Source organism: Melozone crissalis, unplaced genomic scaffold, assembly GCF_028551555.1.
Source record: "Melozone crissalis strain CALT ecotype California unplaced genomic scaffold, PUWL_Pcris_2 ptg000056l_1, whole genome shotgun sequence".
Classification (NCBI taxonomy): Eukaryota; Metazoa; Chordata; class Aves; order Passeriformes; family Passerellidae; genus Melozone; species Melozone crissalis.
The window spans coordinates 9,521,102-9,586,750 of NW_026535834.1; the positions used below are offsets into that span (position 1 = coordinate 9,521,102).

The following is a 65,649-nucleotide window of genomic DNA, read 5'->3' on the forward strand; positions in this document are numbered from 1 at the left end:
GGTAAATCTCCTTTTGGCAAGGAAATATTCCCTAGGTAAGGAAATATCATCTGGGAGGGAAATATCCTCTAGGTAGGGAAACATCGGCTGGGTACGCAAAAATCTCCTTTGGGGAGGGAAATCTCCTTTAGGAAGGGAAATATCCTCTAGACAGGGAAATATCATTTGGGCAGGGAAATGTCCTCTAGGTAGGGAAATATCCTCCAGGTAAGAAAACATCCCTTAGGTAAGGAAACATCCCCTCGGTAAGGAAATAGCCTTTAAATAAGGAAACATCTCCTCCATAAGGAAACATTCCCTCAGTAAGGAAACATCCCCTAGGTAAAGAAGTCTCCCCTAGTGAAGGAATTATCCCCCAGCTCAGGAGCTCTCCCCCGGTTCAGGAATTATTTCCCCCATTTAAGGAGCTCTCCCTCAGTTGAGGAATTATCCCCCAGTTGAGGAACTCTCTCCTCAGTAAGGAATTACACCCCAGTGCGGAGCTCTCGCTCGGTTCGGGAGCTCTCCTTCAGTTCAGGAATTATCCCCTAGTTCAGGAACTGTCCCCCAGTTCGGGAGCTCTTCCCCCGGTTCAGGAGCTATACCCCGGTTCAGGAATTACCCCTAGTTCAGGAATTATCCCCCAGTTTCGGAGCTGTCCCCGTTCCGGGCTCTCCTCAGGCCGGGCAGTCCCCGCTCGGTGCCCGCAGTTCCGGGCGCGGCCCGCAGGGGGCGCGCGGGGCGGGCGGCGCAGGCGCGCAGGGCGGCGGCCGCGGGCGGCGGCGGCAGCGGGGCCGCAGCGAGCGGGGCCCGGCCCGGCCCGTCCCGACCCCCGCCCGGCGCCTCCCCGCTCCCCGAGCGGCCCCGCCGAGCCCCGAGCGGCCCCGCCGAGCCATGGCGGCGCGGCCGGGCGGGTGAGCAGCGACACCGCGGCGGCCCGGCCGGCCCCGATGCGGAGCGGCCGCCATGCAGCCGCCGCCGCAGCCCTACGAGTTCCTGGGCGAGGAAAACGGCCCGAAATGGCGCGGCCTCTTCGTGCCCGCCCTGCGCAAGGTCAGTCCCGGCGCCGAGCGGCGGCACCTGCTCCGAGCCGGCCCCGCGGCCCCGCCCTGCCCCGGGGCAGCGCCCCGAGCCCCCCGCGGCTCCCTCAGCGCCGCCGGGGCCGCTCCGGGCCGGGGATGCTGCGGGCTGAGGGAGCGGCGGCTGCGGCTGCTCGGGCACCTGCGCTCGCTGGAGTTCGCTCTGCGCTTTCATTGGGGCTCTCGCTTCCAGGGGCTGGTGTCCCGCTTGGCTTGGCTTGGCTTGGAGGGGGTCTTAAATCTCATTTCGTTCCTACTGCCTGAATTGGCCAGGGACACCTTGCACTGACACCAAGCCCTGTCCAGCCTGGCCTTGGGCACTGCCAGGGATCCAGGGGCGGCCACAGCTGCTCTGGGCACCCTGATAGCGTTGCTGATGTGCAGGGGAATGGCATCCCTCATCCCTTCCTTCAACCCTTCCTTCATGCTTTCCTTTATCCTTTCCTTAACCCCTTCCTTCATCCCGTCCTTCACCTCCTCCTTCATGCTTTCCTTCATCCCTTCCTTCATGATTTCCTTCATCCCCTCCTTCAGCTCTTCCTTCATGCTTTCCTTCATCCCTTCCTTAACCCCTTCCTTCGTCCCATCCTTCACCCCCTCCTTCACCCCTTCTTTCCTGCTTTCCTTCATCCCCTCATTCACCCCTTTCTTTATCCCTTCCTTCATCCCTTCATCTCCTCTTCCTTCATCTCTTCTTCATCCCCTCCTTCACCCCTTTCCTCTCCCCTTCCTTTATCCCTTCACCCCTTCATCTCTCCTTCACCCCTTCCTTCACCCCTTTATTCTTTCCTTCCTTTATCCCTCCATCCCCTCCCAGGTGTTTCCCCTGACCCTTCCCAGGTTCCCTCCCCGCGCTGTCTCTGCCCCTCGGGTGACACCTGTGACAGGGCCACCTGTGCTGCAGGAGCAGCCGCCCTGTGGCACGTCCACCACTGCACACTGAGAGTGGGAACCACACAGGAGGTGAATCTGGGATTTTGGGATGTGTTTGCACAGCAGGGAATCTCCAGCCCTCTCCCCTTTTACCCCCAGTATTGTAAAAAAGTGTTAAATGAGGCTGGAGGGAGCAGTGCCCTGCTGTGATTTCCAAAAGTTGAGGGTTATTCCATAATTCTGACCATCATTATCTGCTGATTTGGTGCTGCCACACAAACACTTTAGGCAATGGTGAGTTGTTTGTCTCTTTTTCCCCCAGAACAGATGTGGTGATGCTGTTGGATAATGGTTCTGTGTTATTTTTTTCAATAGAATAAAAGATTTGCATTTGTATTGGGTGCCTGTCTAAGTAGTCTTGTGGCTGGCATAGAAACCACTGATTGCCTGTCTGAAGAATCCTGGATTTTGTGCTCTTCACCCCAAAATCTCCTGATGGAAGCTGCTTTCCAGTGCCTGAGAGAATGCCAGGCTGCTCTTTTGCTCATCTCTCTGGAGCCTGACCTGCAGCAGCCCCTTAACCCCAGCCAGCACCTGCCCAAACGTGAGCCACAGCTGCAAAAATGTTCCCTTAAAACTGAGAGGCGCTTTCATCATCCTTAAGCACAAATGCAGCAAAAGTTGTTGGGTCCGTGCTGCTTTACCAGTTCTATTTGTGCATTTGGTTCTGGTGAAAAAAGCAGCAATTTTGGTGAAACAAGCAGAGGGAACGGGGTTGTGATGCCAGTGAGTGCCTGTAAAAATGTGTGTTTGCTTTCAGCCGGGTTTTTGCTCCCTGGGAAAGTTCCTTGTGTGCAGGACCCACCCTGCAGCATGAGGCAATCTGGCTGTAATGTGAATTTCTGCTGTGAACACACTGGATCAGTGAGTCAACCCAAAACTGTATCGTTGTCAGCCTGCTGGGGAAGCACATCAGTGTTAGTTAGCACTTTTAAAAGATGACTCTTTAATAAGAACAAGCACTGCAGATCTTAAAATGGGCAGAAATTATCCAAAATAACTATTCCATCATTCCAGGGGAGCTGGGGAATGTGGCACTGAATCCAGAGTGTGAAATCCTCAAATTTTCTGTTAGTTTCCCAATTCATTAAACATCATCACTGCCTTTTTTACAGATAGTTAAAAATCCACTTGCTGGCCAGCTGAGATGGGATTTCTCCAAGCAGGTTGCTTTGAGATGAAAACTTTAAATAAACTTTAGTATTTTTTTAGTTAAACACCTGGAATAAAGGAGTCTTTAACTCCTAACTTGTGTTTTTAATATACTGTGCATTATTTCCCATTCCTGAAAAAATTCCCATTATTTTCCTTTAAATGATCACTTCTTGAAGAAGAGAAACAGAAAGCACAAAAAGAAGGTAAATTCTGGTTCTCTTTGTGCATGTTAAAGTGGGAAAAAGATTTAATTCTGAAATGCCCAAAGATGTGGAGCTGAATAAGGAGCCCATGCAGTTCACTAACAATAAAGAATATTTATTTATTGCTTGGATTTTAAGTCCAGAACATGCTTTGAAGAGCTCCAATCTCTTTGTTATGCACTCAGCAAGTTTAAGGTAACTTCTTTGTATCAAACCACTTTCAAACTCTTGCTTTGCTTTAATTCTATGCAGTGGACACTTAAAAATGGTCAAACACATCAGTTCTTACTTTAATACATGAAAACAAATGAGAATCTGTCTTTTGAACAATATTTTATATGCATTTATACTCTTTAAGATGAGTAGAGAGTGCCAAATTTTACCTTTTTAGGAAAATCCCAAAGCTAAATGGTGAAACATCTTTAAACCAGGTTTTTATATATTTTTATGCCCACATTCCTTAGCACTGGCACCTGTGGGTCCTGTAAGTTGGAAAATTAGCAGCAGTTTCATGTGTTTGCCTCTGTTCCTGCTTTGAGATGGACAAGCACATCCTTGCTCCAAACCACTTTATTTCTGTATTTTCTGCTGTGCTGGAAATGCAGCAGGGAGTGATATAAAATTTGATATAAAATCCTTTCAGAGTGAATGAATCAGAAGAAAACATTATTTTGATGTGATCACTGAGGTTTGGTGACTTGAGCTGCTGTTTGGAGCAGGTGAATCACCCCAAACAGATCCTGATAAAGGTTTTAACCTGGCAGCTGGCTTTGGTTTGGGGTTTTTTGGTTTGATTTTGGTTTTGGTTTTTGTTTGTTTTTTTGGTGTTTGGGTTGGCTTTGCTTTCTTTGGCCTTTGCTGGGGGAGATGTCAAAGGGTGAAACCCTTTTCTAAAGCTGAGTTTTGGGTTTGGGATCACCTTTCCTTTAGATCCAGTGCCACAGCTGCTTCTTGCTGAATTCCAGATGGAACTTCCCAGATGTGAATTATTTTACAGGTGGAGACTGGGATTGCAGTCCTGTAAAAATCACTAAATAGACTTCCAGCCCTGTGGGAATTATTTTGCAGGCTGATACTGGGATTCCAGTCCTGCATTAATTATTTTAGAGGTTGGTGCTGGGATTTCAGTCCTGTAGGAATTACTGAATGAGATTCCAATCCTGTATTAATTATTTTGCAGATTGAGACTGGGATTCCAGTCCTTTATGAGTTATTGAATGGGATTCCAGTCCTGTATGAGTTATTTTACAGGTGATACTGGGATTCCAGTCCTGTGGGAATTATTTTTGAGGTTGAGACTGGGATTTCAGTCCTCTGTGAATTATTGAATGGGATTCCAGTCCTGCATTAATTATTTTAGAGGTTGATATTGGGATTTCAGTCCTGTGTGAATTATTAAAAGGGATTCTAGTTCTGTGTGAATTATTTTGTAGGTTGATACTGGGATTCCAGTCCTGCATTAGTTATTTTAGAGGTTGAGACTGGGATTTCAGTCCTGTATGAATTATTGAATGGGATTCCAGTCCTGTGTGGGTTATTTTACAGGTTGATACTGGGATTTCAGACCTCTGTGAATTATTGAATTGGATTCCAGTCCTGTGGGAATTATTTTAAAGGTTGAGACTGGGATTTCAGTCCTGTATGAATTATTGAATGGGATTCCAGTCCTATGTGAGTTATTTTGCAGGTTAATACTGGGATTTCAGTCCTGTATGAATTATTTTGCAGTTTATACTGGGATTTCAATCCTGTGTGAATTATTAAATGGTATTCCAGTTGTATGGGAATTATTTTACAGGTTGATACTGGGATCCCAGTCCTGTAGGAATTATTTTACAGTTTGAGACTGGGATTTCAGTCCTGTATGAATTACTAAATGGGATTCCAGTTCTGTGTGAATTATTTTACAGGTTGTTGCTGGGATTTCACTCCTGTATGAATTATTGACTGGAATTCTAATCCTGAATGAATTTTTTTGCAGGTTGATACTGGGATCCCAGTCCTGTATGATTTATTTTACAGTTTGAGACTGGGATTTCAGTCCTGTGTGAATTATTTTTCATGTTGATACTGGGATCCCTGTCCTGTAGGAATTATTGAAGGGATTTCAGTCCTGTGTGAATTATTTTGCAGGTTCAGACTGAGATTTCAATCCTGTGGGAATTACTGAAGGGATTCCAGTCCTGTGTGAGCTATTTTGCAGGTTGATACTGGGATCCCAGTCCTGTGGGAATTATTTTGCAGGTTGATACTGGGATTTCAGTTCTGTATGAATTATTGAATTGGATTCCAGTCCTGTGTGAATTATTTTTCAGGTTGATACCGGGATCCCTGTCCTGTGGTAATTATTGAATGGGATTCTAGTTCTGTGTGAATTATTTTGCAGGTTGATACTGGGATTTCAATTCTGTATGAATTATTGAATTGGATTCCAATCCTTTATTAATTATGTTGCAGGTTGATACTGGGATTTCAGTTCTGTAGGAATTATTGAATGGCATTCTAGTTCTGTGTGAGCTATTTTGCAGGTTGATACTGGGATCCCTGTCCTGTGGGAATTATTGAATGGGATTCCAGTCCTGTGGGAATTCCAGAGGCAGCAGCTGAGTGTGTCACTCCCTCCCAGCTGAGTGTGTCACTCCCTCCCAGCTGAGTGTGTCACTCCCTCCAGCCCATTGGAGGTCCCATTTTAACATCCTGGATCTGAGTTGCATAAAAGGATTTTGGGAATTGTAGTTGAAAAATTCACTTGTACCAAAAACCTTCCATTGGTACCTGGAATAAATTTCTGTTCCTTTTATTTTATTTACCTGTTCTCTCTGGAATCTGACCTAAAGCAGCCCCTAAACACCAACCAGCATCTGCCCAAACATGAGGCACAGCTGTAAAAGGATTCCCTTGGAACAGATTTATAAGGCCAGGAAAAAAAACAGAAAAAAAACCAAGAAAGGCCAGAAAAAACTCCAGAGAATTAGAGTGTAAATTTGAAAACAGTGAGGAGTGTGAGGAATTTATAGATACGGGTTTATTCACCGTACAATATTCCTGTGTGTCCTGAGCTTACATTTCACAAGGGCTGGAGGGACAGGAGCCAGGGAATGGCTCCCAGTGCCAGAGGGCAGGGAGGGGTGGGACACTGGGAATTGGGAATTCCTGGATCCCTGGCAGTGCCCGAGGCCAGGCTGGACACTGGGACACCCTGGGACAGTGGAAGTGTCCCTGCCATGGCAGGGGTGGCACTGGGTGGGTTTAAATCCAACCCAAAGCAAATTAGGATTTGTGTCCACTGGCCAATTCAAAATGTATTTCTGTCGACAAGAGCTGTGTGTTCAGCTGCTTTGCTCTTTGATTTTTCTGAACAAATTTCAGGAGCATCTCCCAGGGATTCTCCTTTTGGGTTTTCTCCCTGCTCCACACGCAGTCAAACCCCACAGGCACCACATGTTGGGGTAATCCTGGCTCTGGGCACTATTTGCATTTTCCAAAACAATTCCACCATTGCTCTGGACCACTCATCAGATTTCTAGAGCATGACTAAAGGGTTTATTCTTAGCAAGTGTTGCATAGACAGATATAAAGGAGCATTTTGAGGACTTTTTTTGAGTTTACATTAGTTCAGTGCTTCTGTATTTTTAAACATGTGGGAGTGTCTCTGTTGTGATGTGTGAGGTTGGGGTTGAGGTCAGGAGGTGCATGGTGTCCAGCTTTATTCCAGGCATGTTTCCATGGCAGGACCAGGCTCCCCTTGGGAATTATTTAATGTATTTTAGCCTCATTACAATTCATTATTATTTAAAGCATTTTAATATCATTAGCATGTGTTATTGTTTAATGCATTACAATTCCAACAGGAAAGTTGCTTGTTAAAAGAAATAGTTACATTTAGGTTTGAAATCTTTTGTTAAAAGGAATAGTTACATTTAGGTTTGAAATGTTTTGTTAAAAGAAATAGTTACATTTGGGTTTGAAATCTTTTGTTAAAAGGAATAGTTACATTTAGGTTTGAAATGTTTTGTTAAAAGAAATAGTTACATTTGGGTTTGAAATCTTTTGTTAAAAGAAATAGTTACATTTAGGTTTGAAATCTCTCAGGTCATTTAGCTTCTCATAAATGCATTTATTTGAGCTCAGAAGCCTGGACCTTTGCAGACTGCAGTTGCTCCAAAATGAATTTGAGTGACCTGGGCTAGTGGGAGGTGTCCCTGCCCATGGCAGGGATCTGGAATGTGATGGGTTTAAAGATCCCTTCCAACCCAAACCAGTCTGGGATTTATGGATGCATCAGCCTGCAACCAAAGGGGGCTGCTCCTTTTATTTAAATCTTATTATTTTCATGCTTTTTTTCATTGTAGCAAAGTTCCTGACACAGGAACCTGTGGCTGGCAAACAGCAGCGGAGCGTTGTGAGCTGAAGGTGGATTTCAGCTCCCAGGTGCTCACTGGGATTTCATTTGGCAGCTCCAGCAGAGGGAACATTTCCCACCTGTGCTGTTCCCATGGGAATTGGTGTTTGCCTTGGCTTGGGGAGCAGCACAGGAGTTAAAAACCCCCAGAGCCCTTGGCTGCTGGGATTCACCTCCCTGAGGTGCTTTGGGCCCCAACCCCAATAATCCCAATGCTGGGTGCTGTTCCCACCTTCTCCTCTCTCACCTCCTGCAGTGTCCCCTGCCCACCTCCCCCTGCTCTCCTGGTTCCAGCTCTGTCCTTGCACAGTGCACCCTTATCTAATCAGCTCCAGAGGAGCTGTGCAGTCTGGGATTTGCTTTTCTAATGACCTCACTGATTGCCTCTGTGCCAGCCTTTCCCATCAGTGCTTCCTGAGGTTACTCATGTGCAAAAAACCTGATTTTCCTGCACCCAGGGCTGTGACTGTGCTCACAGGGGTCCCAGGAAGAGATGAGGATCTGACTCCATGTTTCAAAAGGCTGATTTATTATTTTATGATATATATTATATTAAAAGTATATGATAAATTAAAACTATACTAAATAGTTTTAATAGAAGAAATAGTAATAATAGAATAGAATAAAGTTACTAGAATAGGAAAAAGGATTTCATCAGAAGGCTTGAAAGGAAGGGAAGGAATGATAATAAAATCTTGTGACTGACCAAGAGTCTGATCCTGCTGACTGTGATTGGCCATTAATTAAAAACAACCACAGAGACCAATCACAGACTCACCTGTTGCATTCCACAGCAGCAAATAAATATTTTGTTGTTTGTTAACATTTGATTCCTGAGGCCTCGCAGCTTCTCAGGAGAAAAAATCCTAAGGAAAGGATTTTTCACAAAATGTGTCTGTGACACACAGCCCCGCTCTCCTAACTTTTAATGTCACCTCAGTGACCCCATGGGGCTTGGGGAAATCACTCTGAGGGCCTTCAGTGTCTCCAGATTATTGGAATTGTTCCCTGGCACAGGTGCCCGGAGCAGCTGGGGCTGCCCCTGGATCCCTGCAGTGTCCAAGGGATGGTTTTTGGAGCAGCCTGGGATGTGTCAGGTGTCCCTCCATGGCAGGGCTGGGATGAGATGGGATTTGAGCTCCTTTCCACCCCAAACCACGCTGGGATTCAGGCTGCAGGCTGGAATAATGCAGTGTGCCCCACTGAACCCCGCTCCTGGCAAGGGTGGGTGTGAAAATGGGGCCAGGGAGCCCCTGAGGGCTGAATTCGGAGCCCAGAGCTGCTCTCAGCTCCCTGTGAGGAGCTCTGGGAGAGCTGGGAGTGTCGGGGTCTGCTGGAACCTGAAATGCAGGGAGCTCTCAGAGCTTTGGGCCTGTGAGCAAAGACCAGAATTAAACCCAGGGTTTGGGCTGAGGCCTTGGGAAAGGCTCCCAAATTGAGGTGCTGGAAGTGACAATGTGGATTTATCATTTAAAACAGAGACACATTCAGCTAAGTAAAGCAAAGTTTAGAGTTTTAGAGCTTAAGATGTAGAAATAAAAGCAGTTCCAGAGATAAACAGGAGTTTAGAGTGCAGCACTGTGGGTTTGTGTGCCATAACAGGAGTGGCTAAGAAAGCTCACACTGCAGCATGGGTCCGTAAGATGAAATGTTTAAGGATTGGGTGAAAAACATAAATATCCTTGGTGGTGGTGGTTTATTATCAATAAATCCTTCAAAAGTCTTGTAACTGAGGGTTTGTGACCTTCTGAGCCCTGCAGTGAAGGTGTGAGCCCAACTCACCCTTCCTGTACAGGATAAGAAAATAAATCACAAAATGTAAAATCTCAGAGGTTCCATCTCCAACTCACTCCAAACCCCTTCAGAAATCCCCCAGGTGTTCATTCAGATGAGGGCACAGCCACCTGGAGGTGTTTCCCTCCCCTGTCCCTGCCAGAGGCCGTGCTGGGCTCCCTCAGGCTTTATCTCCATTTCAACAAAGCATTTTGTGGATGGATCAAATCCAAACTCTTCACTTTCCACCAGGTTTGAAGATTAAAATGTGTGTATATACATATATATAAATATATATATAGTTTGTGGACATGTAAACAAACCCCCATTTTAGCTTCTCCTTGACTCTGTACAAAAGAAAACAACAATTAATGAGAGAAAGAAGAATTTGTGTGTATTTGTGTCATTTTAAATGTTTTATTTTCTGTAGGCACCAAGCAGCTTTCCCAGGAGATTTTAAGACAGCCTTTGATGCTGTTTCAGAGCCAGATCCTGTCTGTACCACCCATCATTCCTACTTTAATTCACCCTCCCCTCAACTTCAATATACTGTAGGAGATTATTTAAATAGCTAAAGATGGGGAAAAAAATCACATTTCCACCAAAGTGGTGGAGTAAGATAATTTTTAATATCCCTGTGCAGTGAGTTGAGGGATAATTTTATTTTGCTAACCATGCTTCAGTAAAAAAGCCAAATGCTGTATGTAGATAAAAATTCTTTTATTAAGGGACTGCTTCATGCTGTTCCTCTCTCAGCATGTTTTAGTCTGATTTAAGAAAGACAGGCCAGCCAGAAATTGCTGTGCTGGAAATAAAATAAGAAATCAGTGTTTTTATTTTTAAAAAGTGTACAGTGCATTTTTATTGGGGATTTCTCTTCAAGTATTTAAATCTTTGTGGCTCTTTCTAAAGAATAATGCTTGAAAATTGGGAATATCAGTGCTGTCCCCTTTCAATGAATAATGGAGATTTTAAGTTGCTCCATTTGGTTCCCTTCTTCCTCTGGAGCATCATCCAGATAAAGGATTAAAATGCCTTTGGAGCAGATGTTTTGTGTTTCTTGTGGTCAGGGTTATCTTTAGGAGAGAAAATATAAGAAGAAGAAAATTAAAACACTGATTTTAAAAAAAAATTAAAATTAAAAAAAATTAAATGAGAAAATTCTTGTTCTGAAATCTCAGATAATACTGGAATTCCATTTTCTTGTGGTCAGAGTTATCTTTAGAAGAGACAAGATAAGAAGGAATTAAAACACTAATAAAAAAAAATTTAAAAAAAAAATTATTTAGAAACTTCCTGTTCTGAAATCTCAGGTAACTCTGGAATTCCATTTTCTGAAAATGTAGTTTTGAGTATGAGTAGCAAACTGGGATATTTTTAGCAAATATTTCAGGAAGATGAATCCATGGTTTTGTGGTGGAATGTGCTGCTGCAGACTCAATGTGCACATCATGGATTTGGGAATTTTCTGTTCTTGGGGGTTTTTAAATGAAAAATCTCTTGTTTTGCTCAAGTGCTCTCTGTGGAACAGCTGGAGCTTTCTGGATGTGCTTTCACTATCAAAATAATCTATTAAGTAAAAATATATTTAGGTGTTGTAGCCAAGCTGTTGGTTTGTCTCAGAAAAGGCTAAAAAGAACTTCCTTGCCAATCTCTGTTTTTCTCTATTTTTTCCCTCATTTTTTTCTCATTTCAAATGAAACCCTTTGATAATTTATCTTCTACTCTGAACTTCTGCATTTCCTGAAGTCTGAGATCCAGAATTCCTGTGAATTCAAATCCTGAATTCAATCCTGAATTCAAAATTAACCCATTATTTTGGTTAAAAAATTAAATAAATAAATAAGATCAGGTTGTTTCTAGTTTTAATATCATTTATGTCCATGAAAAGTTTTATCCTCATCCTTTCTGAACAGACTCCTTGCTCTGAGGATTAATCATATCTCACTGAGAAGGAATTTTGAGGAGAAGCTTTTGAGGATTTTCATCAAATGTTCATAGAAGGGTGGGAGAATGGGGAAAAGCTGAGGAGCAAGAGAAAGAGCAGTTTAGGAATTTCAGTGTAAAATAAAATTATGTCCCCCAAAAAGGCCTTAAGGCCAAGCTTAAATGCCAGCCTTGTTTAATTTCTTCTTATTGGAACAACTTGGACTAAACCTTTGTAAATGACACTAAAAATTAGTTATTTCTTCAAATTCTAACCTGATTTTTTCCATGCTCTGAGGGTTGATCAGCCTCTCCTTGCTTTCCCAGTCCTCTCAGTCAGGGTTTGGGGAGTTCTCTGAAGAATAAATGTTCTCAGTCAGGGTTTGGGGAGTTCTTTAAAGAATAAATGTTCTCAGTCGGGATTTGGGGAGTTCTCTGAAGAATAAATGTTCTCAGTCAGGATTTGGGGAGTTCTCTGAAGAATAAATGTTCTCAGTCGGGATTTGGGGAGTTCTCTGAAGAATAAATGTTCTCTCCTTGATCCAGTGGCATCTCATTGGATCAGCTGGTGCCCAGCTTTTATTGCAGCATTTTTGTATTGCTCTAAGAAACACTGTCTTGAAATGAAATTGGTTTTTTTTTCTCAGCATTTATGTCAAAATGACTTCTCTGGAAGGCAGGGAGTGCAGAAGCACCTCTGGGAGCTTTCAGGATGCTGCAGATTCATTTCAAGAGGCAGCTGAGCTTCCAAATACCCTGGGGAGAGTTGTCTGAACCAGGAGATGTTGGGCTTTGCTGTTGGTTTTGCTGCCTTTGAATGAAAATTGACTCCAGGACTTAGAGAGGGCCACAGAGGTGATTTGGGGGATGGAGCAGAAATGAGGGAAGGCTGGGAGAGCTGGGGATGTTCATCCTGGAGAGGAGAAGGCTCCAGGGAGAGCTCAGACCCCTGGCAGGGCCTGAAGGGACAGAAGAAGTTGCTGTTGGTGCCATCCAGGTTCAGGAATTGATCAAATCCTCACATTTTAGGGGGAAAAAGGGCTGGGGTTTAATTAAACCCACAGGATCAAGGAGCTGTTCTACAGGATAGAGCTGAAAACCAGGGAGGATGGGCACTGGGAGAGCCGGAAAGAAGGGATTTGGATCCAAGGATGAGGCAATTCCAGGAATTCTGGGCAGGAGTTGCCACCCAGGAGCCAAAATTATTCAAAAATGCACCTCTGCTATGGAAACAGGATAACTGGGAATGTTCCCCTGGAGAAGGGAAGGATTCAGGGGGACCTGAGTGCCCCTGGCAGGGCCTGAAGGGGCTCCAGGAGAGCTGGAGAAGGACTGGGGACAAGGGATGGAGGGACAGGAGCCAGGGAATGGCTCCCAGTGCCAGAGGGCAGGGATGGGTGGGAGATTGGGAATTGGGAATTCCTGGCTGGGCTGGAATTGCCAGAGCAGCTGTGGCTGCCCCTGGATCCCTGGCAGTGCCCAAGGCCAGGCTGGGCATTGGGGCACCCTGGGACAGTGGGAGGTGTCCCTGCCATGGCAGGGGTGGAATAGGATGGTGTTAAAGGTCCCTCCTAATCCAGGATTCCATGATTTGTGTTCCTAAAGTGAAGCTGAGATTCCCTGGCACTGCTTAGGGAGGGCTCTGTGCTCCTCTGCTGCTCCTCAGCCTCATGCACACCCATGTGCTCCCAGGGAGGTTCAGGGGATGTGCTGCTGGTGGAAGTTTGTGCCATGAGCTGGTCACACCTGGGAACTGCACTCAGGTACAAATAAAACCATTTCTGTGCAGTGAAGTCTGAAATGAGTGACTGGAGGGAGGAGAACAGCTCTGGTCAGGGAATGGGAGCTCCCATCTTCTCCTGATCCTCCTCCTCTCCTGTTGCTGTTCGTGTCAGTTCTGTGCAGCACCATTGAGGGCTCCCTGTGGGACAGAATTCCCTTGGGTTTCCCTGCTGGGCCCTGCTCCTGCTGCAGCGCTGCTCTGGGACACGTGGCAGGGCCTGAGCCAGCGCTTCCTGCTTTGCCATTGTTGTGGGAATTAAACTCTCATGTTCGGGAAGAGCACAAAATGCCCTGGCTATTGTTGGAAACCTGCTGTCTCAAGGAGGAGCTTTCAAGGAGTCGGTTTGGTTTTCTTGAGGATTTTTTTCTTTCTTTCAGGATTTTGTGGCAGCTGGGAATCAGTTGTGTAAAGCAGAGATTCGTGTTTGAGGCACAGAAGGCAAAATTGGGTTTACAGGGCTATAAAATAACTTTATAACAAGAAAAAATAACTTAATAACTGGGCAGCTGGATCCAAGGTTGCAGAGGGCAGGGTTAGATGGGGAATTGGGAATTCTTGGCTGGGGAGCACTGGAATAGAATTGCCAGAGCAGCTGTGGCTGCCCCTGGATCCCTGGCAGTGCCCAGGGCCAGGTTGGACAGGGCTGGGAGCAGCCTGGGATGGTGGGAGGTGTCCCTGCCATGGCCAGAGAAGAACAGGATGATGCTGAAGGTCCTTTCAAACCCAGACCATCCTGGGATTCTCCTTGATTTGGAGGAAGCCCTCAGAGCCCCCCAGTTTTTGGGAGCTGCTCCCTGGGCTTTGGAAGGGGCTGTGCCTTTATTTCAGAGCACCAGAATTCAACCCAGAGATGTTTCTGTCTTGCTACCCCACTTGTCCTGTGAATACCAATGTGAGTGTGCCACGTGAGTTTTTGGAGGTGATTTACATGGGATTTGTATGGGGAGAGGAGGGGATTTCCCTGGATTGTCTTCCTCACAAATCTTTTGGATCAGTTTGAGATCTGGTGAGCACTTTGCTGACTCAGAGGCTGCCAGGGAAAACTGAGCATGGAGACCAATCCCTGAGTGCTTTATTTTGCTTTTTAAGGTGGGATGGTTTGTCTGGGGGGATTTTTAGTAGCACAAGAGCCCTGCTGACCCAGGATGAGTTGATTGTGGCCCTTCCTCTATGGGCACATGCTGAGGTTGCCTGGTTCGGGTGTTCTGGTCTAGTTTAGCCTGGGGAACCGAAGCTGGGATTAATCCCCATGAGGTGAGATAAAAGCAGAGAGGAGGGAAGCAGCTTTGCCTTGCCCTTCCCTGCTGGGTCTGGGCTGCTCTCTGCTCAGTCCCCCTCAGGCAGGGTGAGCTGCTGCTGCAGGCAGTGACTCCATCACTCATTTGTTCATCACATTTTTAGGGTTGGTAACGTCAGAGCAGTTACTCACCCAGGCCATGAGTAACTCACAGGTGCCCACAGGGAAGGTTTCACTCCAGTGCTGGCAGAAATTGCCTTGCCTTGACACTCCTCCCACCATCATGGCAAACACAGAGTCTGGGATTCCACAGAGCTGCCAGCTTGGCAGGAATAGCAATTACCACCCTAACTCCAGAGGAAAACTTGTGAGAAATGAAAAATGTGTGAATTTGCAGCACTGCAATCCAGACCTATCCTGCTTTTGCTGGGATTCATTTTTAGGCCAAACTTTCCATGAAAAAAATCTAATTTGTGATATTTGCTGGGTCCCCAGGACAGAGGAGGAAATGGTGAATCTGACTCAGTGTTCTTAGAGGGCTAAGTTACTATGATATGATAAATTATATGAGATATGATATTATATATGAAATTATATATGGTATATTGTACTATATTACATATTATATTATATTATATTATATTATATTATATTATATTACTAAAGAATAGAGAAAGGATACAGACAGAAGGCTACAAAGAATGATAATGAAAACTCCTGACTCCTTCCAGAGTCCCAACACAGCCTGACCCTGATTGGTCATTAAGTTAAAACAATTCACATAAAACCAATGGAGCAATCATCTGTTGGTAAACAATCTCCAACCTCATTCCAAAGCAGCAAAACACAGGAGAAGCAATGAGATAATGTTGTTTTCATTTTTCTCTGAGGCTTCTCAGTTTCCCAGGACAAGAAATCCCGTGCAAAGAGGATTTTTCAGACACTGTGATGGTGGCACTGATTCTCTGCATTGCTCTGGCCAGGTGCAGCAGCAGGTTCACCCCAACCTGTCAGCCAAGGAGGATTCCCTGTACTACATTGAGGAGCTGATCCTGCAGCTGCTGAACAAGCTGTGCATCGCCCAGCCACGCACCGTGCAGGACGTGGAGGTAGGAATGGGCTCAGGAACCAGGCTGGGCTCTGCAGTCGCTGACATTGCTGGGGATGGTGTGGGCAGTGCAGGCTGCAAGCCCACAGGGCTCAATTTGCAGGTCCCTGGGACAAAGGAGGAAATGATGAATCTGACTCCATGTTCTTAGAAGGCTAATTTATTATATTATGTGAGATTATATTATGTGATATTATATTATGTGATACTATATTATATTATATTACATTGTATTATATTATATTGTATTATATTATATTATAGTATAGTATAGTATATTATAGTATAGTATATTATATTGCATTATAGTATAGTATAGTATATTATAGTATATTACATTACAGTATACTATATTATAGTATATTATAGTATATTACAGTATATTACAGTATATTACAGTATAGTATATTATAGTATATTATAGCATATTATAGTATATTACAGTATAGTATACTATACTATATTATAGTATATTACAGTATATTACAGTATAGTATATTACAGTATATTATAGTATATTACAGTATAGTATATTACAGTATAGTATATTATACTAAATAATACGGAAAGGATACAGCCAGAAGGCTTAACAAGAAGGATAATGAAAACTCCCGACTCTCTCTTCCAGAGTCCCAACACAGCTGGCTGCTATTGGCCATTAAGTAAAAACAATTCACATGAAACCAATCAAACAATGTCCAGACCACATTCCAAAGCAGCAAACATAGAAGAAACAATCAGATAATTGTTGTTGTTATTTTTCTCTGAGGGTTCTCAGCTTCCCCAGAGAGAAATCCTGGCAGTGGGATTTATCAGAAAATGTGACAGTGACACTCAGAGCTTCCTGCCATGACTTTGTGGCTGCCCCTGGATCCCTGGCAGTGCCCAAGGCCAGGCTGGATGGGTTTGGAGCAGCCTGGGATGGTGGAGGGTGTCCCATGGCAGGGATTGGAACTGGATGAGCTTTAATGTCCCTTCCAACCCAAACTATTCTGGGATTCTCTGATTCTATTTAGATTTTAAAAGCAAATTTAACTGGAAAATCATTTTTTTACCCAGTGCTTCAGGATGGAAATTGTGGGAATTTTTCCTCATTAAGTGTGGGGAATGGAAAATCTACAATTAGGATTTGGGAAGGAATCTGCCCAGTCCTGCTCCATTCCCAGCCCAGGAGCTGCTTTAGCTGCACCTGTAGTTTAGAGAATCTGAGCTTGGAGCTGCTGTAAATTCCTCCTGTAAATACAAAATGCTTCCAAGAATTTTCTGCTGTTGAATCCACAATGAAGCTAAGATTTTTTCCCACTTTTTTGACATCAATATGCAAGAAACAAATTTAAATATTTCAGTGAAAGATTACTGTTGTCAGGCCTGGGTTGTGCAGCTGAGGGAATAGAGTTGGATGTTCCTGGGACTTTACTGGTCTCACTGAGGCTCTTGTATTATTGCAGCTGTCAGCTTTAGTGTCATCATTCCAAAATGAGGGTTTCATGGAGTCTGGAGGGACAAAATGCTTCCATGTGGCTGTGCCCCAATGGAGCTTTGTAGAGCTTTAATTTTACATCAATCTGCAGGTCCAGGATTTTCAGCCTCATCCAGAATGATGTCTTTGTATGGGATTCTCAATGTGGATATGATTGCATATATATATATATATATATATATATATATATATATATAATTACATATATATGTAATTTGTATATATGTATGTATGTAAATGTATATATATGTAATATGTAAATGTATATATATATATAAAATTATATATATAAATGTATATATATAAAATAATTACGTTTATCTATGAATATAAATTATATGTGTGTTACAATTATTATATGTCTGTATCAATATAAATTATATATACGTGTCATGGAATTGAAAGAAAATTTTATATATAGGTAAATGTATATAATTATATATTTTAAATATAATATATGTATGTATTTTTAATATTATATATATGTATGACATGTATATAATCATATATATTTATAAATAATTATTTTTATTTATATGTGTATATGTATGTATATATGTATTGGCCCAATAATTGCCCAAAGGGTTTTAGATTTTTATTAGATGCCCTTTATTCAACATTAATTATTAATTTATGGGGATTTTTAATACTGATGCATGAACATTATTATACAACTAAATTAAAAGCAAAATTTAATAGTTCCTTAAGAGCTCTTGGGATTGGATCTGCTCCTCAGCTGTTTTTAGCTGTAAAGGGAAACCATGAGAGCTGTGATCTCTGAAGTTTATCCTCAGATATTTACACAACAGCCTGCAGCTAATGGAACTGTTTGTCCAAGATGTTGTCCTTAAGTATTTGCAGGATCAAGGTCTAAAAATCTCCAATTAAAAATGTTTTATAAGTAGAAGCAGCCCCTCAACTGGTTCCTGAAGGAACAGAGGGAAGCAGTGCTGGAGCACAGCAGGTTTGTGTTGGGTTGGATATTGGGGAGGAATTCCTGGCTGGGATGGAATTCCCAGAGCCTGGCACAGTGGGAGGTGTCCCTGGATGGGGTTTAACTCCCTTCCAACCCAAACCAGCCTGGAACTCCATGACTTTAAGCTGGAGAATGCCTGAATGCCACCTTAGCTGCATTTCTGGGAGGACCCGAAGGAAGGGTCGTCTGGGGGCTGCTCTCCTGCAGGGAATGTCACCCTGTGTCACCCTGTGTCACCCTGTGTCACCCTGGGGGCTGATCAGAAAGCTGGGCATTAAATGGACCCTGCAGAGGTTTAAAGCTGCCTCTAAGAAAATCTGCTTCTCTGTTAGGTCTTGGGATATGTGCAAAAGTCATTCAGTCAAAGGGACACAAATATTTCACCATTTTTTTCCAGCTCTTCCTTCGGTTTTTCATTCCTGCCGTAAACTTGATCTGATGTAGGGCAAGTTACACTATTTTCTGAAATAGGAACAATATCAATTTGGGGTTTTTTGTAGGCTGTAAACTGTTCAGTACTTCCTGATGGTGTTTGTATTTTGGGATCCTGGCTCACAGAATAGTCTTGGTTGGAAGGGATCTTAAAAACCATCCAAATCCAACTCCTACCATGGCAGGAACATCTCCCACTGAAGTGGAGACTGAAACCTCCCTGCTGCTCTTGAAAAGATCATGGATTTTAGGAGATTGGAAGGATTCTTGGTGCTCAGGGAAGGGAGCTTGTTCAGCATTGCTGAAAGAGAGGAGCCAGGTTGGGTAAGGAGAGAACAATTAGGAGAAGGTGTTGCAAGCACTGAGGAGGAGGGTAATTGCCTGTCCTGGAGGGGAGGTGATTTGCTGTGCTGTTGTGTTCAAACCTCCCTGGTGGCTGTGGCTGGGCTCAGAGCTGTGTGTGTTCCAGGAGCGGGTTCAGAAGACGTTTCCCCACCCCATAGACAAGTGGGCCATCGCTGACGCTCAGTCGGCCATCGAGAAACGGAAAAGGAGGAACCCCCTCCTGCTGCCTGTGGACAAAATCCATCCCTTACTGAAGGTACCTCTCACCTTCCCTGCCCCCCAGCATCACCTTTCATGTATTTCTTTAATTTGTATGAAATTAAAAAGTTTTTCTCCTTGGCAGAGGGAGTAAAGAATCACCATAAAGCTGAATTTATTGTAGTGTGCAGTGAAAGTAAATCCTTAAATTCGTCATCAATACATCAGTGTGTTAATCCAATACTCTGCTTTGAAATAGGATTAGTTAGTTTTTAACATAAACAAAACTCAAATACTTCCCGACTTCAGCAGGGCTGCTTTGATGCCTTTATTTGTTTCAAAATGCTGCAGAAGCCAAAATAGAAGAAGAGGGAACAGCAGATCCTGTTCCTTGTGTACTGTCAACCAAGATGTGTCAGTGTCCTTTCAGTCACTGCTGAATGTCACTGCTGCCTCAGGTTTAAAAATCAAGAGACCTGCAGAGGTGTTTCCAGCTGTTGAGAAAACTTTATTGGAGCATTGGCAGAAATTGAAGCACTTTTCAGGTCTCCTTGCTGTGGTCACATACACAACATCTCAATTCCTGAGGGTTAATGAGAGGGGGAGGGATGTCAAGAGAGGAAACAGCATTAAATAACATCTTCCTAAACACCGCTGGTGAAATCTGGTGTAGAAGTGTGAAATCAGGCCCAGAATCTGATTTTTAGAGGATGCACCAACACACAATGAGAACAAGTCTGCCTTATTCAAATGCACAGAGTCAGCTGCATTCACTGGCAGGTGAAAGGCTGCAGGGTGCAAGCTGTGCAGGACATGGAGCACATCCCAGGGATAATGTCCTACATTCATCCTGGGTTTTGTCTCTTCAGACTTCCATTAGTAAAGTTCCATTATTTTATGGAGTGCTGAGTGCTCAGTTGCTGTGGCAGGGGCTGGAGATGATCTTTAAGGTCCCTTCCCACCCAAACCATTCCATGATTCCTTGAAAGTGAAACCTACTCTATTTTCAAGAGTCCACACTGGGGTCAGAGTCCTGCAATAAGCACAGACAGAGAGGGAAATTTAAATACAGAATAATTCCACTGGAGTCCCTTCCTTAAATGAATTCTATTTTTAGGACTGTCATTTTTAGAGGAGGGATTATTTCAAGTTCTGTAGCTTTTCCTCTCTTAAAAACACTGCAAAATAACACAAGTATTTACAAGCATCTCCTTCCATGCAGATGTTCCAATTTCCATTTGATGTCTCAGCCCTGGGTGTTCCATTACTGTAAATTATCACCACAGCCAAAATCCATTTCAGTAGAAAATTCAATGTGTTTACTGTCATTCTAGATGAATTTCTGGAATAAATTCCATTTGTTTTGTGTTGTTTTCCCTTTGCAGGAGGTCCTGGGCTACAAGGTGGATTACCATGTCTCTCTCTATATCGTGGCTGTCTTGGAATACATCTCAGCTGACATTTTAAAGCTGGCTGGAAATTATGTGTTCAATATCCGACACTTTGAGATCTCCCAGCAGGACATTAAAGTATCCATGTGTGCTGATAAGGTAAGGGCTTGGGATTCAAACAGCATTTAGAGGTGATTTGTTCCATTTGATTTCATCTGGAAGGTGTGTTCAGAGGAGGATCAGAGGGAGAACCTGCTTTCACTCAAAGGCAGAGCTTCTCTCCTTGTTCATGGCAGACCTGTCACAGCAAAAATTCAAGTCAAAGGCAGAGCTTCTCTCCTTGTTCATGCCAGACCTGTCACAGCAAAAATTCAGGTCAAAGGCAAAGCTTCTCTCCTTGTTCATGGCAGATCTGTCACAGCAGAAATTTAAGTTGAGCCTGCATAAATTTTGGAGCAGCAGGAGCCTTTACAAGCTTAAGGTCAGAAATTGACGTTGTCCTTCATTTCCCTGCTGTCACACCCTCCCGATGCCACTTTGTCATGGCAGCTCTCCTTCCTAACACAGAAAAGACCTTTAGTTTTCATGCCCATTAAAATGAGAAACATTTTTGTTCGGTTTTATCTTCAGCAGGAGGTTTTGTCCAAGGCTTATGCAAGATTCCTTGTTTTCCAAGTTGATTCTGCATGAATTGTAACTTGTTTTCTAGGTCGTGCTCACTTCCAAGGGGGAAAATGGCTTTGGCAAGTGCTGCAGCCTCCTGCTGCCAAAGTTGAAATATTACTCCCTTGTGAAAGTGAACACAGCAAGGATTGTATTAAAAACTCCAAGGATTTCTCTGAACACATTGAAATGGCTGAGCTGGGGCCACGTGTGAAGGCCTGGCTGGGTGTAATTTCTGCATTTCTTTGGCAGGTTTTGATGGATATGTTTGATCAGGATGAGATTGGCTTGGTTTCTCTGTGTGAGGATGAGCCCTCTTCTTCTGGGGAGCTCAACTACTACGACCTGGTGAGAAATGAGATTGCAGAGGAGAGGCAGTACCTGAGGGAGCTCAACCTGATCATCAAAGTATTTCGGGAAGCTTTTCTATCCAACAGGAGACTCTTCACACCTCATGTGAGTCCTTCATTGATCAGCAGTGCTAATTGCTCCATTAGCAGCCAGAACTTACCCATTTTGCATTTGCTGTGTGGGAGGTGAAGTCAAATTTGATTTATTGGCTGTCAGTGAATAATGAGAGTTGGCTGTGTGTGAAATCCAGTGGGGGAATTGCCATTAATGGGAATGGAGTTTAATGGGCACAATTCCCTGTCAGATCCAGCAGTAGCTGGATTATTTTGGTCATTTAGGTAATAATTTCACTTCTGCTTAAGACATAAATTAAGTCATCTACCTGCATGTGCAGTGAATGCTTGAACTGACATTTACAGGCTGTCCCTTATCTGGAGAAATTCCAATTAAAGCAGCCCTTGGCTGTGGATTCTCTACCTGTGAAGGGAACCTCTGTTTGAGAAATGATTGAAATATTTGATTGAAATTGTCCTTGTGGCAAATTCTGTTCTCAGGAGGAGTAAGGAGGGATTGATTCTCCCTTCCTGTGGGCAGGGAGAAGGGGACAGGGCAGCAGAACCCGAGCTGGGATTTGTAGGTGGTACCAGCAGGTTCAAAAGAGGCAGCAGGAGCCATTCCCATCCCAGCTGGGTGTGGAAGTCCTTAGGAGCTGATGGAATTGTGCTGATGTGGGGTGGAATTCCAGTGAAGATGATGGGAGCAGAAGGGAGCCTTGTTTGGAGCTGAGGAATATTCTTTTGGGAATGGGAATGGGAAATTTCAGGATTTGATGTTCCCACAAGAGGGTTCCCATGCTCTGGGCACTGCCTGGAGGTCAGTGGGAGGTTGGGGCAGAGAAATTTCAGAGCAGGGAATTCAGAGGGGGAATCCAAGACACTGAACTGGGGAAGGGGCTCCTCATTAAGTGTGGGGAATGGAAAATCCACAATTAGGATTTGGGAAGGAAGCTGCCAAGTCCTGCTCCATTCCCAGCCCTGGAGCTGCTTTAGCTGCACCTGTGGTTTGGAGCATCTGAGCTTGGAGCTGCTGTAAATTCCTCCTGTAAATCACCTCCGGAATAAATCAGCTCCTTCCTGCTGTGTTCTGTGGGACAGGAGGAGCAGAGGGAGCAGGGAGAGCAGGAGGGGACAGGAGTGCTTGTCCAGCAGCTCCTGGGAAGGATGCTCTGAAATTGGGCTGGATGTGCTCAGGGAAGCCTGGAGGGCTGGGAACACCACAGAGCTTCACTTTTCCTGCTTTCTGTTGGCTCCTCTCTGTTGGAACCCTGGATGCTGAGAATTCCAGGCTTTCTGTGCTGACAGACTCTGACGCCCAGGAGAACACTGCACTGACCTGAGGCTGTGGAGAAGCTTCCAGAATGGAATGACAGAACTGGGATTGTGGGTGGGGGGTTTGGATAGAAGTGTGTGATATCACAGGGTGGAAAACTCAGAGTTTGGGGTTTAGAATACAGTAATATACATAAAACAAGATGGAGGTTTTAGGGTGGAGGCTGCTCCTTCTTCTTCACCTTCTTCTCCATGGGTTTGGGTGGTTTTGTGTAATTGGATAAAAAAGTCCCCGTTGCAGCCATGGGTGGTGGTTATTGGGTTAAAAGTGAAAATAATTGAGGTGTCATTTCTTAATTGAGCAGTTTATCCTTTAAAAGCCTTGTAGAGAGAGAGATGAGGCTCCATTTTTGGTTTGTTGGAGTGAAGTGCTGCAGAACTCAGGGTCTGTGAGACTGTGACAGAGATAAGAACTCATAAACACCTGAGTCCAAACACAAAATTCCATCTAGCACATTTAATCCCAACCTTGGCAAAAAAGAAGTTAAGACTCAACACCTCTCCGTTTACCTCCTGGTTCAGACAAAACCCACTGCAATGTTTACATGCTCCAAATAAATGATCCCAGGCAGGACTCAGCCCTGTTTTGTGCTTGCAGGACATTGATGTGATATTCAGCAACATCTCAGACATCCACGAGCTGACAGTGAAGCTTTTGGGCCTGATTGAGGACACTGTGGAAATGACAGATGAAAGCAGCACTCACCCCCTGGCTGGCAGCTGCTTTGAGGACCTGGCAGAGGTTTGGTGTTTCATTGGTTGGTTAAGGGGGTTTTTTATGTTTGTTTTTATTAAATCACTCAAATTGGGTGTATTGGTTTGTGACAGTGTTCACAGGGGTCTGAGGATAAGGGAAGAGATGAGGATCTGACTCCATGTTTCAGAAGGCTGATTTATTATTTTATTATATATATTACATTAAAACTATACTAAGAGAATAGAAGAAAGGATTTCATCAGAAGGCTGGCTAAGAATAGAAAAAGAAACAATGATAACAAAAGCTTGTGTCTTGGACAGAGTGTCTGAGCTGGACTGTGACTGGCCATTAATTAGAAACAACCACACGAGACCAATCACAGATGCACCTGTTGCATTCCACTGCAGCAGATAATCAATGTTTACATTTTGTTCTTGAGGTTTCTCGGCTTCTCAGGAGAAAAAAATCTTAAGGATTCTTCAGAAAATATTGTGGCTCCATGGTTTTGGTTCACCAGTTTGAGATTTGGCCAATTTTGAGATTTCCCAGCCAGTGCCCCAAGGAGTGTGGAGGGTTCAGTGCTGCCCAATCCCAGCACCCGTTTCCTGCTGGGAGGGAGGACTGGGAGAAAGGCAAAGCTCAAAACCTTAAAAGGGTCTAAAGAAAACTTTATTAACAGTAACTAAAAGAAAGAGTGATAATAATCACAACAAAACCTTCAGAACACTTCTCCTCCCCCACAACCTTTTCTTTCCCACTGACAATGTGAAGAAACAAAATGAGTGAATGGCAAATTTTTGGTTTTATCTGAAAATTATGATGTTCATTTAAAAAATTAAAAATTTTATTTATATTTTTTTTTTCTATTTATATTAATTAAACTTTTATATTAACTTTGAATTTTACTTTTATATATCTTCCATTTTTAAGATCTGAATGTTGCATGAACACCCCAGCACCACCTGGAGAATAGTTACATTTTTGTGGCTATAGAAAATAGTGCTTTTTGGGCACAGGTGCCACTCATTTAGGAACAGACCATAAAGATAAAGTTTTCTTGGCATTGCTTCAATAACCACTCATGTAGGAAAGTCCAGTTGACCAAATCTTAGCTGTTATTGAAGCATAATTGCTTTGTAATGATAAGGAGAAGTGTTTGATCAATGGATTAAAGCAGTTATGATATTGAAACTATTAAAAAAAACCCTTAAATTTGAAATAGTGCAGTGTTATCCTGGAAAAAAGTCAGATTTTATTGCAAAAGCTGCTCTGAGTCATCCAGTGCCTTAATGGAAACAAATCCTTTTCCATGAGTGAAAATCTCATCTGATTTTTCATTCACTGAAAAATTTGAAGGGGAAATGAACTCCAGATTATTTTTCCAAGCTTTTTATGAAGGTAATATATTTGAATTTATGAATTCAGTTAGTATGGGGCAAGACCTGCTCAGTAAGTGAGCTGTTGGTGTGATCATCTCCCGGGGTGAGATCATCTTTGTGTCAGTGTTTGCAGAAGGAATCATTAAGGGGAGATAGCAGAGTGAAGTGTTTATTTGCTCTGCTTATCTCCCTGCCAGCATTGTTCATTTAGTGTTGCCATTAAAAAGGTCCTTCAGCTTCTTGGGAAGGATAATTAAAACCAAACAAGCCTTGCAAGCTGCAGTCTTCCTGCTTTGTCTGTTTTTTTCTGCATCAGCTCCCTGGAAGGTTTCAAAACATAAATATTGTCGTGGTTTTGAGATAAGGAAGTGTGGGGGAAATAAAACATTGGTTCTGTGTATGGGAAAAATAAAATATTTTTTGCTGTTGTGGAGGAAATTCAGAAACACCCAGAAGTGGGAGATGGATGGTTGAGAATAGGGCAGAAAGTTTCTGAAGGGATCTTCTCAGGGCAGCTGATGGAACAAGGGGTTGTCAGTAGGTTGTAAATTTATTTTCTGCTGTTTGTGTTTCCATCAGAGGAGTTTGAAGTATCCACAAAGGAATAAAGGTGGGAGCAGGGCACACAGCCAGGGGTGAAATGGGCAAACCCCAATCCAGGGCACATCCTGCACTGGGATCCTTACAGGGACATCAGGGTGGTGCTTCCACAGAATCCCAGAGTGATTTGGGTGGGAAGGGACCTCAAATCCCAGCCAGTGCCACCCCTGCCATGGCAGGGACACCTCCCACTGTCCCAGGGTGCCCCAGTGTCCAACCTGGCCTTGGGCACTGCCAGGGATCCAGGGGCAGCCACAGCTGCTCTGGCAATCCCAGCCCAGCCCCTCCCCACCCTCCCAGGGAAGAATTCCCAATATCCCACCTAACCCTGCCCTCCTTCAACCAAAAGCCATCCATTTCAATACTCCAGAATTCCATATTTCAGTCACTTTTGCAGCATTGCAAGCATAAAACCCTTTTTAAATAATTCATCTCTTTAGGAAGATCCCTAATGCAGTTCATTTTAATCTCATGTTCATAAAACAAACCCAAAACATAAAAACACTGATTGGAGTCTGAGTGGAAGAAACTGAAAGCACTTGTAAATGCAGTAAAAATAGAAAATAATTCCAGAAGAGAGCACAGAGTCAGGAACTGCTGGCCTGGCTCCGCAGTGGGTTTGCACTGTGGATTCCACTGGGACTGGAGCCTTCAGCAATGTTCAAACAAGCTTTTGTGGGGTTGGCATTCCCAAATCCAGAGCCTGGCAAGCACCGGGGTGAAGAGAGGGATGTGCTGAGGCCAGCAGTGACTCAGGAGTGAATCAGTCCCTGCAGGGCCTGGCATCAGCCTGACAGGCCCTGGCACAGCCCAGCTGGGAGCCAGGAATGATCCTGCAGCCAGGAATGATCCCTGCAGGGATTCCTGCAGCCAGGAATGATCCTGCAGGGATCCCTGCAGCCAGGAATGATCCTGCAGCCAGGAATGATCCTGCAGGGATCCCTGCAGCCAGGAATGATCCCTGTGCAGCCAGGAATGATCCTGCAGGGATCCCTGCAGCCAGGAATGATCCTGCAGGGATCCCTGCAGCCAGGAATGATCCCTGTGCAGCCAGGAATGATCCTGCAGGGATCCCTGCAGCCAGGAATGATCCTGCAGCCAGGAATGATCCTGCAGGGATTCCTGCAGCCAGGAATGATCCTGCAGCCAGGAATGATCCCTGCAGGGATCCCTGCAGCCAGGAATGATCCCTACAGGGATCCCTGCAGCCAGGAATGATCCCTGCAGGGATTCCTGCAGCCAGGAATGATCCCTACAGGGATTCCTGCTACCAGGAATGATCCTGCAGCCAGGAATGATCCCTGTAGGGATCCCTGCAGCCAGGAATGATCCTGCAGCCAGGAATGATCCCTGCAGGGATTCCTGCAGCCAGGAATGATCCTGCAGGAATTCCTGCAGCCAGGAATGATCCTGCAGGGATCCCTGCAGCCAGGAATGATCCTGCAGCCAGGAGTGATCCCTGCAGGGATTCCTGCAGCCAGGAATGATCCTGCAACCAGGAATGATCCTGCAGGGATCCCTGCAGCCAGGAATGATCCTGCAGCCAGGAATGATCCTGCAGGGATCCCTGCAGCCAGGAATGATCCCTGCAGGGATTTCTGCAGCCAGGAATGATCCTGCAACCAGGAATGATCCTGCAGGGATCCCTGCAGCCAGGAATGATCCTGCAGCCAGGAATGATCCCTGCAGGGATTCCTGCAGCCAGGAATGATCCCTGTAGGAATTCCTGCAGCCAGGAATGATCCTGCAACCAGAAATGATTCCTGTGCAGCCAGAAATGATCCCTGCAGGGATTTCTGTACAGCCAGAAATTATTCCTGTGCAGCCAGAAATGATTTCTGCAGGGATTGCTGCAACCAGGAATGATTCCTCTAGGGATTCCTGCAACCTGGAATGATCCCTGCAACCAGAAATGATTCCTGTGCAGCCAGAAATGATCCCTGCAGCCAGAAATTATCCCTGCAAACAGAAATTATCCCTGCAGCCAGGAATGATCCCTGCAACCAGAAATGATCCCTGTGCAGCCAGGAATGATCCCTGTAGGGATTCCTGCAGCCACAAATGATCCCTGCAACCAGAAATGATTCCTGAAACCAGAAATTATTCCTGTACAGCCAGAAACGATTCCTGTGGGATCCCTGTGCAGCCAGAAGTGATTCCTGTGGGATTTCTGCAATCAGAAATTATTCCTGCAGGGGTTTCTGTACAGTCAGAAATTATTCCTGTGGGATCCCTGTACAGGCAGAAATTATCCCTACAATCAGAAATTATTCCTGCAAGGATTCCTGTACAACCAGGAATGATTCCTGTGGGATTCCTGCAATCAGAAATTATTTCTGTGGGATCCCTGTACAGCCAGGAATGATCCCTGCAATCAGAAACGATCCCTGCAACCAGACATTATTCCTGTAGGATTCCTACAACCAGAAATGATTCCTGCAATCAGAAATTATCCCTGTGGGATCCCTGTGCCTGCAGGTTTCCCTCCCATCCTGCTGTAGCTGATCCTGTGCAGTCACAGCTCCATACTCCAAACAAAACCATAATTTTTGCATCCAAACCCTTGATGGCACTTGAGGATTTTCCCCTGGGACTGGTTGCTCTGTCCCAAATGAGATATTTTCACTAGAAAAGTGTCCCAAGTTTGCACATTGTCCATCCTTATGGACAGAGGGGAGGTAAAATTGCCATTCCATGTGAAATGGGGAGAAAAGCAAAAACTTCTCTTGGTTCCCACTGCTTCAGTACAACAAACTTTGTGTTGGCCATAAAGATGGGGAGGTTGAGGAATTCCAAGAAAATTTTGAGCATTTAAAAGCTGAGAGTGAAATAAGATTGTGGTTTATTCAATATTTATTTTGCAAAATCAATATTTTCTTGAAAAGTTCCATCAGCTTATTCAAGGAAATTATTGTAGCAGCTGGGACAGAAACAGTTTGGATCCTTCACTCCTGTTTATAATTCTGTTTTTATTTAGGAGCAAGCCTTTGATCCATATGAAACCTTGTCCCAGGATATTCTCTCTCCACAATTTCATGAGCATTTTAACAACTTAATGGCCAAACCTGCTGTGGCTCTGCACTTCCAGGTGAGTGCAAATGAGAAATCCTGAATGGTTTAATTCTCATATTTCAAAGGTTGGAATTCTGTCAGTAATTCTTTGCTTCAACCAAGGAAGAAATCCTCAAGGTCCTTCCCCTCCTTCAGTGTGGGATATTTTGACTTTGCCTCTTGTACAAACAGGGCACAGCTCTGACCCTTCCATGGGTGTTCTGCAGGTTTTTTTCTCCTCACACCCTGTATGAGAACAGAGGGTGAATTCTCACACTGCCACTTTGATTTTACCTTTTAGAGGCACACAAACACCACATTTTCATTTTCTTCTCTGCACATCCAGCCCTGAGGCTCTGACTGGTTCTTTTTCTGGAATAATTCCTCAGTAATTCCTTACTCACTGCTGGCCAGCCGGATAATCTGTGATTCTTTTATTGGTTTATTGCTTCTTTCTGCCTGTGTAGCAGATTTATTAATTAAAATTATTTAAAAATATTTTAATAAATATTAAAATTATTACAAATGCTGCTCAGGCTGGCTTGGTGTTCAGAAATGCCCTTAGAGAAGCTGCTGAGCAAGTGATGGGTCACTGGTGCTCCCAGTTCAACCCAGTTAAACCCAGTTTAGGGGTACTGGGGCATCTCTGCAGGATGAGAATCCCTCTGAGCCTTTCCTTCAGGGGGTGTTTCCTCTGCAGCTCCTTGCTGAGCTGGATCATCTCTTCAATATTCCTCAATATTAAATTCAATATTCCTTCAATATTAAGGAAATTCCTATTCAATATTCCTTCAATATTAAGGAAGGCTCTTTGTCTTGTCCTTGTATTTTCCTGGTAACCCATAGTCAAACTCCAAGGATGTTACCACTTTGGGGAGTCCTTCAGCTTACGTATCAATTTGTTTATTCTTGCTACTACCAAGAATATCACATTCTCTGTGGATGTGAATTCTAGCTTAAAGGAAAGTCAGGGATGTAGGCAAATGTGTGTAGCTATTTGATTCTTTTATTTGGTTAAATTTGATTTGGAATTTGATTCTTTTATTCCAGATTAAGCTGATATTTTAGTCAGGTGGTGAATCTGGCCTCCTTCCTGTCCCTGAGGTAATTCAGTCTCTCCTCAGATGGAAGGTGCAGGAATTTCACCACTGGCTGGAAAAATCTCTCCTCATCTTACAGCCTGAATTACTGCCTCAGTAACTGCTGGGAATGGAAAATATTTCTCATTTTTTAAGTGATAAACCTGTGATTCTCAGTTTCTGAGGGTGATACTGATTTCTGCAGTACCCAGTGAGGCCTCCATATATCTGTGAGATATCAGACATAATGGGAGCACAGTGAATATTCTGAATATTTCAGTGTAAATAATCCTGGTTTTCTCCTTCCCAGTCCACAGCTGAAGGATTTAAGGAGGCTGTCCAGTATGTCCTGCCTCGCCTCATGCTGATCCCAGTCTATCACTGCTTGCACTACTTTGAGTTGCTGCAGGTAAATGGAGCCACACTCTCCTTTCTGACTGAAAACAATTGTTCATGTAGAAAATCTGAGCTTTTAAATAGCTGGTTATATTTTATTTACTCCCCTTGAAAATTAAAATTATTTAACACTGTTACTCGGTTTCTGAAAATTAAAAACTTATTAAAAAGTCTTCAAAAGCACCTGTTGCTCCCAAAGGAACATTTAAACTGCATTTTATCAAACAAATCTTTATTGAACTTGAGTTCTAATATAGTTGAAAAAATTTAAATTGTAATTTAATTGAAGTTGAATTAAATTTAAATTTAAATTTGAAGAATTTTAAAAATCTGAAAATTGAATACACAAATCTAATTTCTTCCTTCTGTGAGTTCTGAATTTTTTGTCCATTCAGAAGCTAAGCAGGATTCAGTCAGAATTCTCAGTCTCAGGTCACACTCCAGTGCAGCTCTGTTTATTTTTATTATTTCAGAATAATCCATTCTTAGTATTCAACCACTTCTCCTGGGTCCTAGCTGGAATTAGCTGAGGATAATGTAAAAAAGGTTCTTTTTGCCCCATTGTGGGGGGAAGTTTGTAATGCTTTAAGGGTAAATGAATTATTAACTAACAGGGATGAACTAAATTAAATGGGTAGAACAGCCTGTGGCTATAGCTGACATTTGGAAATAGCAGCAGGAATTACTCTGGGAGGTTCTCAGTGTGAAATCTGATGCTGCACAGGTGAGTTACAGGGATTTCCTTTGTGTTTTAAAGGATTTACTTGTATGAAGGAGAAAAACAGAATTTATCTAAAATCCAACCTGAATATTTTTAGGAGTTGTGTTGACACCAGGTCTGTAATTAATATTTAGCACAAGCTCCTTTTTTTTTTTTTTCTCCTTCATTTCACTCTTGTTTTCCTCATGTCTGCTGTGATTTTTTGCATATCCTGATTTAAATAAATCAGAAACAAAGGATGATTTATTTTGACCTATCCCCAGTGAATGGATTGCCAGTATTTTGCAGAAAAGTTGAAATTCCAGAATGGTTTGGGTTGGAAGGGACCTTAAAACTCAGCTGGTTCCAACTCCTGCCATGGGCTGGGACAGCTTCCAATACACCTAAATTTGTGTGATTTCAGTACATTTTTAACTATTAAGCATTTCTAGTGATAGTCAGTTTAGAAAACAGTTTAAAAAAACTTTTAAAAAGCCTAAAAAATCTTAATTTTCTGCAAATTCCTGATAGGAGAGTGGGGGACAGGAGAGTCAAGCTCTGCCAAGGGAGGTTTAAATTGGATATCCGGGAAAGTTTCTTCATCAGAAGAGTCTCTTTCAAAATAATGAACTTCCCTTTCCGTGATCATCACCTGCATGGGACAATTCTCTGGAAATGGTGAAAATCTTGCAGGCTGAAAAGCCAGAACTGGGGCAGGGACCTGCCTGGTGCTGAGGTCAGGCTGGTTAATGCCCCATTGTGTCTCAGAGCTGGGAAAATGCATCAGGAGGAAATTTAAGGATGAAATTTAAGGATGAAATCACCTGCTGCCACAGCTCTGGGGGATTCTGAACCTGAAGCTGCTTTTAGAAGTGTAAAATATATTGTGTTTTTTCCCTTTTTAAGAAAACATTACCACAGGTGCCCTGTAGAGCAGAGTTTTTCTCCTATTTTTGATAAATAAAGCCTGGCAAAATAATTTTGTCATGTTTTTATTTATTTTAAAGGATCATACACCGTGAAAGATGATCATTTAGCAGTGAAAACATTTAAATTTGACTTTTATCCACAGAGTATGAGATTTCTGAGTAGAATCTGACACTTGGCTGTCTCACAACCTTGTGAGCACAGAACAGAAATCTGAAATATCACCCTGGAGAAATGGTCAATCCAGAGTATTTAGTTGTGTTCCCATTAGTTACAGGTTTCAAATCTGCATTTTATGTTGTACTTTGAAAAAATCCTGAATTTAGAGCAGGGATTTTCAGAAAGCAGAGTGGTTTAGGGGATAAAAAAAGTATTTATTCAACAATTCTAATATATTATTGTAATAATTATAAAGATTATTATAAATATTGTATAAATATATAATTGTTATAAATATTGTAATAAACATTATTACAATAATATGTATTATATTATATTATTATCTGTTATATTGATTACATTTTATTATATGTTATATTAATACAACAATATATAACATTATTAATATAACATATTAATATAACAATATATATTATATTATGTTATATTGTATATATAATATAACAATATATAATATAATATAACAATATAATATTATATAACAATATATATTATATATGTTATATTAATATAACAATATATATTATATATATGTTATATTAATATAAACATATTAATATAACAATATATAACATTAAAAACTGGTAGTACTGCTTCTCTGTTGCCATTGCATTTGCCTCTAGGAATTATGGCTGAAGACCAAAATGAAAGCAAAAAGGCCACAAAACATTCATATTTTCACAGTTTCAGTAAGGAGAGAAGCTCAGATTGAGACTTTTACTCCTTGAGAAAGTTACCAAAAACCCCCTCTGGATTGGCAGGTGAATAAAATAATGATTTACACAAACAGGCCTCAATATTTGCTTTTATTGCAAAACAACTAAGCTGAAATTAATAAAATTAAAGTGTGAAAAGCCTGAAAATTCTTCCAAGCTGTAGAACTTTTCCTTTTGGTGGGAAAACCTTCAGGATCTGCATCAGAGCCTCCTCCTTGCCTGAGCAAAGGGCTGGAGGTCCTGGATGAATCCTTCCTTCCCTAATTCCTGCTCCTGACTCACCCAGCAACATCTGAAATTATCCCTCAATTGCTTCTCCCACCCTCAGGATTCTGCATTTCACACCTTTTCCATGTTCTTTGCATTTCCATGGCTGGCAGCAAGGAAAAATAGAATTTCCAGAGGTAGACATCTGATTTTTCCCTTCCCTGTACTGTTGTTCAGCTTCCCAGAAATTTTGAGCCACAAAACTCTTCCTTTCTTGAGTATGGAGGTTGTTTGAGCATGGAAAACTAAAAATTTGGTAATTTAAACAACATGGGAGTGGTCAAATCCTGTTCTCTCAGTTAGTTTTAGAAGAAACTGAGGGGTCCCAGCTGAGGGAATGTAGTGGGGAAAGGAAAAGAAGGATTCTGCCATGCCAGTGAGTGTAAGGAAGATTTCCCTTCAAGTCTGGAGGTAAAACAGAGTTTATCCCAAACTGCATGGCAAGTTGTCATAATTTTGCCCACCAATTTATTAGCTTGAATTTTCCTTTTAAAAATTCACAGAGTCCCAGACTGGTTTGTCTTGGAAGGGACCTTAAAACCCATCTCATTGCAGCCCCTGCCATGGGCAGTTCAGATGATCTTGGATGTGAAAAGGGTTAAAAAGAAATTTTTTTTTTTTTTAATTTTCAAGTTTTTTAGGTACCACCTTAAAGAACCAAAAAAAGGAACTTTCAGGTTTTACTCAAAGGATAAACCAGGTGGATGGAGATGAAATGAAAATCTGTGGAATTCCCTAATTCAGGAAGTTTCTGTTGAGTGGAGGAGACGGATTTAGCTTTTATGCAAAGGCAATACATTTGTTCTCACTGTCTTTACATTTCTCTGTAGTAGCAAATCTTGAATTTCAGACTTTCTTTTACTGTTTGCTCTGTGCAAAATCCTTGAGGTGTCTGAAGGTGGCGGAATTCAGGATGATAAGAAGCAAAGAGAGTCTTGCTCTTTCTTGTCTTAAATTTGGATTGTGGAGATGAACTCATGGAAGGAAGATAGGCAGAGTTCCATAAACAGCTGTGAACCCTTGGCTATTTCAAACCTTCAAATTCTTGAATTTAACCAGTTTGAAACAGGATGTTTTTGATGATATAAGAGGCAAAATAATATCTGACAATTAGCATGAAAAGGTAAAGGGTAGGTAAATTAAAGGGTAAAGGTTTCTAAACTTGATGAAGATCCACTGATTTTTCCTGAAGCTCTGACAAATATTTGTAATTTCATGCACATCTACTTTTGGTTGGGTCTCTGTAAAAAGTCTCAGACTAAATCACTGAAATTTCACCGAGTGCTTCTTTCAGTGTTCTTACCCTGCTGGAAATGAGGCAGATGTGAAAGAGAACCAATGTTTGTTGTGTGGCAGCAATTGCAGGAGTGCAGTGAGGATGAAGAGGACAGGGAGTGCCTGAAGCAGGCCATCACAGCCCTGCTGAACCTGCAGTGCAGCATGGAGCGCATTTACAGCAAGCACTCGCCGCGCCGCCGGCCCGGGTAAGCACCGCAGAGCCTCCTGCCTGCCCCCGTGCCAGGGAGGGACATAAATCCCCTTTTCCTGCTGGGAAATCTCTGTGTTTCCTTTTCAAGGCATGCCTTGTTGCCAGTTTTCTTTGTAGATGGAGCAGCAGCCCAAAACCTTACCCACTTGTAAGAATAATGTGAATATTTGTCTTGGTTTGAAAGGACACGTGTCTGTTAAGGAAGGTGGGAGTGCCTCCTGAAATGGAAAATGTAAACTCCTTCTCTGTGAATTATTATAATTTTGAAATGAAAGGGTTTTCAGGTAAAGATGTGGGAGTAGGAATAGCAGTTTATTAGAGAAGAAAATAAAATTTAAAAATGCAGTAATAAAAAACACAAGTGACATAGACCATGCCCTGCCCCCTGTGTGTCAGGGGGTGTCCCAGCCCCATCCCAGGGGGGCTCAGCCCTCCTGCAGTGCCAGCTGTGGCTCTGCTGCAGCAGGGATCCTGCACAAGGGGGGAGTTTTCCTCTGCAGCTCCAGGGCTGCTGCAGATGGGCCTGGGCTCCCTCTGCCCATGCAGGGCAGCAGAAAGCTGCTCCTCTGGCCATGCAGGGGGCAAAGGCTGCTGTGCTGTGCCAGGCTCAGATTGGATCCAGGGAGGAATGCTTGGCTCCTCCCCTGGGCGGAGCATCTCCCCATGGGATGCTGGGATGGGATCAGCCCTGCAGGGACACTCAGTGGCCATGGACAGCAGAGATCTCCTGGAGGGAGGGTTGGCTGTGGGAGAGATAAAGAAAAAACTGCCCCATGGACAGAAGATAACTGCTCTACTTCTAACAGAAGCAAAATAGAGTACACACCCCTAAACGACATCTTACTCCCCAGGACAATATTCTACTCCTGCCCACCCAAAGCAGTGCACTTGGCTTATTTAGAACTTGATTAGGGCATTTTGAGGGCAAAAAATCCCGATTTCAGCAATTAATTCCATTGATTATTTTAGTCTTTTGAGATGGCAAATCTGGAACATGCCCACTGTGACACTTGCTGTTCCTCCTGGCAGGGAGCCGGTCTGTCGCTTCTACCACCGGCAGATCAGGAGCAAACACTTGGCCATCAAAAAAATGAACGAAATCCAGAAGAACATCGACGGCTGGGAAGGCAAAGACATCGGGCAGTGCTGCAACGAGTTCATCATGGAAGGAGGGCTGACCAAGATCGGCGCCAAACACGAGCGCCACATCTTCCTCTTCGACGGGCTGCTGATCAGCTGCAAGGCCAACCACGGGCAGTCGCGGCTGCCCGGCTACAGCAGCGCCGAGTACAGGCTCAAGGAGAAGATCGTCATGAGGAAGGTGCAGGTGGTGGACAAGGAGGACGCCGCGGAGTACAAGCACGCCTTCGAGCTGGTGTCCAAGGACGACAGCAGCGTGCTGTTCGCAGCCAGGTCGGCCGAGGAGAAGAGCACGTGGATGGCGGCGCTGGTGTCGCTGCAGTACCGCAGCACCCTGGACAGGATGCTGGACTCGGTGCTGCTGCAGGAGGAGAACGAGCAGCCCCTGAGGCTGCCCAGCCCCAGCGTCTATCGCTTCGTGGTGGAGGACTCCGAGGAGAACATCGTGTTTGAGGACAACCTGCAGAGCAGGAACGGCATCCCCATCATCAAAGGGGGCACGGTGGTGAAGCTCATCGAGAGGCTGACCTACCATATGTATGCAGGTATCCTCAGCTGTGGGTTTAATGCTTTCATCTTTGGGGGTTTTTCTGCTTGTAATGAAATGTAAAATAAGATCTGCAGGGAGTAAAAATATGTTATTAAATCACCTGGCTTTGCAGGCAAAGCTGTAAGAAATTCTGAGTATGCAAACCTTTCATCCCCTAAAAAAACCACAAAAATGTTTCCATGTTTCATCCTGGCCAAAGCAATGGAGTTGTTACAGGCTGAGGCTCTGTGAAGGAAGAAAAGGGCTGAAGGTTATATTTATTATAAATTTTTTTAGCTGTATTTTTTATATTTATTACATTCAGCCCACCACTCTGTCAAGTATCTGGGTTGCAGGTTATGTTTATTATGTCTTTATTATTTTTTTTTAATATTTTAAATTTTTATTTTATTTTGCTGTATTTTTTATATTCATTACATTCAATCCACCACTCTGTGAAGTATCTGAGTTGAAGGTTATTTTTTTTTATTTATTTGTTAATTTTTGGTTTATTATTTATTTTATTATATTTTTTATATTTATTACATTTAGCCTGCTGCTCTGTGAAGTATCTGGGTTGAAGGTTATATTTATTATATTTACTGTATTTTTTATACTTATTACATTCAGCCTGCCATTCTGTGAAGTATCTGAGTTGATGGTTATATTTATTATATTTGTTATTTTTATTTTTATTTTGCTGTATTTTTTATATTTATTATATTCAGCCTGCCACTCTGTGAAGCATCTGGGTTGGAGGTTATATTTATTATATTCACTGTATTTTTTATATTTATTACATTCAGCCTGCACTCTGTGAAGTGTCTGGGTTGCAGTGGATGCCAGTCACCATCAGCATTTTTCAGCCTGTCAGTGTCAGAAAGGCCCAGAAGTGAAAGCTTGAGGAGTTCCATGAAGTGCTGATGCTGAGGAAAACATTGGGTCTCAGTTTTGGGGTGCCAGGGGAAGCTGGTGCTGTTGGGACTGATGTGCAGTTTTTGTTACATTTCCCCAATGGCTCAGCTGGTCAGGGAGAGTCATTTCCCAAGGGAGGCTGAGACAGAGGTTTTAAGAGAATCTTGGATGTGCAGTTCAGGATCTTTCAGGAATTTACCAAAGAACTGAGTGGAAAATTCCCAAGCCCTGTCATTTCTGGTGTTTTTCAAATACAGTGCTTGACATACAACCTCAGTGTCTTTTCTGCACATTAAACTTTTTCTTTGTATTTCATTTCTGATCTTTTGCAACTGTATAAAAACCCCCTACTGTCATTTTCTTGCTCAATCCTTACAGATCCTAATTTTGTCCGGACTTTCCTGACCACCTACCGCTCCTTTTGCAAGCCCCAGGAGCTGCTGAGTCTGCTGATAGAAAGGTGAGCAGTGATCCTCCTTGCTGAAGGGTGGAAAAGGGTTGGAATCACAGAATAAAATCCCAGAATGGTTTGAGAAAGGACCTTAAAACCCATCCAGTGCCACCCCCTGCCATGGCAGGGACACTTCCACTGTCCCAGGCTGCTCCAAGCCCTGTCCAACCTGGCCTTGGATGCTTCCAGGGTTGGAGCAGTCACAATTTCTCTGGGAATTCTATTCCAGGGCCTCCCCACCCTCACAGCCAGGAATTTATTCCTCAAATCCCATCTAAGCCTTCTCTCTGTCAGTTTGAAGCCTTTCGCCTTGTCCTGTCCCTCCAGTTTCTGATGAGTTTTGTATATTTGGAATCACAGAACATCCCAAGTTGGAAGGGACCCATAAAAATCAGAGATTCCAAGTGCTCCTTTCCTGCTCAAAATGTCCTGCCCAGTGTCAAATTTCAGTGTTCTGTGGAGTTTATAAACCAGGAACTTTAAAACAATGATCCAGGTTTCTAGTGCTTCCCTTTCCCAGTTTAATTGAGTTATTGAATGAGGTAAGAGCTGGAGCACCTGGTGTGCCTGGGCTGTGGGTGGTGATGTTGTGAACTGCTGAATTGGCTCATGAGAGAGTTGAGTGCACGATGGAAATGAGGACAGAAACCTTCCAGGCAGTTTGTTTGAAGGCACAGAATGAAGGTAAACAGCATTTTAATGCGGTGTGGTAAAGCTGCTCTTAAGCTCTCATCTAATCTTCCCTTAATCATGCCAGCAGGTCCTTAAAAACCTTCTATCCCAGTCTAGACATGGTGTGATGAGCAGAGCAGCAGAGAATTAGCAGGGTGTGGAGCTGGGCTGAGGGAATTCCGGGCGAACCGGACGGCAGAGCAGCACCTGCCGAGTTTATATAAATAACATTTCTCCGAACTGCAGCTTGTGCACAGAGGGGCTGTGTTCTGTCCTGCTTGCCATCCCTGTGGGGTGTTTCCCCAGGTTTGAGATCCCTGAGCCCGAGCCCACGGAGGCAGACAGGCTGGCCATCGAGAAGGGGGAGCAGCCCATCAGCGCCGACCTGAAACGCTTCCGCAAGGAGTACGTGCAGCCCGTGCAGCTCAGGTGTGTGTGTGCCCCTGCCTGCCCTGAGCTCCTGCGGCCTCCAGTCTCTGCTGGAGGCTTCAGCCGTGTCTGCCAGCATCACATCCCAAATGCTGTCCTGATTATCCCAGTGGCTGCTGGGGCTGAGCTGGCCCAGCTGGGATCCCCCCCTACGGCGCCTGTGGCTGAGGGATGTGGAGCTCAGAGCAGGGCTGAGCTCTCAAAGCATTCCTTGTTCCCAGCCCTGGGAAGATAATTCCTCTGTTCCCAGTTTTCCAGCCCTGCTGGTGTTTTACTCCCTTTCCCAGCCCCGTGCATGTGTTTGCTCACACACAGGCAGACTCTTGTCTGTGCTGCACAGTGCAGTGGGCTGCAGGGAATCTTCAAGGTCCTGCTGACCAAGCTAATTTGGGGAACAATTAAGCATTTCTAGCATGAATGAGAGTAATTGTTGCCCTGATTGGGGATCGAGACAGGAGCAGACAGATCACAAGCAGTGTTTGCTTGAGCAACTTTTAGTCATACACTGATGAGTAACATCATGATGGTCCTATTAATGGCACATTAATTTTACTAATATTAATTATTAATTACACACACAGAGAACCCTCAGTTACTCTGCTACCACACATTCCTGTTGGAGCAACAGCAGTTGACTCAAAGGGTCACACTGACATGCCAGTACCTCCAAGGTGTTCAGAAAGTCACTCAGGGCTCCCATTTTTATCAGAAACCCATGTGCATAAATATATAAAATATTTAAAAGATAAATCTGTGGGTAACCCTGCAGTTTCCCTCCACACAGAGCTGCCACCACCTTCTTGAACGTGATCCAAGTCACACAACCTCACTATAACCTTGCTCCTCCTGCATGCTGCTGGCCTTGGGCAGCTTATCAGGCCCTTGGTGTTCCCACTTTATCAGCTGCTGGGGGTTCAGCAGCACCACAAGTCTCCACAGTTATCAGTTCCTGGCAGAGCTGCCTCTCAGCTCGTGCTCTCCCTGCTTTTGCTGTTTTCTGGGAGCTGTTGCTGATCCTTACTCTGTATTTCCAGCAGCTTGAAGCTGTCTGCCAGCTGCAGATGAGTGACTTTGAGCTGCTGGTGGATAAACTCAGCACTTTGTGCATTCCAGTGTTGTTAAAAACATTGATCTCTGCTTCAGAGATTGCAATTTGGGAAAAAGGGGGAGAATTGAAGGTGTTTATTCCTTCCCTGTTTCCCTGCACTCTCCATCTTGTAGAAAATGCAGTGCCCAGGCATGAAAGGACACAAATGAGAGGGGATGGGAAGGAGGAGGAGCTGAGCTGGAAGTGCAGTCAGCAGATCCAGGCACTCTCTGCCTTTCCCAGAGTTTTCACCACGGCATCTCAAGGGCAGAGATGGATTAGATAAGGTCCTGTTACATGAAACTCGGATTAAAACTTTGCCTCTTGGAATGTGGCATTGATTTCCAGGCTGAGTGATCTGTTTGGGCAGCAATTCTTTTATGGGATAAAACTTATTTTTTACCTTGCACCCTGGGAAGAGGAGAGTTAAGGAATTTTCCATGTGCCCTTCATTTGTCCTCAATGTAGGACTGATTTTTGCTGAGGTGATAAATTTCACCTTGATAAAGTGTTGAACATGTGAGCTCAGCTTGTTTACCTGAAGAGACAAAGCAGTTTTTTATTCTGATTTATCCTGAGTGCAGAAGGCTGAAAAGCAGCTGGAGTTCACTTTTAGAGACTGATTTATTAATGATTTCTGTAAGAAAGAGTAGAGAAAAATCAAGAGGAAGTTCAGTGTTATCCTTTAAGTATGTACTGGATCTAACCAGGCCTTCTGGGTCATTAAAAATTGTATAAGCAGGGCAGTAACAACAACTTTGAAGCTGAAATTGGTGTGTAGGAAAGAAAGAATGACAAATTTACTTCTTAACATGTGGGAGATCCTAATTAGCTTTTTCATTTAAAAAAAAAAAACCACAAAGAAAAAAAGGAAATTACAAGGCAAATTAGAAATCCCAATTTTATCTGATTTTGCTACGTCTCTTCCTCTTCTGACACCATCTCAACACTGGCATTTTTTATATTAGATTTTAAAATAGCACCAAGCTATATTTATGCTAAAACTATTCTTTAAAACCTATAAAATAGGTTTTTAGGAATAGTTTTAGCATAAATAGTTTTTAGGTTTTAAACCCCTGCCAAGCTCAGTCTTTGCTCTGCTCCTTTGTCCATTTGTATTTTGAGAGTCACCAACTACATGAATGTGGAACTTGAGTTTTGTAGGACTGTGGTTCATTTTTATGGGATAAGCCATGGAAGTCCTTTAAAAGAAAGTTAATATTTTTTCCTTTTTCCCCAGAATATTGAATGTTTTCCGGCACTGGGTCGAGCACCATTTTTATGATTTTGAGAGGGATCTGGAGCTGCTGGAGAGGCTGGAGACCTTCATTTCCAGTGTCAGAGGTGCAGTAAGGGGGGTCCAGTTCCTTTCCATGTTTTGGTACAACTTCCCAGGCTGCTCCTGGTGGATTTTGGGCCTGAGAATACCTTTACACACATGAGTAATTTTAATGCCTTTAATTGAGCTGTTTATGAGGCTTCCCTTTACATGAGGAAGCTTTGGCCTGGAGCCTGAACAGCTCCTAAAAATGATTTCAAGCATGAGGATAATAATACTTTAAATATATTTCCTTCTGGACAGCGTGGTCATCCTTGCCTGAGTCTGTAATTCAGGCTGTCACCTTCCCCTTCTCCATAGAGAATTCCTTCCCTTTTGCTTACTGAGCTTTTTCCATCCTAATTTTTCCTATTTATACAAAGTTCCAACTGAAAATCATTAATCTTTCAGAAGAGGATATTGGGCCCATTTGGTATTTCTTCTTTATGAACTAGATTTTTTTTGGCAGCCTTTGTGGAGGGCAGCAGTGTTGGCTTGTTTAATCCTTTTCCTGGCAATTCCAGGTTTTCATTTTCAGAGTGCCAGGTCTTACATTGGGCAACACAATTCTGAAACAATTAAAAGACCCTGGACACAGGGTCACTTTTTCCCACACCAAAACTGTCAGAGGATGTGGTTAAATAGAACAAGTTTCACATGTATTTATTTGTCAGCTGATACAGGTGCAGAAACCCATAAGGAAGAAATAGGGAAATACAAAGCTGGTTAATTTACGTGCAGAAATGCAGAATTCTGAGTCTACATTCAAATTTCTGAGGAGCTGGTTTGACTAAATTGCCAAAAGTCCTTTAAAATCAGAGTTTCCAAAATGGTTTGGGTTGAAGGGAGCTTAAAGCTCATCCATCCCACCCCTGCCATGGCAGGGACACCTCCCACTGTCCCAGGGTGCTCCAAGCCCTGTCCAGCCTGGCCTTGGGCAGTGCCAGGGATCCAGGGGCAGCCACAGCTGCTCTGGGCACCTGTGCCAGGGCCTGCCCACCCTCCCAGCCAGGAATCCCCATTCCCAATATCCCATCTATCCCTGCCCTCTGACAGTTTGGATCCATTTCCCCCTGTCCTGTCCATCCATCCTTTATCCAAAATCCCTCCAACCTGAGCTCCAGTTCCCAAATAGATTTATCTACAAACTCAAAATATTCCCTCCCCAGAGATTGCTCTGTAATATTGACATTTATGAAAGAACATGAATTTATTAAAAAGCAATTTATTGTAGCAAGATCGATGCACTTTTCCCCTCTTGGACTTGCAGTTTAACCCTCCCCTCTGTCAGTTTAAAGCCAAACTTAGAGCAGCATTAAAAAACTCGTTTATGGGGGATTTTTTTTTTTAATGATATCTCTTCCACAGGAAAATCCATGAAGAAGTGGGTGGAGTCCATTGCCAAGATCATCAAGAGGAAGAAGGCGCAGGCAGACGGGGTGAGCCACAACATCACGTTCGAGAGCCCGCCGCCGCCGCTGGAGTGGCACCTGTGGCGCGTGGGGCACGGCGAGGCGCTGGAGCTGATGACGCTGCACCCCATCGAGATCGCCCGGCAGCTCACCCTGCTCGAGTCAGACCTCTACAGGCACGGCCCTCTCACACTCTGCTTTGGTTCTCTCGGGGTTTGGGAGCACAGGGGAGGCTGAGGAGGGCAGGAGCCTGAAATGGAAAATGTAAAATCTTTCCTATTGCATTTATGGGGTGCCCCGATGAAGGAAGGAGTGATGAATCTGACTCCATGTTCTCACAAGGCTCATTTATTACTTTCTAATACTATATTATATTAAAGAATGCTATACTGAACTATACTGAAGAATACAGGAAGGATACTTACACAATGCAAAAAAGATAATAATGAAAACTTGTGACTCTGTTTCCAGAGTCCTGACACAGCTTGGCTCCAATTGGCCATTGAGTGAAAACAGCTCCCAGCAGAATCCAATGGAACAATCACCTGTGGGTAAACAATCTCCAAACACATTCCACATGAGCACAACACAGGAGAAGCAAATGAAATAAGAATTGTTTTCCTTTTCTCTGAGGCTTCTCAGCTTCCCAGGAGAAAAACCCTGGGTGAAGGGATTTTTCAGAGAATGTGACTGCCACACCCTCCCTCCAAATTGTCTAATTTTGAAATTAAGGGGCTCTCAGGCAAAGATACAGAATAGGCAAAACAGTTCTTTACTAGGAAAATTAAAAATACAAATGCAATGGTACAAAAACAGAAAACAAACCCCTGCCAGAGCCAGACCATGCCCTGTCCCCTGTGTGTCAGGGGGTGTCCCAGCCCCATCCCAGGGGGGCTCAGCCCTCCTGCAGTGCCAGCTGTGGCTCTGCTGCAGCAGGGATCCTGCACAAGGGGGGAGTTTTCCTCTGCAGCTCCAGGGCTGCTGCAGATGGGCCTGGGCTCCCTCTGCCCATGCAGGGCAGCAGAAAGCTGCTCCTCTGGCCATGCAGGGGGCAAAGGCTGCTGTGCTGTGCCAGGCTCAGATTGGATCCAGGTAGGAATGCTTGGCTCCTCCCCTGGGCGGAGCATCTCCCCATGGGATGCTGGGATGGGATCAGCCCTGCAGGGACACTCAGTGGCCGTGGACAGCAGAGATCTCCTGGAGGGAGGGTTGGCTGGGGGAGAGATAAAGAAAAAACTGCCCCAGGAACAGAGAGAACTGCCCCATTAGTTAGGAATAGAATATGCACCCCCATTTCCAACCCAAGACAGGTTTTCTATTTTTGATTTGGTTTTTTTTGTGTGTGTGTTAGGTTTGGGATTAAAAGTGCTTGAGGTGGTATTTTTCGTGTTTGGACTTAGGTGTTTATTATTTTTTATTTATATTATAGTGTTATAAGTCCTGAGTTTTATAATACTTCACTACTAAGTTACAAAATCACTTTGTTTAGCTCTTTCTACAAGGTTTTTTAAGGATAAACTGTTTAATTAAGAAATGACACTTAAATTATTTTTACTTTTAACTAAATAACTAATTATTTGTGGTTTGCAACGTGGATTTTTATATCTACTTATACAATACTACTTAAACTCATGAAGAAGGTGAAGAACTAGCTACTGCTTTAATACTTCTATTTTGTTTTAGATATATTATTCTGTTTTAAAACTTTAAACTCTGAGTTTTCTCCTATGTGATATTACACATTTCTATTTAAACTCTACACTCATAATCTTAGTGCTATTATATAATTTTGGAAGCTTTCTCTGCAGCTTCAGGTTAAATGTAGTGTTTGTTTGGGGGTCAGTGTCTTTCAAGACAGAAAGTCTGAAGTTCTCAGCATCAGGGTTCCAACACTCTCACACCTTTTTGTCATTATTTCACCTAAAAAATGCTCCTCATTCACACCATCGGTCAAAAATACCCTGAGACTTCCAGAGTTTACAGGAAGAGGTTTCTTTGCTGTGTGCTCGATGTTAAAATATGCAAAGGAGTGGAAGAAAAGAGTTTTCATCTCCATATGAGACTTGTGACAACAGAAGTGCTGGGGGGATAATTCAGCAGTCTCACAAAATTCAAATTATAAAATCCTGTTCCTGCTGCAGTGATGGGAGGTTTTGTGTTGAAACCAACCTGTTGCTACAAGTGCTTCATCTTCTTGTTTTCAGCTTTTAACTCTTTTGAGGTTGTTTTCTTGCCCTTTCAGAAGATTAAACTCACTCCTTTGTAATCTCCTTATCTGAAAATGCTTCTTCAAAATTATCCAATTTCAGTTAAGATACAAATGTATTTCTTTCTGTACTCAAAAAATTGGGGTTTGTAGTAGATGAGGTGGGATTGCATTTGTGAAATAACAGGTCATGATTAAGGGGAGAAATAATATTTTAATGAAAACACAGAAATGACAGTTTTTATTGGTACTGAGCATTTTCCTCCTGTTTTGTCATTGCCAGGGCTGTGCAGCCTTCTGAGCTCGTTGGCAGCGTGTGGACGAAGGAGGATAAGGAAATTAACTCCCCAAACCTCCTGAAAATGATTCGTCACACTACAAACCTCACTCTGTGGTTTGAGAAGTGAGTGCAGGGCAGTGCCACTGAGCACTTCTCCCCTGGATGTGCTTTGGGCTTTGCTGGTTCATTTCTGCCAAATCCTCCCCTGACTTTCCAACTGGAACATGTGTAAGATGTGATTACAGAAATTCATACTTGAGATTCTGGAGAGAGAGCCAAAATCTGCATGCTGGATGGGTTTTCATGGAAAAAATTTGATTTAATAAGTCAGAAAGTGTCAGGTTTTATTCCTGAGCGTTTCTCAGATGCCATCTTTTGATCAGGTGCATCGTGGAAACGGAGAACTTTGAGGAGCGAGTGGCTGTGCTGAGCAGGATCATAGAAATCCTGCAGGTCTTCCAGGACCTCAATAATTTCAATGGAGTTCTGGAGATTGTCAGTGCTGTGAACTCTGTCTCTGTCTACAGGCTGGATCACACATTTGAGGTGAGTTTAGGGCATGGAAGAGGAAATTAAATCAGAATCCAGAGCTGGGTCCCACACGGTTCTGCAGTGAAATCCGTTGTTGGCAGCAAAGCTTCCCTGGAGTAAAACAGAAAAAGAAGAATGTGAATAAAATTATTTGAGTTTTATATGGCTCTGAAAGGCAGCACAAAGCCTTGAACTTAAAATCAAATGTTTAATTTTTATTAAAGACCAAATCTTATAACTTTAAAGTTAAAATAACAATGTGTTTTCAGTAATCTGGAATGTTTTCTTTGGGATCCACATGACTGAATTGTTGGGGGCTGCAATCCAGAGCAAACCATTGTCACAAGAGGTTCTTTGAAATCTTCATTTCAATTCCCAAATTATGCTCATAGAGCCAGGGATTTACCTTGTATTTACTAACCATGCAAATGGTTCTTTGAAACTTTCATTCCAATTCCCAAATTTTGCTCAGAGACCCAGGGATTTGCCTTGGATTTGCTAACCATGCTGTTGAGAACATTTCCATCCCTATTTTTTTTTTTTTTTTAATTTTGACAACTCAGGCACTCCAAGAAAGGAAGAAAAGAGTTTTGGATGAAGCAGTAGAATTGAGCCAAGATCATTTTAAGAAGTATTTAGCTAAGCTCAAGTCAATCAACCCTCCCTGTGTGCCTTTTTTTGGTAAGTGACATCAAATTTTTGGTGTGGTGTCACTCTGAAGTTGAGTTTGCTGCAGATAAATGGTTAAAAACTGCTTTTTTTTTAAATCAGGAATATACCTAACAAATATCTTGAAGACAGAAGAAGGGAATCCTGACTTCCTTAAAAGACAAGGGAAAGAATTAATTAACTTCAGTAAGAGGAGAAAAGTGGCTGAAATCACAGGAGAGATTCAGCAGTATCAAAACCAGCCCTACTGCTTACGGGTTGAGCCAGAAATCCGGGTAAGCAGCCATGAAAAATCCCTTTGGGGACTGGAGAGGGGGAAAATGCCAGATAATCTTCTAACACTGGACTAATTTTGCATGAATAGTGATTATCAAAAGAGGGGGGAGCAGTGGGTGGTAGACAACAAAGGACCACACAAAGGAGCAGCCAAAAGTGGTGAAAAATGACATTTTGAATCACTGAATTATGAGTATTTCATTAAAAATTTCTCTGTGTGCTTATTTTTAAAATATTCTTGCTACTTGTTTCATTCAGAAATTCTTTGAAAATCTCAACCCCATGGGGAAGATACCAGAGAAGGAGTTTACAGATTATCTGTTCAACAAGTCCTTGGAGATTGAACCTCGCAACTGCAAGCAGCCTCCTCGATTTGTGAGTTTTTTATTGAAATTTCATGAGAACACCCTGAGTTGGAAGGGAACCACAGGGATCATCAGGTCCAATTCCTGCAATATTTAATTAAAATTAAATTGCTAAAATTCACTGACCACTATGAAAATAATACACAGTTACCTCAATAAGCCAGATAGATTTTCTTCAGAATTCCTTATCCTGAGTTGATTTTTCACCTAAACTTCATTTAAAAATACTTCTGCTCCTGATGTTTGTCACTACTAAAATATATTACCTTTGTCTGATTTTATAACTCATTTTTCCAACCAAAACTTGAAATATTGCTGTTAAATTTGTATTTATCATAGTCATATGATAAAATATGGAGCAATATTTTTTATCTCACAATACCAAGAAGTCTTATATTAATACTGATTACAATATTACTTTTATACGTATGTTCAGTTTTCTTTAAGATAATTTATATTTTTGTTTTGTCTGAATATTTGATATTATTGCAGAAACTGCAGACTTTACCAGGTGCAACCCTTTTTGCTGAAGAAAATACAGTTCCATTTAAAGGAGTAGCAATTTTGGGTTTAAAAGCCCAGCTTCTGGAGCTCAGAGTTCTTTTTAAGCTGGAAAATCACAATTTGGAGCACTTGGTTTTTATATGTTGTAATTGCCTGGGGAACTGGAGCCATATCTAATTTTTTGGAAGAGCTATAAATCATTTTTGCCATCTCTTGTTAGAGGAATGAGTAAGATGATGTTACAAATGTGGCAAGAAAACACCAGAAATTGCTGTTGCAAAAATGCTTCTGACAGTAATTTTATTAAAATATTTTCTAAAAATAGGAGTCCAGTCAGCTGGGTAGGGATTCTTGACAGCTCATGGTTTCCAAAGAGAGAGAATCTTACTGGAATTTCAGGAAAATCCGGCTGTGGGTGCTGCAGTGTGCTGGGCACCACTGAAAGATGGGGACATAATTCACTTGGCAAGGCTCAGCTTTGAGCTGTGCTGGATTAACCCAAGCCTGACCAGGCTGGGTTTGTCCAGGCTGGTGTAGGAATTCTGTCCTGGATAAACTGGAGGACAGGGACACATTTCCAAGTGTGTCCTTAGTCCTGGATGTGTGCAGGGCCCAGTGACCCTCTGGTTTTGCTGTTTCTGTGCTGTTGCTCTGGGGCTCTGCTGCAGCTCTGAGGGACACCTGAAGCAAATTTTTATTTCCCAAGGCTGTTTTTCCCGCTGTTTTGTCCTGGACTCTTCATTCCTCATACTTGAGGGGAAATAAAAGATTTCTTCAGCTGCATCCCCAGCTTCCCAGCAAATCCCTGCTGTGTAAATAACGCTGCAGCTCCCATCAGCTGTACCCCTGTGCTGCTCTTGGAGAAATACCTCAAAAATACCTCACAGGGCCTTGGGAATGCTGCAGTGGGGAATGCCAGCAGTGTTGGGAATGCTGCAGTGGGGAATGGCAGCAGTGTTGGGAATGCTGCAGTGGGGAATGGCAGCAGTGTGGAATGCTGCAGTGGGGAATGGCAGCAGTGTTGGGAATGCTGCAGTGGGGAATGGCAGCAGTGTTGGGAATGAGGACTGAAAGCAGTGTTTGGGAATGCTGCAGTGTGGAATGGCAGCGGTTTTTGGGGATGTTGCAGTGTGGAACATTGCAGTGTTGGGAATGCTGCAATGTTTGGAACGTTGCAGTGTTGGGGACGTTGCAGTGTGGAATGTTGCAGCGTTGGGAACATTGCAGTGATGGGAACAGCATTGGGAATGTTGCAGTATTGGGGACAGTGTTGGGAACGTTGCAGTGTTGGGAACGTTGCAGTGTTGGGAACGTTGCAGTGTTGGGAATCTTGCAGTGTTGGGAACAGTTTTGATAATGTTGCAGTGTTGGGAACAGTGTTGGGAACATTGCAGTGCTGGGAACAGTGTTGGGAATGCTGCAGTATTGGGAACAGTTTTGATAATGTTGCAGTGTTGGGAACATTGCAGTGCTGGGAACAGTGTTGGGAATGTTGTAGTGGAATGTTGCAGTGCTGGGAACATTGCAGTATGGAATGTTGCAGTTTGGAATGTTGCAGTGTGGAACATTGCATTGTTGGGAACAGTTTTGATAATGTTGCAGTGTGGAGTGTTGCAGTGTTGGGAACATTGCAGTATTGGGAACAGTGTTGGTAACGTTGCAGTGTTGGGACCATGTTGCAGTGTAGAACGTTGCAGTGTTGGGAACGTTGCAGTGTTGGGACCATGTTGCAGTGTAGAATGTTGCAGTGTTGGGACCATGTTGCAGTGTAGAACGTTGCAGTGTTGGGACCATGTTGCAGTGTAGAATGTTGCAGTGTTGGTAACGTTGCAGTGTTGGGACCATGTTGCAGTGTAGAACGTTGCAGTGTTGGGAACGCTGCAGTGTTGGGACCATGTTGCAGTGTAGAATGTTGCAGTGTTGGGACCATGTTGCAGTGTAGAACGTTGCAGTGTTGGGAACGTTGCAGTGTTGGGACCATGTTGCAGTGTAGAACGTTGCAGTGTAGAATGTTGCAGTGTTGGGACCATGTTGCAGTGTAGAATGTTGCAGTGCTGGGAACGTTGCAGTGTTGGGACCATGTTGCAGTGTAGAATGTTGCAGTGTAGAACGTTGCAGTGTTGGGACCATGTTGCAGTGTAGAACAGTGTGGAACCTCGCAGTGCTAACAGCCCCCTGTCTCCAGCCCAGGAAAACAACGTATCCGCTGAAATCCCCGGGGATCAGGCCCAACACGGGCAGGCACGGCTCCACGTCGGGCACGCTGAGGAGCCACCCCCTGCCCCTGGAGAAGGAGCCCAGCAAGATCAGCTTCAGCAGGATCACCGAGGCCGAGCAGGAGACGGCGGCGTCGGCGCCCACCTCCCCCAACACGCCCTCAACGCCGCCCGTGTCGGCCTCCTCCGAGTTCAGCGTCTTCCTGGACATTGACCTCAACAGTTCTTATGGTAAATGGCAGCTTAGCGTGGGTTCGTAATCGTGGGTGCTGTCCCCCAGGCTTCCCAAATGTGCACCAAGATTTAAAAAAATTAATAGCAAAATGAGAAGTAATTAAATTAATTCCCAGCGTGAGTTAAATTCTCCGGTTCAGAAATGTTTTACACAGGAAATTCTCATTCGTGTTTGCAGCAGATAAACTTGGGGGTTTTTCTGATCTCTCAGGTTATTCAGGCATTTGTTCTGTGCTGCAGTGCAGTGGTTGTGTCTGGAAATGGTTTAATGGATTTTTTTATTTCCCAGGTAACAACAGCATCTTCGCTCCTGTGAACTTGCCTCAGTCGAGTGAGTGTTGGAACTCTGTTAAATTTTAACTTTGCCTTCCCTGGGTTCAGGAGAGCTCGGTGGGGATTGAAATCTGAAATCTGGGAGGATAATGTGGGCTGCATTCAGAAGGGCTCCTTTTAGATTAGATGTCCAGTAAAGAATGTAAAGCCTGAAACTTAAACTGCTGGTTTAGTTTGGGTTGGGGTTTTATCTGCAGGCTCTCACATGATTTTCCTTCTGTTTTCAAATGTCCTTGATGATTGTTTTGTTTGACTAAAGGTACAAATAAAGCAACTTGATAATTTCCTAATCCCACATGGTGAAAACAACTGCTCTGTTGCTGGGAAGGAAGAAACACATTTTGTACCACATCTGTGAGGGATATCCTGCATTCACCTGAGTTTTCAGCTGTTCTTTTTATTTATTCCACACACATTTTTTAAAATATGATTAATTTATTTTCCAGCTGGAGAGCACGGGCCTGATGTAGACACAGAGCTCAGTGCACTCCTAAGAGGAAAACAAAGGTGTGACAGAAATCACCAATACAAGTCAGGGGCTGTGTTGTGTTTTAATTTGAGGATTTTTTTCTCCCTCTGTAAGAACTCAGTTGGAGTTCCCTGGATTTATATTCCTGTCTCTCAGTATTGCCTGCAGGCTGCTGATGCCTTTTTTTGATACTGGACATAGGAGAACACTTTGTGAGGCCTAGATCAGATAAAGCAGTGAATTAAAGAAATTCCTGTTGCTGAAGTTACTGGTTCACGTTGCTGTGGAGCACAAAGATCTTACTTGACTTGCTTTGAGTTTGGTTTGATATTCCAGAATATGTTCCTCAGGTATTGCACAAGGAGTAAAAGATCTGCTCTTCCCTCTCCAGAGACTTTCTTCAGCTCCTGGGGGAGCTTCCCTAAACTGAGTGATGAGCCTCAGAACCCCCCTCCACTTCCTCCACGAAAAAAGATGGATCAGGATGCTTCCAATGCTAAGGTATTGCTGTTCTGTATTGAATAACTGTGGTGATAAATTGGGGAATATCTAAAGTAATTTCTCTTGGAAAAGACCTTGAAGATTGTCAAGTTCAGCCATTGATCCAAACAGGGCTCTGTCAGTCTGAAAGAGTTTGAGATGCAGAGCTCCAGTTTCCTGTGTTCAAGTTTTGCATTCCCAGTGTCCAAACCCTGCTAGGAATTTCAGGAACAGAGTGTTCACATTCCCATCAAGGGCACAGCTGCTGTGCTTCTGACAGCACCACTAGCAGAGGTCAGGAGAACTCCTCGTCTGAATGAAGACTGCTCTTTGTCCAAGCATCTGGACAAGGGAAATGGCTTCAAACTGAAGGAGAGCAGGTTTAGATGGTGTGCTGGTGTTCACTGGGGTCTCAGGATGAGGGAAGAGACCTGGATCAGACTCCATGTTTCAGAAGGCTGATTTATTATTTTATTATATATATTACATTAAAACTATACTAAAAGAATAGAAGAAAAGGTTTCATCAGAAGGCTGGCTAAGAATAGAATCAGAAAGAATGATAACAAAGGTTTGTGGCTCGGGCTGTGTGTCTGAGCTGGGCTGTGATTGCCATTAATTAGAAACAACCACATGAGGCCAATCACAGATGCACCTGTTGCATTCCAAAGCAGCAGATAATCAATGTTTGCATTTTGTTTCTGAGGCCTCTCAGCTTCTCAGGAGGACAAATCCTAAGGAAAGGATTTTTCATGAAAGATGTCTGTGACAAGTCGGGATGTTGGGAATTGGGAATTCCTGGGTGGGAGGGTGGGCAGGCCCTGGCACAGGGTGCCCAGAGCAGCTGTGGCTGCCCCTGGAGGTGTCCAAGGCCAGGTTGGACAGGGCTTGGAGCAGCCTGGGACAGTGGGAGGTGGGGTAGGAATGGGATGGGAGGGGCAGGAATGGGATGGGATTTAAGTTCCTTTCCAACCCAAACCATTCTGGCATTCCGTGCTCCCCGTTTCTTACACCTCCCTTTCCTCCACCGCAGGGAAATTCCAAGTCGGATGACGATCCTCCGGCCATCCCACCTCGGCAGCCGCCGCCTCCAAAGATCCAGCCCCGCGTTCCCGCTTACAGCGCCCCGCTGGAGCAGCCCCTGCCGAGCCCTCCTCCTCCTCCTCCGCCGCGGGACCCCGTTCCCGACACGCCGCCGCCGGTGCCGCTGCGGCCGCCCGAGCACTTCATCAACTGCCCGGCCACGAGCCTGCAGCCGCCGCCGCTGGGCCGCTTTCCGCGGGAGCCCGAGTGGCTGCGGGAGGCGGGCTCCGGCCCCAGCTCCCCGGGCACCCCTCCCAGCACCCCGTCCCCGCGGGTGCTGCGCCGCTGCTGCGTCCTCAGCGCCAGCCACAACAACCTGGCGCAGCCGCCCGTGCCCCCCGTGCCGCCGCGGCACAACTCCAGCCCCCAGCTGCCCAAACTGCCGCCAAAGACTTACAAAAGGGAGCTCTCCCACCCTCCTTTGCACAGACTGTCTTTGCTAGAAAATGCAGAAACTCCTCAATGACCTTAGCCATGGTAGTCATTGACACTGGAATACTGTTTGTAAAGTTCCTCTTTTTTTTTTTTTTATAATTTATTCAGAAAAAAAAAGGCAGTGTATTTTAGTATTTTCACAAATTATGCTCTTAAAGTGCTGCTGATCAAAAAAAAAAAAAAAAAAAGGTTTAAATTGGAAAAAATTCAGCCTACACACATTCCAGCCTGTGTGGTTGGACAGCATTACCCTCAGGTGAGCAGCAGCATTGCCTTGGTTCACATCCTCAGTGCCGACCGTTCTGCCAGGACACAAAACAGACCTTTTGCACTGTAAACTACACTAAGTGAATTTCAACTGACATCATTTAATTGCACTGAGCCAAAAAAAAGGTGCGTCTGTGGATTTTTTTTTCAAATTTGAGCACTAGTGGCCTTTCTTTTAATTAAGGACACCCAGCAATGGGATGATCAAACAAGACAAGGATCCAGAGCGTCACAGATTTGAAACCTCTGACCACTTGCCTTGAGGTTCCTGAGTGACAGCTCCTGTTCTGGAATATTCTCATGCCATGTCTTAATTGCCATTGATTTGCTGCTGAAGACAAAGAAAAAAAAAATAGGTTGAAATCTAAATACCAAAATATTCCTTTGGTGTTGGTTCTTTGGAGAAAGGATGAAGGAGGAGTACCCGTCTCGGATATCGGGGAGGATCCCGGGTACTTCACGTGCATCCTGTTCAGATGTGCCTTTTTGTTTTGATAGGCAAAGGTGTCTTAAGCTAAAGAGTTTGTCTGCTGTTGTGGAGAACAAAGCTATGCGCCTGTACAATTGTTTATATTGTATATTTACAGATATGCTAATGACGTGTATAAATTGAAGTTGACTTGGAGGCCTATAACACAGTCTGCTACTGCTGGGGCTGGATCCGGCCAGCAGCGTTCCCTCTGGCCTGGGACAGTCCTGCCTTCCAGACCTAATAACTCCCTCTAGATCCACACCTAACTCCTGAATCCACTTTGGAAATCGGTAGCATTTAAACCAGCAAACACTTAAAGCTTTATTAAACTTTTTAAACTGATAAGTGAATGGAACTTTTCTTTGCCAGTCGAACGGCCGTGTTTGAACTGGTGTGAGAGTGAGTCTGTTTTACTGGTAGTTCTGTAGCAGCATTTATAAAGTGGCCTTCACAAGCCACATTTTATTTACTGGTTTGTGGCCTTTTACTGTGCTTTGTATCAGAGTTCTTAACAAGATTAATAAATCACCCCAGTCTTAATTTTTAAGAGCTTGAGCAGTGCGTGTTCCTTGCAAGGACAAGGTTGGGAATTGCATTTTTGACAATACAAAATGCCCCAATTTTCCATGCTGCTGGTCTCACTTTGGCTCATCCCAGGCTTCCAAATCACACTCCAGCTTCTCATCAGTCTGCCTAAGCTGCTCCCATTGTCTTGGGCATTCCATTTGGAAAACTCTCCTTTTTGGAAAGGAGATAGGACTGAAGAGGGATGTTAATTAGAAACCCCCTGAGTTGGAAGGGATCCATCAGGAGTCCAACTCCTGGCCCTGTACAGGATCATACCAAGAACCCCCAGTTTTCTCCTCCTCCCAATTTCAGATGTATTTTTCTATCCTTTTTTTACTGCCTGTCTCCTCTGTGCTCCTTCCCTGAGGAAGAAGAGAGGTTTGGAATCCATTCATACTTTTTACAGGAAAGCTGCTTCATTTTGCTAAAATAAGGTTCAAAAAGTCCCAAATTTGTGATGCACAGACTGGAAGTGCAGGTAGGAAATGGAGGATGACTTGGAAAAGTGGAATTCTTTCTCAGACTATTTACATTAACTCTTTTGAAGTCCCCACCACCAGCTATTACTAAACAAGGAATAATATTGTTTCAGACTTTCGTGTGTTGTTGAAAAGGAAAAAATTCTCTACCACATTTTAGAATATACAGATGTCAGCTTTATACCTTCCTGTAAAAGTGCTTATGCCAGAACCATTTTGAATATTCCACAGTAAAATATATCATAGTATGGCCATGGAAAGTGGTCAAAGGCAGTGAGATTCCCACCAGCATGGTTCAAGAGAGCAATAAATAACATTTCAGTTACTTCATAATTAGAGGGGTAGGTAAAAAGAATAACAACAAAAAAAAACTGCTGGAAGGGGAAAATGTGAAGTTTGGGTTTGAAGTTGGCTCTTGTGGGAAAAGGCAATTCCCTCAGAAAACTTCTTCCCAAGGGGAATCTGCCGACCGCCAAGAGGCCTCACATTGCTCTAAAAGAAATTAAGAAATAAAGTAATAAAAAAAACCCTTTTTTCCACATATCCAAGGGGGGGAAAAAAATCTAAAGCCTTTGCATTTCAAGATGTCGACGCAGAATCAACTCACATTCAGTTGCTTGATTAAAACCTTTTTTGTCAGTTTATTAAAACCTTTTTGTAGGTTTGTTAAGAGCTTTTTGTAGGCTAAATCCTTTTCTACAGGTTTATTAAAACCTTTTTCATAGGTTTATGAAGACCTTCTTCATAGGTTTATTAACCTTTTTGTAAGTTTACTAAGACCTTTTTGTACATTCATTAAGACCTTTTTTAAATTTATTAAAGCCTTTTTGTGCGTTTATTAAGACTTTTTTTGTAGACTTACTAAGACTTTTGTAGGTTTATTAAAACTTTATTGTAAGTTTATTGAGACCTTTTTTGTAGACTTACTAAGACTTTTGTAGGGTTATTGAAACTTTTTTGTAAGTTTATTAAGCCCTTTCTTGTATCTTTGGAAGACCTTTTTTAAGTTGTGTGAGGGCGGTTTGTAACAAAACCTTCAGGAGGGCTCAGGCTGGAGCGGTTCAGGAGGGATGAGGGAACGGCTCCTGAGGGCTCCGCGCTCCCTCAGGGCCGCGGCTGCCGGAATCCTGGAATGCATTCCGGCTGGACAGGGCTGCCGGAATTCTGGAATTATTCCGGCTGGACAGGGCTGCCGGAATCCTGGAATTACTCCGGCTGGAAAAGCCTCCATGCCCCCGGCTCACAGTCTCTCCCGCCGTGAGGAGCGAGCGGGCAGCGCCGTCCCCTCAGGGCCCGCCCGCCATTTCCTGCCGGGGCGGGGCCGCGCCGCCTCAGAGCCGCGGCCATGGCGGGCTTCGTGCGGGAGCTGGAGCGGCGGGCCGGGCCGGCGCTGCGGCTGGAGCAGCGGGCGGCGGGCGGTGTGGGCTGTGTGGTGTGGGACGCCGCACTGGTGCTCGCCAAGTTCCTGGAGACCGGCGCCTGCCCCCTCGCCCGTCGCTACGTCCTGGAGCTGGGCGCGGGCACCGGCGCCGTCGGCATCATGGCAGCCACGCTGGGGTGAGCGGATTCCCCGCCCGGCGCTGTGTGCTCCCTCAGAGCCTTTGATTCCTTTAAACCCCTTTTTCTGTGCTGTGCGGAGTGTCCCCTGCCATGGCGTTATTCCCTAACCACATGTGTGTGTTACAGCGCGAACGTGACGGTCACAGACCTGGAGGAACTGCAGGAGCTGTTGATGGTCAATATTGAGAATAACAAGCACCTGGTCACAGGGTCCCTCCGAGCCAAGGTACTGAAATGGTTTGTATGAGCCTTTATTTAATGTCTCTGTTCAGCTTTAACGGGGATTCTGGGTTCGGGTTGAAAAAGAGTCGGTTTAGATGGGATATAGGGAATTGGGAATTCCTGGCTGGGAGGGTGAGGAGGTCCTGGCACTAATGCCAAGAGCAGCTGTGGCTGCCCCTGGCAGTGTCCAAGGCCAGGCTGGACAGGGCTTGGAGCAGTCTGGGGTAGTGGAAGGGGTCCCTGCCCATGGCAGGGGGAGGAATGGGATGGGATTGGGGAGGAATGGGAAGTTCCCTTCCCACCCAAACCATTTTGGGATTCTGTGATTCTGCACTAGTTTCCTAAATTGCTAAATAACTTCAAATACTGCTGTGAGAGGGAAACTTAATATGAGAACACAGTAGGTAACTTTGTACTCAGTCCTTTAGTATGTGTTAATTCCTAAATTCTAATTACTAAAACTTCTTTTCACTTCTTGTTGGTTTTTTTCTTGTTTGTTCTTTTTAGGGGTGAAGATGTAACAGAATTTCAGCCTCCCCCCGATTATATACTCATGGCTGATTGCATTTACTATGAGGAGGTAAATGAGGACTTTGCTAAACCCCAGCAGAAGGGTTTCTTGGGAAGGAGATGGGCTCAGTGTGTTTAGTATGAGAAGTGTTCAGGTAAATGTTGTGCTCGTGTCATGGTCCCTGTGGTTTATAGGAATAGGTAGAACAAAACTGGAAAATGCATTTTTAATAGATGTAAGGCCATTTGACATAGAACCAGAGACTATTTTTATGTTAAAAATCCCAAATTGAATGTTTGTGCCCCCCCCACTTTTTAACATTGGGAATGGTGAAGGAAAATGTGAACTGTTGAAATCATTGCTAAATGAAATAATGAAATTTATAAGTGCTAAGTCTGCTGTTTGGGTTCTCCTCACGCTTTCCTTGGGAAGGCAGGAGGATGAATCCAGCCGCAGCTGAGTGGTTGTTGCAGTCTGCCTCGTGTGCTCAGCTGGAGCTTGCAGGATGTGCACAGAGAGCTGAGGGAAGCTGCAGGAAAAGGGAAATAACCTGCCAAACCCCATGTCCCAGTGCCCTTCCAATGGCTTTACCAGCCCCTGGCATTGAGTCCCTGCCTGTTGCTCCCATTTCCCTCCTCTGTGGTCTGGATCTGAGCCATCCTCCAGGAATAATGGAGAAAACTCACTTTTGGAGCACACTGAGGAGTACTCATTGTTGTGTGCCTCCGGGAAGTGCCCACTCAGCACTGTGGGGTGTTTCTGGCTTGGATTCCAGTTCACTTTTCTTGGTCAGTCTGGGAAATTCTTCTCCTGTGAGTCCCCTTTCCTCCTGTGCTTCCCAGCTTTTCCCCCATATTCTTCCTGTCCCAGTTCAAGCACTAAAAATAACCAGCAGAAAAGTGAAACTGGGAGGTTCCCTCTTGGGTGAAGACTTTAGCTAGAGGGTGTTGCAACCAGTGAAATGAACTTGAAATCCACGTGGGAAATGTTTCACCTTTTCTGGGCAGTCCTTGGAGCCCTTGCTGAAGACCCTGAGGGAGCTGACAGGCCCTGACACTTGTGTGCTGTGCTGCTATGAACAGAGGACCGTGGGGAGGAACCCTGAAATTGAGAGGAAATACTTTGAAGTAAGTGAGTTTTAAGCATATTTTCTTTTAGAAAAGCTGCTCTGTTGAAAGCAGAGGGAAAATACAAAGTTTTGCTCAGGAACTCAGAACTCTCTCCTGAGTGATAGAGGTGCTTCTGAAAAAAAATCCTTCTCTCTAATGAGAGCCCATTAATTGCTTTAATTGAATATTCCAGCTGTATTTTGTGTGCAGGTGAGGAAAAGCAACACAGGGAACACCTGTGGGGGATGATGGTCAGTGCAGGTTTAACTCTGCACCTGTGCTGACTGCTGAGAAGCAGCTCTTGTGCAGGATTAAATAATAATAATAATAATAATAATAATAATAATAATAATAATAATGAGAATTCCAGGAGATTGGTGTTAATCACAGCACCTGTTTGGTAATTGGTGCCTCACACCTGTGGGGCCCTGGCAGTGAGGAGGGCTGTGCTCAGCTCTGAGGTGCTGCTCCCACAATGAACTCAGCAGGTCTTGGTGTTTCTGGCTGATTTCTGGTTGTTTTTTTTTTTCTTTGTGATTTGTTTCCTTCCTTGCCAGGTTCAGCCCAGGCAATCTGAGCACAGCCCAGAGCTGATGCTGGGGGATTTTAGACTGGTTTTTTCTCTCCTCTCCCTTTCAGCTGAGGGGATTGGCAGACAGGTGCTGTGGTTTGGCTTAGCATTTTAGGGATTGAAGCGAAATCATGGATTCACAGAATCATTTAGGCTGGAAAAGCCCTCTGAGATCAAGTTCAACCATCCCCCAAGCACTGCCAAGGCCACCAGTAAGCCATGTCCCCAAGTGCCACACCCACACATCTCTTAAATCCCTCCAGGAGTGTTTTACCACAAGCATAAACAGATTTTTGGGGAGTATTGGAGGTGTCTGTAGCTTCAAGTTAGTGCTGGAGCAGTTTAAATGAGGGTGAGGTGCTGCATGGTGGGGAATGTCTGGAACTGTTCTTTTGGAACTGTTCTTTGTGGAACAGCTGCTCCAGAGGGACTTTGAGCTGGAGAGGATTCCCCTGGAGAGGCACGACGAGGAGTACCGCAGCGAGGACATCCACATCGTGAGCATCCACAGGAAGCACAGGGTGGGTGCGCAGCATCCAGGGCGCTTTGGGTTGTTGGGAAGGGACCCAAAGCTCCTTTCACTCCACCCCTGCCATGGGCAGGGACGCCTTGCACTGGCATGGTTCGTGGCACCGTTGGCAGCTGCTGCCAGGAATTCCCAGAGCTGCTGTTTCCTTGGCACAGCGTGAGCATTCCGGAGGTGGAGCTCCAGACTGACTGTGACATTTGGGATCCCGTGGAGCCACGGCCCTGCTTTGTTCCCAAGCCTGGTGCTCCAGGTGCCAGCCTTCCTCTTCCTGGTCAGCACTGCCTTTGAGCTTCACACTTCTGCTTCCATGCACTGGTGGGGTGGGATCTCCAAAGTAATAAAAATAAAATGCCCGGCGCTGCTTTTGGCGCCGTGGGCTCTGCTGTGCCACCCTCTCCCCAAAACCAGGCTCTAGATGTGATGCTCAGCAGCTGCCAGGATTGCTTTGAGCGTTTTGGGGTTAGCTGATGAAGCGTGAAGAAAATATTTTGCATATTGTGCTGACACAACGTGCAGGCTCAGCTCTTGAACAAAACCAGGCCGCTTACAAATCTGTCATCTTTGTGAAAATCTCTTGACAGAATTCCCCACCGTGAGATCTTTGCGCGCAGGACGTGTCCCCTGGCAGAGCTGCGGAGCGGCGGGGATGGGATCGCAGCACGGAGGGAGTGGCTGCGGTGTGCTGGTGACTCATCTGCGCCGAGCAGCTTCTGGCTGGCCCGCTCGGTGTCTGACAGCGCCTTCCGGCCGGACAGCGGCGGGCTGCCCGTGTCTGCGGCCCGGGGAGGCGGGGATGGCGCCGGGGGAGCGGCCCGGGCCGTGCCGGTGCCTCTGCTGCGGGAGCGGCGCTACCGAGCCCCTCCGAGGGCGCCGCGCTGGGACCGCCCAGAGGGGAAAATGGGAGCGGCTCGAACGGGCGGACAATAAAACTTTGGCACCGGAGTTGGGTTTTGGATGTGGGTTGTTCATTCGTGTGACCGTGCTCACTGGGGTTTTGGGATTGGGGAAGAGACGAGGATCTGACTCCATGTTTTAGAATGCTTGATTTATTATTTTATGATGTGTATTACATTGAAACTATACTAACAGAATAGAAGAAAGGATTTCATCACAAAGCTAGCTAAGAATGGAATAGCCAAGAATGATAACAAAGGTTTGTGGCTTGGCTCTCTGTCCGAGCCAGCTGTGCTGTGATTGGCCATTAATTAGAAACATCCAACATGGGCCAATTAAAGATGCACCTGTTGCATCCCACAGCAGCAGATAATCAATGTTTACATTTTGTTTCTGAGGCCTCTCAGCTTCTCAGAAGGGAAAATGCTAAGGAAAAGATTTTTCACAGAAGATATCTGTGACACATTCATCCTGTGCTTCCTGTGTCGTTCCCTCCTGGGAGGCTCATTCCAGGAGCTGGGGCTGTCCTGGTGGTGGTTCCTGCACAGATAAAACACAACTGTGCAAAATTGTTCTGCCTTCTGTTTTCACCTGTGCTTTTCTGGTGCAAAATTCCACAGTGTTAAAGTTTGACACCTTCAGTTATTCTGGTGAGCAGGTTCCTTGTGGCTCTCCGTGTTTCTGCCTCTTGAGCTCAGTGGTGGCTTAGAGGAGGAATTTTGCAGGAATTCTTATTTCTCTGTGGTGGAAGCAGCTGTGGAAGTTGGGTCTGTGACAGAGGCACGAGTTACTGTGGCTGAGTTTTCTCTGAGAAGCTGGTGGGTTGGGAAGGGCTTGGTTTGTAGGCTCCCAGGAGTTTCCTGCACCTGCCCTGAGTTCAGGCTCCCTTTATCTCCAGTAAGAGAATTCCTTGCAAACTTCCCACATCCTAAACCGCTGTCCTGGCTTGCCGAGCGATGATTAGCGAACACGAGAAGTTAATTTGTCAAACCACACGTGTTATTTGTTACCTCGTTATGAAAAGAGCTCCTTAATTACCCAGTGGCCTGCAGGAAGGGATTTACTGGGATGTTTACACCCACGTGGCTTCCCAAGTGGAAGCTCTTATTGCAGAAAAATGAGGGAAAGATCCCCAAATCCCAGCAGTGGTGGGGATGGTGTCCCAAAGCACGAAGGGCTGGTGTCACACTGGGACACTCTGGCACCCTGCTCGGTGCTGGGGGTGCTGCAGAGGGGAGCAGCCTTTCCCAAGGGTTTGGAGCTGATGGAATAATTGTTTTATCTGCAGGATGTGTGCTATCAGCACTTCCTTTTGCACAGGGCTCGGATCTCTTCTTCAGAAGAAAAAGGGAAGAGGTTGTGCTTTTTCTTCCCTGCTGGCTGCTGCTCTGCTGTGCCCTCAGCTTTGGGGCTGTGTCACTCAGGTTGTGACTGTCCCTGAGTGACAGGGACCCCGTGGGGGGGGCTGGGTGGTGTCACCCCCTGCGTCACCTCCTGTCACCGGCTGCACCGGCGAGGGGGATGTAAAACCCAGCTGTGCTGCTGCTGCTGCTGTGCAGCTGGGAGAGGGAACTGCCGCTAAGCAGGGCAGCAGGCCAGGGCCACCAGAGGCACCACGTGAAACTGCTGCTTCTGGGGGAAATCGGGCTTTGGGGCAGGGGAGAGATCCTGCTGGGGCTCAGCCCCACCGTGCCTGAGAGGCTGCCTGCTCTGAACTAGGGGAGGGTGTGCAGCTCTCATGGAAATGGGATGTGAGGGAGGTGGTGATCCTGCCTCTTGCCAACCTCTCTGTTCTCACCTGTCCTGTTTGTCCCAGTTGGACTTGTCGTGATTCCTTGGAGAGTTTTGGTGCCACTTCCATGGAACTCAGGGGCTCTTTGGAGAAGTCTGGCTGTGACAGACAGGCTCTGCCCGGCCTCTGGGGCACAGCAGGTGCTCAGGACAATTCCTGGCCCTGGCACTCCCTCCTGCCATGCCAGCCCAAATCTGTCCCAGCTCTCCGTGTAAGAGAGCTCGCCCCTGGCTCTGCCCCCAGGCTGGCTGTGGTGGGAACCAGCAGCACCAAACCCACCCCATCCCAGCTGGGTTCCCACCCTGAGCCTCACCTTGCTGAGATCTGTCCTCACAAGAGAGAGCAGGGAACCTCCCCATGCTGCTGCTGTGGGACCTGCTTTGGTGTCACAGGCAGAGACATTTGGGAGTTTGAGGCGTTTGCCTGAAGTCATGCTGAAATTATTGTGGATAATTTCCTGGCATGGCCCCAACAGCAGCCCCAGCCATGGGAAACTGTGTGGGCTGTGGTGCAGAGGTCACACGGGATTTTCCTGGGAGAGCTCCTGTGCTGGCTCAGCCCCCAGCCCTGGAGGGTGCCCTGCCCTGTCCCTGTGGTGCCAGCAGTGGCAGTGCCACCATCCCGTGGTGCCTCCGGGGCTCTGAGGGCTGCTCACTGCTGGCTGTGGCAGCCAGGGGAGCTGTTCCAGCTCCACTGGGATCGAGGGCACCCGGTCTGGGAGGAGCACAGTGTGCAGTGTCAGCTCAGCACCAGCCACATCGCTCACTGGTGGCTTCTGGTCATGGTGTCAGGCACAGCCTGCAGGACCCTCAGAGCCCCTGGGTATTTTTGCCTTTTCTAGGACAAGCAGGAGATGCAGGGTAGCTGCCAGGAGAGTGCTGGTGTCCAGCTCTGGCCGTCCCTGAGTGATTCCTGGTGCTGCTGCAGAACCCCTGGGACTGTGTGAGGCCAGGACTGCTCCCACTCATCCCTCAGGGCTGATTTTGCTTGGGAAAGTGTTCTCCCCAGCTGTGTAATCGTTTTCCATGGCCTGTAGTCCTGGACAAATGGATTCTCCTCTTAGAAAATGCCTCCTCTTGCCTGCAGCATTAAGGAAAAGGGTTTTTATTGCTGTGACTCTGCTCCCCCAGCTGCAGTGGGCTCCCAGCCCGTTAAACGGTGCCTTGGATGGATTGTGTGGCTGCTGCTGCTGTTGTGCCACTTCCTGAGCCCCAGCCAAGGAGCAAACAGCACGGTGACAGCGGCAAGGTGACAGTCACTCAGCAGCTCAGTGACATCTGGGGTCACATCTGGGGCCTCTCCCACCTCATGGGGCCCTGGGGGTGAGCAGGGCATGCAGGGCCTGGAGCAGGGGAATGGCTTCCCGCTGCCAGAGGCCAGGGTTAGTCTGGATATTGGACACTTGGCTGTGAGGGTGGGCAGGCCCTAGCACAGGGTGCCCAGAGCAGCTGTGCCTGCCCCTGGATCCCTGGCAGTGCCCAAGGTCAGGTTGGACAGGGCTTGGATCAGCCTGGGACAGTGGAAGGTGCCCTGCCCATGGCAGGGAGTGGAACAAGATGAGCTTTGAGGTCCCTTCCACCCCAAACCATTCAGGAATTTCATGATTTCAAAGCCCAGGTGTTTTGGCAGCCCAGCCTGGGGATGGGGACACTCCTTGGTGACAGTGGTGGTGTGCATGTGGCTCCTTGCCCTGCACATGTTCCCAGCACTGCCCCACGAGTGCCTGTAGGGCGTGTGGGGTGCCAGGAGAGGGATCCCAGCCTTCCCCTCCTGCAGTGGTGTCAGTTTGATCTGCTTGCTGCTGGTGCAGTGTCCTGTCATCCAGAGGTGGGGAAGCTGTGGGACCACAGTCTTGTGGTCTCCTTTCACATCCTGAAACAAAAAAAAAGAAAGTTTCTTTTCTGAGGCCATGCAAAGCATGAGGTTTGTGCAGCACAGGGGCCCTGGAGCTCCTGTTCCTGCACCCCTGGGCAGCCAGAGCTGTGGTTCCAGCCCCCAGGGAGTGACCAGGACCTCTAGGGTGATGGTGGCCCACGTTTGTGTCCAAGTTTAGTGTCTTCTTCTGAGGATCAGCTTCTCCCAGCCACCATCCTGTGTGAAGTGAAAGAAAGATGACAAGGAGCAGAGAAAGCGGTGGCTGAAACTCTGTCAAACTATTTTGGCCTGTGGATATATTTTTGGAGGATGTTTCCCAAATTCCCCCATGGGATGGTTGTCTGGGTCCAGCCCGGGTTTGCCATGGGAGGTTTCTCCCATCCCTGCGAGCTTTGGGACCTTGTGCTCAGGCAGCACCTCCATCTTCAGCCCTGTAATTATCCTGTGCCAGTAATTGCTGCCCTCGCCATTCCCCTGAGGAATGTGGGAGCAGCCGAGGGCTTGTGGGGTGACTGGGATCAGGAGGTGAAACAGGGCTCCTGTTCCTTAATCCTCTCGTGCTCCTGCGTTTGTTTTCTTGGGGGTTTATAAAACAAGGAAATCTCTAAACCAGGAAAGGCTGTGGAAGTGAGAAGGCAGCAGTGGGCAGAGGGAAGTGGGGGTGCCTGGGGAAGCAGCCGGGCTGGCCTGTGGTCGCTGGGACCCTGCCAGCGCCAGGGGAAGTGCAGGACAACCCCGTGTCCCCGTGTCCCCATGTCCCTGTGTCCAGCAGGGCGGGCAGGACGCGTCGCAGAGCCCTCTGCGTGCACGCTGCCATGAGTTCACCCGTGTCCTTCCTCTCCCTGTGACCAGGCGGAAAAAAGCTGCAAAAAGTCACGTTTATCCCTCTGGAGGAGGCTTTGCTGAGGGTGATGCAGCGCTGGCAGCCTTGAGGCCCCATCCCGGCACGTCCCCATCCCGGCATGTCCCTGTCCTGTCCCTGCGTGTCCCCGGCCGTGCTGAGCCCGCGCTTCCCATTGTGCCCGAATCCTCTGACTCATCCGTCTCTGCTCCGCTCCGGTGCCATCCCTGGCGCGTGGCAGCCACCGCCTCACGGCCTTTCTGTCCCCCTGGGGGCAGCGATCGGTGTTTCTGTCCCCCTGGGGGCAGCGATCGGTGTTTCTGTCCCCATGGGGGCAGCGATCGGTGTTTCTGTCCCCCTGAGGGCAGCTCACAGTGCTTCTGTCCCCATGGGGGCACCGATCGGTGTTTCTGTCCCTCTGAGGGCACCGATCGGTGTTTCTGTCCCCCTGGGGGCAGCGATCGGTGTTTCTGTCCCCCTGGGGGCAGCGATCGGTGTTTCTGTCCCTCTGAGGGCACCGATCGGTGTTTCTGTCCCCCTGGGGGCAGCGATCGGTGTGTCTGTCCCCATAGGGGCAGCTCACAGTGTTTCTGTCCCCCTGAGGGCAGCGATCGGTGTTTCTGTCCCCATGAGGGCAGCTCACGGTGTTTCTGTCCCCCTGAGGGCAGCTCACAGTGTTTCTGTCCCCATGAGGGCACCGATCGGTGTTTCTGTCCCCATGAGGGCACCGATCGGTGTTTCTGTCCCCCTGAGGGCAGCTCACAGTGTTTCTGTCCCCATGAGGGCACCGATCGGTGTTTCTGTCCCCATGAGGGCAGCTCACGGTGTTTCTGTCCCCATGAGGGCAGCTCACGGTGTTTCTGTCCCCCGGGGCCGCTTCTCTCCCGCTCTGCCCGTCCCGCCCGCAGCTCCGCACCAGCGCAATCCTGGCCCGGCACCGTCGGAGCAGCGCTCGATCCCCTCGGTTTGGGTCCCTGCACCCCCCGAGGGCGCACAGTGCCCGTGCCGGGCTGGGTGTCTCCCTGGCTGCTCCCTGGCTGCTCCCTGCCTCTCCACACATCCGTGCCCTCCTGCCAGCACCGGCTGCCGTGCCCGGAGTGCAGCACGGAGCCATTCCCCGCGCGGGAATGGGAACCTGCTCTGAAGCTATGGATGATATTGGTGACAGTTTCTGTGGGAACCTGCTCTGAAGCTATGGATGATGTTGGTGACAGTTTCTGTGGGTTTTGCTCCCCCTGCCCAGCCCAGCTGATGCCTGGTGGGCTCTGAGGGCTGGCATGGCTGTGTGGAGGAATATTATCCACACTTCCCTGTGGATTCCCAAGCTCCAGCCACCCTTGCTAAGTTGAGTATCCCACAGGGTGCCTTAAATTACAAAAAAAAAACCCCAGAAATAACCTGGAACAGCTGCCCCAGGCTGCTGCTTCACCCTGCTGAGCATGTTCAGGTGCTAAATCCAGCATGGCTGGTTTGGGGGCAGGGCATCACTTTTTGGGGAGTGCACCATTTTTGGGTGAGCATATCAATTTTGGGATGCTCATTTTAGGGAGAGCAGCATGGATTCAGGTGTTGCTTCCCACAGCATTTTCTGGCACATGCGGGACCCTGAGACATCGGAGAGCCCTGGCAGGAGAGGAAGTGAGG

At 45.4% G+C, this 65,649-nt stretch overlaps 2 protein-coding genes across 2 annotated transcripts; both read left to right on the plus strand.

Moving 5' to 3' along the window:
* Positions 1-914: 914 nt before the first annotated feature.
* SOS2 (SOS Ras/Rho guanine nucleotide exchange factor 2) lies at positions 915-53,583 on the plus strand. Its single transcript, XM_054286869.1, has 23 exons — positions 915-1,032; positions 15,454-15,579; positions 18,936-19,067; positions 20,395-20,559; positions 21,316-21,519; positions 23,401-23,544; positions 28,456-28,566; positions 29,919-30,017; positions 34,151-34,278; positions 35,313-35,968; positions 37,246-37,327; positions 38,297-38,419; positions 40,747-40,850; positions 42,193-42,412; positions 44,726-44,845; positions 45,106-45,268; positions 45,817-45,934; positions 46,025-46,197; positions 46,457-46,573; positions 49,253-49,514; positions 49,807-49,848; positions 50,711-50,820; positions 51,832-53,583. The coding sequence occupies exons 1-23, from the start codon at positions 946-948 to the stop codon at positions 52,345-52,347; spliced, it is 4,002 nt and encodes a 1,333-aa protein (XP_054142844.1). The 5' UTR covers positions 915-945; the 3' UTR covers positions 52,348-53,583.
* Positions 53,584-55,446: 1,863 nt separating this feature from the next.
* VCPKMT (valosin containing protein lysine methyltransferase) lies at positions 55,447-59,402 on the plus strand. Its single transcript, XM_054286911.1, has 6 exons — positions 55,447-55,658; positions 55,788-55,898; positions 56,391-56,463; positions 57,402-57,521; positions 58,491-58,595; positions 59,185-59,402. Exons 1-6 carry the CDS (start codon positions 55,447-55,449, stop codon positions 59,197-59,199), a joined length of 636 nt encoding a protein of 211 aa, XP_054142886.1. The 3' UTR covers positions 59,200-59,402.
* Positions 59,403-65,649: the final 6,247 nt, after the last annotated feature.

What these genes read in the sequence shown, in the direction of transcription:
- VCPKMT (XM_054286911.1), top strand. Translation starts at nt 55,447, where the DNA reads ATGGCGGGCTTCGTGCGGGAGCTGGAGCGGCGGGCCGGGCCGGCGCTG. An exon ending in ATCATGGCAGCCACGCTGGG is followed by an intron (nt 55,659 to 55,787) that starts GTGAGCGGATTC and finishes TGTGTGTTACAG; the next exon opens with CGCGAACGTGACGGTCACAG. An exon ending in ATTGCATTTACTATGAGGAG is followed by an intron (nt 56,464 to 57,401) that starts GTAAATGAGGAC and finishes TTTTCTGGGCAG; the next exon opens with TCCTTGGAGCCCTTGCTGAA.
- SOS2 (XM_054286869.1), top strand. Translation starts at nt 946, where the DNA reads ATGCAGCCGCCGCCGCAGCCCTACGAGTTCCTGGGCGAGGAAAACGGC. An exon ending in CTTCATTTCCAGTGTCAGAG is followed by an intron (nt 40,851 to 42,192) that starts GTGCAGTAAGGG and finishes TCTCTTCCACAG; the next exon opens with GAAAATCCATGAAGAAGTGG. An exon ending in CTCGAGTCAGACCTCTACAG is followed by an intron (nt 42,413 to 44,725) that starts GCACGGCCCTCT and finishes TGTCATTGCCAG; the next exon opens with GGCTGTGCAGCCTTCTGAGC.